Genomic DNA, 72,089 nt, shown 5'->3' on the forward strand with positions numbered 1-72,089 from the left:
TCCTCCAATTCATCTACACTGATTGAAGTGGATTTAACAAGCTACATCAATAAGGGATCATAGCTTTCACCCGGATTTACCTGGTCAGTCTGTCATGGAAAGATGTCCGGAATGTTTTGTACACTCTGTGTATAATTAATTTAAAGGTCCAAAATTGGATGTAGCAAGTGCAGATTTCCCGATTGATCGAATGACTGACTGGGGATTTGCTACTGAGGATTCCACCTCCGATCACATTCAAGGCTTGTGGTGAATTATGCCTTCCTTGCTTTGGCCAGTCTTATCAAAAGCTCAGGTGAGTCGACATAAACATTGAGACTTTGTATATCAGAATATGAGAACAGCATTTTTTAAACAAGGAAATGTCTGAGATATGACGGTATGAAAGAGCCCTAGTAAGCCAGTGACGCAGCCCCTGTCATAGGGTTAGAGGCAGAGAATCTCAGTGGAAAGAGGGGAACCGGCCAGGCAGAGACAGCAAGGGCGGTTCGTTGCTCCAGAGCCTTTCCGTTCATCTTCACACTCCTGGGCCAGACTACACTCAATCATATGACCCACTGAAGAGATGAGTCTTCAGTAAAGACTTAAAGGTTGAGACCGCGTTTGCCTCTCTCACATGGGTAGGCAGACCATTCCATAAAAATGAAGCTCTATAGGAGAAAGCCCTGCCTCCAGCTGTTTGCATAGAAATTCAAGGGACAATTAGGAGGCCTGCGTCTTGTGACCATAGCGTACGTGTAGGTAGCAAGCCCATGTAATGCTTTGTAGGTTAGCAGTAAAACCTTGAAATCAGCCCTTGCCTTGACAGGAAGCCAGTGTAGGGAGGCTAGCACTGGAGTAATATGATCACATTTTTTGGTTCTAGTCAGGATTCTAGCAGCCGTATTTAGCACTAACTGAAGTTTATTTAGTGCTTTATCCGGGTTGTCGGAAAGTAGAGCATTGCAGTAGTCTAACCTAGAAGTGACAAAAGCATGGATTAATTTTTCTGCATCATTTTTGGACAGAGTTTCTGATTTTTGCAATGTTACGTAGATGGAAAAAAGCTGTCCTTGAAACAGTCTTGATATGTTCTTCAAAAGAGAGATCAGGGTCCAGAGTAACGCCGAGGTCCTTCACAGTTTTATTTGAGACGACTGTACAACCATTAAGATTAATTGTCAGAACAGAAGATCTTTGTTTCTTTGGACCTAGAACAAGCATCTCTGTTTTGTCCGAGTTTAAAAGTAGAAAGTTTGCAGCCATCCACTTCCTTATGTCTGAAACACACGCTTCTAGCGAGGGCAATTTTGGGGCTTCACCAGGTTTCATTGAAATGTACAGCTGTGTGTCATCCGCATAGCAGTGAAAGTTAACATTATGTTTTCGAATGACATCCCCAAGAGGTAAAATATATAGTGAAAACAATACTGGTCCTAAAACAGAACCTTGAGGAACACCGAAATTCACAGTTGATTTGTCAGAGGACAAACCATTCACAGAGACAAACTGATATCTTTCCGACAGATAAGATCTAAACCAGGCCAGAACTTGTCCGTGTAGACCAATTTGGGTTTCCAATCTCTCCAAAAGAATGTGGTGATCGATGGTATCAAAAGCAGCACTAAGGTCTAGGAGCACAAGGACAGATGCAGAGCCTCGGTCTGATGCCCTTAAAACCTGTTGACGGGATAGGGTTCCCTTTTGGGAACGACCCCTCCCACGTTCAGCTGGAACGGTGGCGCACGGAATGCAAAAATATTCTTAGAAATATTTAATCTCCACACATTAACAAGTCCAATAGCTCAAATGAAAGATAAACACCTTGTTCATCTAGCCAGCAAGTCAGATTTCTAAAATGTTTTACGGCGAAAACATAGCACATATTTATGTCAAACCACCACCAAAGACACAGCTAATTTGAATAGCCAAGTTGAACAAAATATGCAATCAACAACCGCAGGATTAAAAGAAAAATAATTCACTAACCTTTATCAGATGACAGTAATAGGACATGTTACACAGTACATTTATGTTTTTTTCAATAATATGCAATTTATATCCATAAATTATCAAAAAATGCTACTCAAATGTCCAGAGAAATGATGATAGCTCCGCCAGATAAAGTCAGATAACAAGCAATACACGTCATAAACTTTGACTAAATATACATGTTCTACATATAGTTAGAAAGATACACTTCTTCTTAATGCAACCGCTGTGTTACATTTATTTTTAACGTTACAGAGTTCGTTCACTAGGCTATAATATGAGACGGCGCTCAGAAATTAGCATTATGTCTCCTCTATGTTTGAGTCCACAGAAACACAAAATTACCACATAAATATTCCCTTACCTTTGATGTTCTTCGATCAGAAGCCGTGGAAGGAGTCATACTTACCAAAAACTGCGTTTGGTTTTCAAGTCTGTGTCTTTGGGTTATCAAACGCGACAAATTCCGGCTGAAATGCAGCCAAAATTCTAGTGGATGCGCATCAAAACTTCAAAATTACATATTATATGTCGACTAAACTGGTCAAACTAAGTGCAGAATCAAGCTTTAGGATGTTCTAAACGTGCAAAACAATTATCAGCTCGAACAGATAAACTGACATCGTTCGGTGAAACCTGGAACAAAGAGAGCTCCAGACGCGACGTGCGCAAGAGAGTACATGTATTTTCGCGTGACCCGAAGGTTTTAGCCCGCCAAAGGGCGAGGGAGCGCGCGATTCTCACAATGAAACGCCCCATTGAAAGGAGACATCGCGCTGAAGAGATAGAAACTGTTCCCAGATCCGTAGCTGGTTGGGAAGGGTGGGGGCGATGACGTCAAAGTTGGCCCAACTTTTCTGATGACAAGAGAAACACAGAGAAACACACTCCAGGACAGAAACACAGGCAAACACAGACTCAGGAAGCGGGATTCGTGACACATTCACAAGTGCAGTCTCAGTGCTATAATGGGGTCTAAAACCAGACTGAAGCATTTCGTATACATTGTTTGTCTTCAGGAAGGCAGTGAGTTGCTACGCAACAGCCTTTTCTAAAATGTTTGAGAGGAATGGAAGATTCGATATAGGCCGATAGTTTTTTATATTTTCTGGGTCAAGGCTTGGCTTTTTTAAGAGAGGCTTTATTACTGCCACTTTTAGTGAGTTTGGTACACATTTGATGGATAGATAGAAAGGCTCCGAAAGCCTTTTTGGAGTGGGTCAGTGGACTTTTCCATGTGAATATTAAAGTCACCAAAGATTAGAATATTATCTGCTATGACTACAAGGTCCGATAGGAAGGGAACTCAATGAGGAACGCTGTATATGGCCCAGGAGCCCTGTAAACAGTAGCTATAAAAAGTGATTGAGTAGGCTGCAAAGATTTGATGACTAGAAGCTTAAAAGACGAAAACGTCTTTGTTTTTGTAAATTGAAATTTGCTATCGTAAATGTTAGCAACACCTCGCCTTTGAGGGATGCGCGGGGGATATGGTCACTAGTGTAGCCAGGAGGTGAGGCCTCATTTAACACAGTAAATTCATCAGGCTTAAGCCATGTTTCAGTCAGGCCAATCACATCAAGATTATGATCAGTGATTAGTTCATTGACTATAATTGCCTTTGAAGTAAGGGATCTAACATTAAGTAGCCCTATTTTGAGATGTGAGGTATCATGATCTCTTTCAATGATGACAGGAATGGAGGAGGTCTTTATCCTAGTGAGATTGCTAAGGCGAACACCACCATGTTTAGTTTTGCCCATCCTAGGTCGAGGCACAGACACGGTCTCAATGGGGATAGCTGAGCTGACTACACTGACTGTGCTAGTGGCAGACTCCACTATGCTGGCAGGATGGCTAACAGCCTGCTGCCTGGCCTGCACCCTATTTCATTGTGGCGCTAGAGGAGTTAGAGCCCTGTCTATGTTGGTAGATAAAGATGAGAGCACCCCTCCAGCTAGGATGGAGTCTGTCACTCCTCAGCAGGTCAGGCTTGGTCTTGTTTGTGGGTGAGTCCCAGAAAGAGGGCCAATTATCTACAAATTCTATCTTTTGGGAGGGGCAGAAAACAGTTTTCAACCAGCGATTGAGTTGTGAGACTCTCACTCCCCCTAACTGGGAGGGGGCCAGAGACAATTACTCAATGCCGACACATCTTTCTAGCTGATTTACATGCTGAAGCTATATTGCGCTTGGTGATCTCTGACTGTTTCATCCTAACATCGTTGGTGCCGACGTGGATAACAATATCTCTATACTCTCTACACTCGCCAGTTTTAGCTTTAGCCAGCACTATCTTCAGATTAGCTTTAACGTCGGTAGCCCTGCCCCCTGGTAAACAGTGTATTATTGCTGGATGATTTGTTTTAAGTCTAATACTGCGGGTAATGGAGTCGCCAATGACTAGAGTTTTCAATTTGTCACCATGACAACTCAGAGACCGTAGTGAACTTTAGTAGCCTCCTTGGTGCAATGGCCCATCATAGTTAGTGTGCACCAGGGTTCTCCAACCCTGTTCTTGGAGAGTTACCCTCCTGTAGGTTTTCGCTCCAACCCCTGTTGTAACTCACCTGATGCAGCTGATCAACCAGCTAATTATTAGAATCAGGTGCGCTAGATGTGGGTTGGAGTGTGGTAAACAGAAGCTCCTGTGGTAAACAGAAGCTTCTGGCCGTTTCTGAAGCCCATGTGGCATGTTTAATTAATTGTATTCCTATGACTTTGGAAATAGCGTTGGAACCGTTTGTGCTATAACTTAATATGGCCCCGTTCCTGAAAGCTAGGACTAGAAGGAACATGGACGTTCCTTCTATTACCCTCCGTGACGATCACAGGCCACACAGATGCTTCTGTTTGCCACACAAATGTGCATTGTTGTGCAGTAGACCTGATTTTGAACCCAGCCAGTAATATTGGTGCCTTGATCTCTGAGTAGGAGGTCAAAGGTGGGTGAAATGTAACCATGGTGGTTCGATGGTGGTTCGATGAATCATGCTCTTTTGATGAGTAACCTTGCTGTAGACTTGAAGACTTATCTTCACTTATCTTGAAGTGTTATCTTCCTGAACACATCCAAGTGGGCTTTAGCTAAGTGGGCTAACATAGTCTTATGACACGCAGGTGACCCAGTTCGAACCCAGACAGTCACAAGAGCAAGTATCAAAACAACCATTAGGTCTTGCATGCTGTCTGCACATCTCAACAATCTAGCCTTGTTGGACTCTGAAAGGAAACTCAATGACTCTTTGGACTATGACACTAGAAAGTTATGTATGAATACTGTTTATTTATGATTTAACCTAATGTTTTCATGCCTGCCTAAGCAGGCCAGACCTATATGTGATTGATTTAAAGTGAGCTACTATATTTATACCCACCGTGATATTAGGCTATGTACTTCCAATCCAGTACCGAGCTGGTGTCCGGCCGATGCGCTTACCCACAGTTTTCAGCTTAATAATTAATTTTGCTTTACAGCAAAGTTGCTGTAATATATTTTACAATATTAATTTCCTTGCTGTAGAACATATTACAGCATCCCTTCTGTACATTACAGGGATGGTGTATTGTTTAACAGTAAGAAAAATTGTAACGTGAAATACTCTATTACAGCATCTCTGCAGTCAAGCAAAATTACAGTATTGAGCTTGCAACTCTGGTGCCAGGATAATACTGTAAATTTACACTGAAATTCTCCCTGAAATCTAAATGTAAGAAAAACAATACATTTGTACGTAATACATTTATTCAAATTAGGAACAGAATTGACAATAGAAGTAATAAGAAGTTAACACATGTAACCAAATAAGAGCATAATTTCAACACTAATTTAAAAACTATCGTGTGCCTGCGTGTGTGTCTGGTGTAGGAGAGAAAGAGACAAAGAGAGAGAGGGAGATGGAGTTAAAATTGGGATTGGGAAGGGGTTTCAGTGGTGTTAATGATTTGTCAGCTCTTCAACCCTATAGGGCAAGCATAGAAAAAGAAAGAATAGAATAAGAGACAGAGAGCAGCAGGCCTGAACTCTGTGGGTAAAACTAAAGGTGACAAGGTACATATAATTTCATATGTGTGTGTCCTTACCTCACAACAGGTCTTCATTCAAACTTAGTGAGCTCTTGGAAGAATGGGACACCCCTCTGAATGGCATGCATACAGTGCATTCCGAAAGTATTCAGACCCCTTGACTTTTCCCACATTTTTTACACTACAGACTTACTCTAAAATGTATTAAAATGTAAAAAAAACAAAACAACAACATCCCCACAGAATGATGCCACCACCACCATGCTTCACCATGGGGATGGTGCCAGGTTTCCTCCAGATGTGACACTTGGCATTCAGGCTATTCAGGTCATTCAGACGCTTGGCATTCAGGACAATATTGGTTTCATTAGACGAGAGAATCTTGTTTCCATTAGGTGCCTTTTGGCAAACTCCAAGCGGGCTGTCTTGTGCCTTTAACTGGAAAGTGGCTTCCATCTGGCCACTCCACCATAAAGGCCTGATTGCTGGAGTGCTGCAGAGATGGTTGTCTTTCTGGAAGGTTCTCCCATCCTCACAGATGAACTCCGGAGCTCTGTCAGAGTGACCATTGGGTTCTTGGTCACCTCCTTGATGAAGGCCCTTCTCCACCAAATTGTTCAGTTTGCCAGATGGCCAGATGTAGGAAGAATGTTGGTGTTTCCAAACTTCTTCCATTTAATAAAGGAGGCCACTGTGTTCTTGGGGACCTTCAATGCTGCAGACATTTTTTGGTACCCTCCCCAGATCTGTGCCTCGGTACAATCCTGTCGCGGCCTTCAATTCCTTCAACCTCATGGCTTGGTTTTTGCTCTGACATGCACGGTCAACTGTGGGACCTTATATAGACAGGTGGGTGCCCTTCCAAATCACGTCCAACCAATTGAATTTACCACAGGTGGACTTCAATGAAGTTGTAGAAACATCTCAAGGATGACCAATAGAAACAGGATGCACCTGAGCTCAATTTCGGAATCTCATAGCAAAGGGTCTGAATAATTATGTCTCATGTCTCATGTCTCAAGGCTTAAAAATCACTTAACCTGTCTCCTCCCTTTAATCTACACTGATTGAAATGGATTTAACAAGTGACAAAAAATAAAGGATCATAGCTTTTACCTGGATTCAACTGGTCAGTCTATTTCATGGACAGACCTGGTATCCATAATGTTTTGTACACTCAGTGTATATCCAAAATATACTGAACAAAAATCTAAATGCAACATGAAACAATTTCAAATATTTTACTGTGTTACAGTTTGCAAAGGTTTGCAAAAATGGAGAATCAGCTATCCGCTCAACAGTGCATAGTTGAAAAGCTCAACGAACAGTGTAGGTTTTCAGCTTTTACAGAGAAGCACATCATTTTTGTATACGTGGCAATCAGCAGATAGTGTGTAAAATGCAATTCGTTGTCTGTGCAGATTTAACATAGCACAAGGTTGATAGCCCGAGGGCTCACCCATCTAATGGCATTCACAACAACAAATACTATAATGTGCTCCTTTCTGCAAGTTTCCATACATGTGACTTTCTGTAGATAGCAAATCCACGGGATGTCACATGCTGCTGTTGCTCCCAAATGGACCTTAGCTATACGCACAGTCTTATGACTAAGTCCCACAAAGACAAGTTTGTATCAGGTTAGAAAAAAACACTAGCATAAAGCAAGAGACAATTCTTTAAACAGTAAAAATTCCTGGGATCTTTTATTTCAGCTCATGAAACATGAGACTAACACTTTACATGTTGCGTTTATATTTCTATTCAGTGTAATTTATTAAATCAATTGAGGAACAAATTCAAATAATAGAGCTAGATACACCTACTTCAAACCCTAGCTAACTAATTAGACATTGTTATAGCCAACACAATACCACAGATATATTTTACCACTCACAACATTTTCCTTTATTTCTGTACCACCATGTTTGCATACTACTGGTAAAGTGAACAGGTTTAGAAAATACTGTAACAAGGTTGTTTAAATTAAATAGTTAGCGGCTATACAGACACTCCTGGCCTACAAAACTATGATTTATGCAGCTGAGAGCTGAGTGAACCAAATCACACTGTTGTGACAGCTAAGGAGGTGTTGTTGCCATTCATGCTCTCTCCATTGAGTAGACTATATCACAGTGACATCTAGATGGCTTCCAAATATGAGTTATTTATTGTGTAGGCTGCTATCCTACTTGAAATATAATCCTGGGGTAAAATAATTGACTACACTGCTAGCTACAGTACAGCTGGCGACACTGTGAGTTTGATAGGCTACAGCTGCCCAGTGCCTACTGCACCTTAGGTCGGCAGGCACCTCAATACAACACCGTGCACTGGTCATTCACATCGGCTTTAGTGGCTCGCGAGTACGGCCCACAACGTGATTTGTCTAAAAACACATTTGTGCCGGTAACTGCTGGAAACAAGCTATTTTCTCTCTAGTAATGGTGAAAACATAACGTCACGAATCTGCACTCAGTGTTTTGTCTATGGCACTACAGGCCGCAATACAGCATATCATCACAATAATTATTATCTGGATGATTTTTTTCTTGGTCGCACAGCAATACATTTACGAGCAATTTAGAGCAAACCGAAATGGCTTGTGTCAACTTGAGCTAGCTAGCTAGCAAACGTTAGCTAGCTAGCTAGGCTAGCTGCGAAAACATGCAGTAATTGAATGTTGCTAGCTTTTGGCCAATTTCTTTTTTTTAAAGCGAATAAATTAAATTGTTGCAAATCAAATTGACCAGGAGAAAAAATGGGAGCCAGGCTTTCAGCACTTTACCAACCACTTTAAAATATGAGCTGGAGGCAGGATGCCTTATTTAAACATACTTAATTGTTTGAACCCTGAATGTTTTAATTAATATTATGAGGCATGTCTTACCTGCTTGAAAATCTGACAATAACGCAGAGGCAATTCTTTTATCAAGTTTGGGGAGGCATACAATTTATCCTACCATTTATACCGATCTGTGTGGCAGTTATGATTTTCATGGAACAGTTTCATTTAAATAACATTTTCGTTTCTCAAAGTCATTGTCAGGTGGTTAATCATGAAAATCTTAATTTAAATGATAAAAGTATAAACGTTCAAATTCAATCATTGTGGCTAAATAGCCTAAATGAGCAGATGGAGCTAAGAGATGGCCAACGCAGCCTTTGGCATATAACTTCCATTGCCAACAGTAAAAATACATAAAGCAGACAAATAAAAACAGTAGAAAATATAGTGATACAAATTCCAGTTCTTTCAATCACATTCATCTCTCTATTCAGCCTGTTTGCCTCCCTTTCTATATGTCTTGACTAGTGAAGAGTTACATTGTATCAAATCAATCAACTGGATCCATCCCAAAGCTGTCTCTAGCGAACTTGCAACATTGCATCAACTAGCCTAGCCCGGGCCTCACAGTTTCCCACCCCAGTGAGCTCCGTTCACACAACTGTTTTTTTGTGCAAGGTAAAGTTATTTTATAACTTTTCCACTCGATATTGAATCATCAGATCAGGATATTTTGCTCTTTGACACCGAGGCTTGGTGATTATCGAGGGGGAGATTGTTGGAAAGATTTTTAAAATAGGCCTACTGTGAGGGACTATCATTTGCAATGGATGTAAAGAAAAAAAACTATGACTTTGTTGACTTACTGTGTGAAGTGAAGAAAAAAATGACTGAGAAGCTCAGCTTATTAGTGGTATACGTGGTGAGTTAAGACAATCAGAACTCAAACATCCCCAACTGGGAACAGAGCTACATTTGCACGCAGCAGGCCAGGTAAGCAGGCTACTTCTATGAGTGCATGCTCCCTCAAAATGAACAAGACAGAGAAACCAGACCCATGCTCATTGCTCACATGAAGCACTCCAAACAAGAGAATGAAACATTTAAAAAAACTCCTAAATAATGTTTATGAAATAAACCACAGCTTGTTTCACAAGTGTAGCAGGTTGTAAACTCTGCAAACAACGTTTCCATTCCGAGAATGTTAAATGACTGTAGGCCTAATTAGTAACACTATGCATTAACAGAAATTAATGTAACCAAATGATAGTATTTAACGGTACATCTACTACTGGTGACATGTTGTTTATTTATATATATATTTTATACTCCGGACTCCGACATTGCTCATCCTAATATTTATATATTACTAATTCCATTCTTTAACTTTTTAGATTTGTTTGTATTATTGTGTGCTGTTTAAGATGAGGGAGGATTATATATTGTTTTATGAGCCTGGCCTTATTTATACTAAACATTGGATGACTGTCATTCATATTACATTCACCCAGCTCAATGTAACATCAATAGGTTTAGGCTAGCTACTACTGCTACTACTACTGCTACTACTGCTTCTACTACGGCTACTACTAATGCTACTACTGCTAGTACTACTGCTACTACTAATGCTACTACTGCTAGTACTACTGCTACTACTAATGCTACTACTGCTAGTACTACTGCTACTACATGGTACTCAGTGGTGTGTATTCATGGATGCCAAGGGAAGCCAGGTTTCCCCATTGAAAAAAAAAATACACTAATTTATCTTTCGTCTCTGTGTTTCATAATTTCACTTCAAATCGCAAGAGGCTGAATGTATCTCACAGGAGAAAGCAACTGAGCGAGCGAAACAGCACCCCCCTGTCTATCTACGTGTAGGCAATCTATCTGATGCTGTCTAGTCCAAACGAGTATGACATTGTGGCCGCCCTTAGCATTGAAGGCAAGGGAAGCCAGCGAGCATCTGGTGTCCCTTGACAAAAAAGTATCAGAAATTTGCCAATCAGCATTGAGCTAACTGTGAAGGTCCTGGCTCATGCCACCCTCCTCTCTTTCATATTGATGAAACAAATCAGTTTGTCATACAGTACACCCCATGTAGATGTAGTGTTCACATAGTGTTCACGTCATGGTAATGTTTCACGTTACGTGTCAGTATGCTTGTCAGTTTATTATGAACGATCTGTCCATGAACGCCTTAAAAACATCTACATGTGTTATGCGTCATATGTTAGTTTAAGTGACTGTTTAGTCACTTTAGTCCCTCCGCGGGATGGTTGAGCAACGTAGGCTAATGATTAGCATGAGGTTGTAAGTAACAAGAACATTTCCCAGGACATAGACATATCTGATATGGGCAGAAAGCTTAAATTCTTGTTAATCTAACTGCACTGTCCAATTTACAGTCGCTATTATAGTGAAAGAATACCATGCTATTGTTTGAGGAGAGTGCACAGTTATGAACTTGAAAATGTATTAATAAACCAATTAGGCACATTTGGGCAATCTTGATATAACATTTTGAACAGAAATGCAATGGTAAACTTTCCTTTCAAATGGTATCAAGAACATGCATATCCTTGCTTCAGGTCCTGAGCTACAGGCAGTTAGATTTGGGTATGTCATTTTAGGCCATTGTTGTTTTTAAAGGGTCATATCATGAACGCCTTACAAACGTGTACATGACTTAGTAAAAAATAAGTTTAATTGCCAGAGCAATCTAATCAATTTAATTGATCGATTGAGCTAAAATAGTCATACAAAAATGATCAGGCTAGTTGATATCGCAGCCACGACCATTACTGTGTAGATATGCCTATTTCTCACATCAATACAGAAACAAGGGCTTCTTTGTTGGAGGTAGCCTCTATTCAGAAATAAGAGGTATCCTAGGTCTCTAGTGGCGCATTCAAAACAACTCAGAAGTCGGCAATCTCTGACTTCCGACTTCAGTGCATTCAAGACAACTGGGAAACTGGAAAAAGACTGTGCCCAGTATAATAGTTTTCTTGCTGTTTCTTAGCAGATAATGACAACATGACAATAACAGTAGCTGACGTAATTAAAAGTTGGAGGGTGGTGGGTAATGGAGGACATCAGTTGGATCCATGTCTTGGTGTTAGGCAGAACCCTTAGGTTCTGGAGAACAGGAGCAGAGTAAAGGGAAGAGAGTAGGAGACGTAAACAAGCAAACCAACTGGTCACAGGATTATCAGGTATGTAAAAATACTGTTAATGAATGATTTAATTTAAATGTTTGATTAGACATGTAATAATGTTAATGGCAGACTGAAAAGAAAGGATATACCTGTCTGTAATTTTTTATGACAGTGGGATTGATGAGGGAGGTAAGGGATGGTCCCTGGAAAAGATAGATCAATTAGTTGTGAGAGAAACTCCAGGGTGCTGTCATGACCACTGGAGTCATACAGTATCTACCTGGAAGCAGTGGTTATTTAACGTGACCCAGTGGTTACGCTTGAGATTGACTATTTGGAGAAGCCCCTGGGCCAGTGTTGGTACTGCTGACAGCATGGTGATACCGCCCACCACAAGGAGGCAAATGCAAATAGTTATAATCTGAGATTTTTATATTCACCTTAACAGATGGTGACCCCAGCTAGGAGCAAAAGAGCACCAAGGTTTGCCAGATGTCGCCTTCCTTTCGTCCTTCTTCCAAGGACAAGTCATTCGCCCGGATGTCGAAGAACTTGGTCCCCTTGATTCTCCTCCGGTGGCTCTCCTTCTGTTCCTCCTGCGTCCTGTCCTTGTTCAGTCTCACCTTGATTAATAATAGAAATAAATGCAATTATATTTCATATTATTACAAATACATCTCTTATATACAGTGCCTTGCGAAAGTATTCGGCCCCCTTGAACTTTGCGACCTTTTGCCACATTTCAGGCTTCAAACATAAAGATATAAAACTGTATTTTTTTGTGAAGAATCAACAACAAGTGGGACACAATCATGAAGTGGAACGACATTTATTGGATATTTCAAACTTTTTTAACAAATCAAAAACTGAAAAATTGGGCGTGCAAAATTATTCAGCCCCTTTACTTTCAGTGCAGCAAACTCTCTCCAGAAGTTCAGTGAGGATCTCTGAATGATCCAATGTTGACCTAAATGACTAATGATGATAAATACAATCCACCTGTGTGTAATCAAGTCTCCGTACGTCTCCCCGTCTGCCCTTTCTCCCTCTGTCTGGTACAGGTACTCCAGCCACACTCCCCCCTCTCTCCAGTGCTTTCACTCACCTCCAGCACACATGCACACACACACACACACTACAGACTTTGGACAGATCTGAATGTTTTGTAGGCTAATTAACTTTTACGTTCATTCTGTGAGCTTTACTCAGAATTAACTAGCATAGACCTACCATTTATTTATTTTTAGACTTTTATAGACTCCTGGACTTTTATAGCCTACTAGAGAGCTACTGTTTCAAGTAATTTTGTTGTGTTGAATGACTCTTGAACTTATAATGGCTGTTTAATTTTTTTTCTTGTGCTTTATATGCTATTTGCTCCATGACTCCTTCGCGCTTTGTTGACTATGAACTTGCTTGTTTACCCGACCATGGGACAGATGATGTTTGTTCCCACACTCTAGATTCTGACTCTGTTGCTTACACAGAATCTTGGCTCCCATCATATTATAATCTAACCACCTCTCGCCTGCTTTTGTATTCATGTTACCTGATGAAATTTCTGTACAATATGATCTTGTTGACTGATGCACATTCAAATGTAATAAAAGATCAACACTGCAGAGCTCTCCCTGTCCTCTGATTGTATTACTACTGATGATATCTGGAAATGTGCATGTACACCCTGGCCCATCTACTGTTGCTAACCCCAATTCTAACTTGTGCTCTGATTTCTGCTTCACAGATTTCTGGTCTTGTAAAAGCCGGGTTTTTCTGCACGTTAACACTAGAAGCTTATTACCTAAAATGTATCAATTGAAAAAGTGGGATCACAGCTTCAATCCAGATGTGTTGGTCATTACTGAGACGTGGTTTAAGAACGTGTTCTGAGTACTGATGTTAACCTTTCTGATCTTCCAAAGGTGATGGAGTGGAAATCTTTATCAAGGAACACATTCAGTGCTCATTTGTCTCCACCAAGTCTTTCCCCAAACAATTTGATTTGCTGGTTTTAAGCATTCTGCTTTCAGATAGCTCTTTGTTTACTGTTGCTGGGTGTTATCATCCTCCATCAGCACCAGCCTGTACCCTACTTGCCCTAAACACTCTCCTGGCCCCTTAGACTAAGTCTGAATGTGTCCTACTAAGTGACCTAAACTGGGACATGTTTAAACCACCTGACCAAGTCTTAAAACAATGGGACTCCTTCAATTTCTCTTAGATTATTAACAATCCCACAAGGTATGACTCCAAACACACAGAAAATGCTACTCTCCTTGATGTTATCCTCACAAACAATCCTGTTAGGTGTCAGTCTGTTTTTTTTTGTAATTACCTTAATTATCACTGTTTTATAGTCTGTGTTTGTAATGGTTGCTCAGTTAATTGACCTGTCCTGATTTGTCATAGACGTTTGCTAAAAAACTTCAATGAGCAAGCCTTCCTTCATGACCTGGCCTCTTTAAATTGGTATAGAGTCAGCTTGATCCCCTCTTTCAAAGATGCTTGGACCTTCTTTTTTACATTTTCAGTGGTGTTGTTAACAAGCACACCTTTACGATGAGCGAAGGGGGGAGGAAGGAAGAGGAAGCCGGGATGAATGCACAAAAAGGTTTATTGATCACAGAGAAATGGGGAGTGCAGTTCATTACCATAATCTAAATGTGATTTCTGTCATTCTGAGCACCTTGGGTTGTCAAAAGTGTGTGCAACTAGTTAACTGAAGTTAGGTGCAGGAGAGCAGAGAGGGGTGAACAGGCACACTGTAAAGTGTCTGTGTGTAGCTGGTGAGATGAGTCAGGCGCAGGACAGCATATATGAGGAATAAAAGCAATTTTACTCAAAATATATCACAATACAAGGAGAGGGACCGACTTCCGCGGAAGTCGTGACACACACTTTATTTGGACGAAGGAAAACAGTTGGACGCAACTGCGTAACGACACTCCCGCCAAAGGCAAAAGCGAATAGCGCACTCGTCACACAAATAATGTACAGCATACAATACCACGGTTCCAAACAAGACCCGGTGAAAAAACAGCATGACGCGTCACACATGACACTTAACAAACAGTTACACACACAGACATGGGGGGAACAGAGGATAATATACATGTAGAGTGATGAGGGGATGTAAAACAGGTGTGCGGAAAAACCAGACAAAACAAATGGAAAATGAAAGGTTTCGCACCCAATGCATATGGATCCGGAGAATTTCTCAAATGGTCTTCCTGGACGCGTTGTAAACGGACAGTCGGCCTGTTTTGTCAGCAGTGTTGCTGTAAGTGGTTGTGTAGTTGCGCACTTGTGCTGCCTACTTAAAAATAAAACTTTTAAAACTGAATGCAATAATTCCGTTCAAAATGATGGATTTCAAATGCAATTTCTGTTGTCACTCCATACACCCCCTTACCTTGAATGTATTTCCATAATTTGCCCCTCAGAAAAACAATTCTGGCACTGTATATGCAGTGGACGTGTATTCATGGATGCCAAAGGAAGCCAGGCTTCCCCAAATATTTGACAAATAAAAATGATTAAATAATACATTTTTCGTCTTACTTTGTTATCACAAGTTTCTGTAAATTCGCATGCGGCTGAATCTCACTGGAGAAATCAAACTAGCGAGGGAAACAGCGCCCCTCTGTCTCAGTATGTGCAGCCCATGCATCTGATGCTGTCTGGACCAAAAGAGTATAACATGTTGCCTTGCGCCATAGCATTTGTTTGATTGACGCCAGCAAGCATTTGGCCTCCCTTGATAAAAAAATAAATAAAATAATTAGCCAATCAGGGTTGCACTGAGCTCATCTGTGGGTTGTCCTGGTGCAGAAAAACGCCCTCCAAGGAAGGCCAGCTTGGAATTGTCTTCAAACCAATCCAATCACTTCCTATGCAAAACATAATTTTCAGAAAACGTGTCTGCTTCAGGTAAGCTTGTGTTGATGTCCTGCATTAGCTAGATTGCTAAATTGGCCATTTCCTAAGCCATGGATGGAGTTGAGGATTTAGACTTGTGGTTTTGCATAAAGGGCAATGATTATGATGGCGATTCTGATCTAACCATAAATTAATGTTGTGCCACTGGCCTGAGACGATTGAAGTTCAATATGTAGCCTAGATGTAACCTAGTAGGCTCACATTAAACCTCTACAGGATCGATGTCCCCCCTACGGGATGGTTGAGCTAACGTAGGCTGGTGTGATTAGCATGAGGCTGTAAGTAACAAGAACATTTCCCAGGACATAGACATATCTGATAATGGCAGAAAGCTTAAATTATTGTTAATCTAACTGCACTGTCCAATTTACAGCAGCTATTATAGTGAAATAAATACCATGCTTTTGTTTGAGGAGAGTGCACAGCTATGAACTTGAAAATGTATTAATAAACCAATTAGGCACATTTGGGCAGTCCTGATAAAATATTTTGAACAGAAATGCAATGGTTCATTGAATCAGCCTAAACCTTTGCACATACACTGCTGCCATCTAGTGGCCGAAATTCCGCCTAACCTGGAATAATACATTGTGATCTTTCTCTTGCATTTCAAAAATAAAAACGCATGTTTTTTTCTTTGTATTATCTTTTACCAGATCTAATGTGTTCTATTCTCCTACATTCATTTCACATTTCACCTAGCTTCAAAGTGTTTCCTTTCAAATGGTATCAAGAATATGCATATCCTTGCTTCAGGTCCTGAGTTACAGGCAGTTAGATTTGGGTATGTCATTTTAGGCGAAAATTTAAAAACATGGTCCTTTAGAGGTTGTTTAACTAGCTAGGTAACTTCACTGGTTCGTCGTTGCCCATGCAAGGAATTTAGGCTAGCAATTATTTTAGCTATAGGCTATGACAACAAAAACTAAAAGTGTACTGTGTGACAGAGCCATAGATCGTTTTACCAACATGAAATAGAGGAAGATGGCATAGGCATTCAACTAGTCAACAAGTAGGTTGAGTCAACATCGTTTGTTTTACTTGCACACTCACACACACGCACGCGCACACACATGCATGCGCACACACACACACACATGCACACACACACACACATGCGCACACACACACACACACACACACACACACACACACACACACACACACACACACACACACACACACACACACACACACACAGAGAAATCAGTTCTAGGGGTAGCCACATGAAATTTAGCAACATTGATTGGACTAAATGTTTTTTGGTATCTTTACGTTTGTTTTCAGTGTATTAAACTAAGCATATACAGTATATCCTTGTTGCTTTGATGTTTAAATGTTGAAGTTTAAATGGTGCTGCAATAGCGGAGGCAGTGCTCCTGTTGTCTTTGTGCTAACTTGCTGTAAATCCATGGTTCTAAATCAGTTGAAAACATTTCACTTGCTTGCCCATGCTGCAGGTGATATAACTGGTTGTTATATATAATATTTGCATTGTGAACTTCACCGGACAGATGTTGCTCTCCGGTTTTGTGTTGTTGATTTTATTCTGCCACTGAGTGAATTGCCTTTTTGTTGTCACGGCCTTATTGTATATCACGGTGGCGTATGAATTAATGGGTTACAGAGCAAACAACGCAATTATTATTTTTTTTAAGTGATTTTGTTTACACACCGCTACTGTGTGTGTGACTGTTTTCCCAGGTGATGTCATACCTGAGTTAGTTTCTGAGAAGATACCAGATGTCTTGAAGCAGATTGAGAGTCCCTTTGAATTAAATAAAATAAGTCATTGATAGTGCCTAAAAATGCAATTCATGTAGGCTAAGACTGATTAGCAGGTAAATACAAAACAAACATTCGTTTTTTGGGGGTTCAGATGTAGGCCTACTACACATGTCTGATTATTATGATTGCTTTATTGTATAGTTCAACTCAAGGTAATTGATCAGCTCAACCTCTGAATGACCTCTCTGATCCCACAGGAGATATTTCAACTGGCCAAACATGCACTCCACAGGGCAACAAAAAGCTGTTATCAACCTTATTCAGAGAAAATGATTACCTTATCCATTCAACAGTTGTATTACATTATCCAAGTGATTCATCACATTATCCAGTTTTATTACATTACCCTATCAAATAAAACTATCACAGTAAGTTATTACAGTATCCATTGTTATTACGTTGTTATAGCCTACCAGTTGAAGGGCTACTGCATAGATATGTTGGCCTTATCATATGTTTGTTATTTATAATTATGTTCTACTGTATTTAGTTATGTCGTCTACAATTTACAAAGCTGCAACTTTTGGCGTGCCTTACTGGAATTGAACCCGTAATAGTCCCACGTATACACGTACTGTTCAAAAACATATCCACCGTTTTGAGTATCACAAAGCCTATCATTTCATTGTCCATCACAGCAAGCGCTCCAGACTCTACCCGTGAGCAGAGGCTCTAGCAGAGATTTCTATGTGAAGCACGCTGTCATCGGGCTAGGCGGGTGGATGCCCCACATGTAGGAGCAGCAATCAACCCAATATCTGAGGACAAAACACCGTTTGTTATGAGTGAATGCGTCGGTGAAAAGCTACACAAACATTGTGGGATCTTATGACATACGCTGGTACTCAGATACAGGCCTGAATAATATCATTGGACGCATGCATAGAAATCGTGGATCATTTGGAAGAAATTGCACTGAAACGATGAGTTGCAGATGGGGGACAGAGCTGTGGGTAAGTAGAACCGCGGAAGCACGACCGAGTGATAGTGGCGCAAATATATTAGTATGTGAAACATGTTTTAACTATTGCTTTAATTTGATGGACAACCTTTGATCTGTTCCGATACAAACGACATGTGGATGGCATTGTCTTGCAACAAGGTAGCGAGCTTAAAGCTCCTGCTGCCATGATGCTTCTCTGCGCGTGCATGCAGCCTTTATTATCGGAGGCATAGTGGCCGATTCTATACTGGGTCGCCTGTTAGACGACACGGTCGGCTACCCCATCTGATTTTACACTCACTAATTAATATAGCCTACTTTTGTTTTTAACCTCAAGATCTATCCCGCCATACAGCCTACGTTAGAAGCAATAGGCTAGTTGTTTTCAATATCCTACCCCATTAGCCTATTACAATCACTAAGCCATTGCAAATGGGGTCCATACTGTGCACGTACAGCTACACAGCGACTCTAGTAACGTTTAATTTGAAACATTGCCCCCGAGAGCGGTGTTGTAGGCTACGCATTTGGGAATGGGTTTCCTCCGTTGTCTGCCTTAATTGACATTATAGCTGAAATAGCTATTAAAGCAAGAACAATGACGAACAGGGCCAGCAGGTTGAACGGATCCTCATACACTACGTTTTTTTCCGCACATAGAAGGGCCTATTGCAAATATCAGAGAGAGTGACGTCTAAAATAATGCATTAAATATGTGTAACGTCATGGAATTAGTTTTTATTTGGACATGGAAACAATGCCTATAGTTGAAGAGGGCTGTTTAAATTTTTTTTTTATGCCTACAGGTGTGCACAAATAGGCTATGCATTGCAGAGATGCAAACGTAACCCGCCACTACATATGTTATTTTGAGTTCACAACATGTACTATTACACCTCACCAACTGAATGCCAACCATCTTATTTTATTCCCAATGGACCTCCTGTAGTTTAGGTTGTAGGCCTACATACAATGTGCAGAAGTGTTAGCCCACTGTTGCAACAGACAGACTGTTTCAACAAAGACTGTTCTAGACTCTATCCCTCTCTAATTGAACCATAATAGCTCATTTCTATACATTTTTCATAAACATTGCCTCTTGGCTGCAAAATAAATTAGGAAGAAAATACACATCAGAGGTGGTGTAACCTGGTCTAGTTACTGGATGTGAGTTTGGGAATTGAATTGAGGATATGGCTTTGTTTTGATCATGTGTTCTTATTTTATTCTTCATCTCTTTTCTTATAGGACCAGTTTGACAACTTGGAAAAGCACACCCACTGGGGCATTGAGTTTGTGGAGAGGTATACAAAGTTTGTTAAAGAGAGATCTGAAATTGAAATCAGCTATGCAAAACAAATCAGGTAAGGCTGGGAAAACATTATCCTCTTCACTTCCCATTTTGATATTGTCATGTCTCTCATGGCTGAGGCGTTGCAGTAGGAGAAGCCTACAGTACGACTAAAACATATGTTTCGGTATGTTTTGTCGATTTCAGTAACTTTGATAAAAGACTACAGAGCCTGCATCACCAATGTCATCCAAGTCATGCCACACTCAAGTGCAACGCATGTCATAAGGTGATGCTCACAAGTGACAAAATGATCTCTGGTATCCACATTTTCATATACATTTCAGACATGCATACACCAGAGCAAGAGGGTCCAGAGGGTACATGTGTCAGCTGTCTCTCTAGTGTATCACTGCACCGTCTTGTTCAGGTGGTTGTCTTAATTAAAGAGAAAGCCTTCTCAATAACCCCCGGGTTAAACAAAGGTAAAAAAATATATATATTAAAAAAATGTCATGTATGAATTTCAGCCCACTTCAAAGCAAACTTCTAAATTCGGAGGTGAATGTAACCAGGCCTACCCAAAGGTGGTAGTTTATGTAGCAAGTAGCAACAAAGTGAAGTAGATTAATACAGATACATACAGGCCTTCAACTACGTGCAACCGGAAGTGTAAGCCGGGTAGGCAACGCATTACCATGGTTACTAGGTTATCCACAGCAATGACCCACATTCGTTTTCTTCCAATGGTCTTGGGAGCTTCCCACTGTATAATATGGGGGTATTGCCAGACAGTGATAGTCTCTGACAGAGCAGTCCCCCGGGGACAGTGGATGAGTTGGATCACTGTCTGCCGTGCACTCACCAAGGAATACACAGCAGCAAATCCCTGCATGCATAATCATCAACCTTGTTTCTGGAGATCATATCAAGAGGTTTTCTGCCTCAGCAATAGTGCAGCGATCAGCTCGACTGGATTATTCATTGAGTGTGTTTTGTTCTCCAGCCAATATCATTGATAATGGCGCCATTTTAAGTTGCATATGAAGTGTTTTGTTAAATTGTGTTTTTTTTCATCACCAACCATAATAGATTTAATTTCTCTACATATGTTAGTTGATAGTACAGTTGATGTAGTATATTGATTAAGGCAATCGTAGACTAAACAAACCAGACTATGGAACGCACAGATTGGACACTGAATGGAGGAATTAAGCCTTCCAAATGATGCAAAAGGCCCCAAAAGACAAGCAGGTGCTTAAAAAGACTAGAGCAAAAAGACAGCTAGGGACTTGTTAGTCATTTTATTTTCAAAGTGTTAACATGAATCTGGGCGTATGGGATTTGTGCCATGTGCTGTGGTGTCAGGATCCAGATTTGTCATGTGGCTGCAAGCAGACAAAAAGAGGCGGCTGGCACGGCTGGCAATCTGCCTAGCAACACATCAGAATAGATGGTGTGGATCAGAGCACAGGGGGTGGAGGCTACCAGTGGAGGCTACCAGTCAGAGGGGGAGATTGTTTTTACCGCTGTGTCATTATTCTAGCCTCAGTTTCTGCTCACGATAGTCCGCTCAGAGGCTGTATAATTACAAATGTAATATTTATCGTTTTTTCTTTCATAAGCGTCATTGTACAGATAGTATGATGATATTTCAAAGGGGAATCTTGCCGTTATGCTTTCATAGTAAGTGTAGGCTCTATCTCCAGTTGGCTGAATCATCCTGAGTTTTACATTACAGCTAAGGGATGACTTCCTGATACTGCCCCTCTAATGCTGCTCTTTCTTGTCAAATCACTCTGTTGTTTTTAGAGATGTGTACATATGAGGCCCAGATGCAGAGGTACACAGAAGATTATCCGCCAATCAGCTTGTACTTTTGATACCCTGTCACTGGGCGTCCCTTTCCCATGAGTACACAAACATACAATATTTGTGTTTACACATCTCCCTCTGTATTTCTCCACAGTCCCTGATTTACAGTGTACTGTATGTTTTCCATGCCTGTACTGAAATTTGTTCCCATTCCCTAACAGAAACCTCTCTAAAAAATATCAGCCCAAGAAAAACTCAAGAGAGGAAGACGAATACAAGTGAGTGAAATGCATCAAGAATTAATGTTCACAGTATCAGGTTGACCGTGCACATTAATGTGGCTATTATTTTTGTGATGATTGTACAGTCATGTAATTCATATACCATCTCCACTCATTACCGGCTGTTAGTGGGTAAAAATAGCTGTTTTAGATTAACAAGGCTGCACTTTCATGGCTTGCAGCGAAACACTCCATTCTGCCCAGAGAACACTGTGTAGCTAAAGCCAAGGGTTTTTCCACAAGGATTGTCTTTTCATCAAGATGTTATCCTTCATAATACCAGGGAACAGTGGGTTAACTGCCTAGTTCAGGGGCAGAACGACAGATTTTTACCTCGTCAGCTCGGGGATTCGATCCAGCAACCTTTCGGTTACTGGCCCAACGCTCTAACCACTAGGCTACCTGCAGTTGTGATTAGAGTAATTAAATGTGAAATAAGTGAGTGTTTTTAAACACGTTTGTGGTCACCTCTCGTCTTGTTACCAGGTATACGTCCTGTCGGGCCTTCCTGATGACCCTGAATGAGCTGAACGACTATGCCGGACAACACGAGGTCATCGCTGAGAATCTCACCACTCATATCATCTGTGAGCTGACACGCTATATCCAGGAGCTGAAAGCAGAGAGGAAATCGGTAAAAAAAAAATCCCCTTTCCTGCGCATCGCTCACTTAGTCATGAATTGTACTCTCCCGGATCATACTCATTGGCGGCTCAAAACTATTTTGAGGCTAGAATACGCAGAGATTATTGATATCACATGATCTGAGCCAAACCAGCCAATCCCTGGTCAACCAGTGGCGGCTCGATGCTTCCAAAAAAACGTTTGAACATTTTTTTTTTATCCCCACTCCCAAAAATCAAATCAGCAAATGCAATTGCTGGAACAGATGCAAATATGTCATTGGTGATTGTCATTGCTCTGTACCACACAGCCAGGGATCAAGCTGAGAATCTGTTATGATGTTGCTCACAATTGTATGCCGCCACATCCAATACATCCCAGGGATGGAACTGGTTCAAGTATCCGGGTCAATGGATGGGGAACATGTTGACCCTACTCCCCCCACCAATCCATAGTAGCCTCAACCAGGTCTCTGTCTGGAGCTGGTGGCTGGAACTAATATGATGGGGGGGTGGAATGTACAACAGCTCTTCCCCCCCCCCACACACATAGTTTTGTAAGGCATTGGTTGTGGCCTTTTGTCTGACAGCATGTCTTTGACGATGGCTCAGCTCAGTGCGAGAAGAGTTAATAAAAAAATAAAAAATCTGGACTGCCGTTCGTGTCGGATTGTTTTTATTTTCTAACGTGTAGTAAAGGTAGCTTTCATCGATAGCTCACTCCAATGTATGCTTTTTCATTCATTCAATTCCCAACCAGAACATGGGGTAAGTTAAATGAGGTCATGCAACCAGGCATTGAACATAAGCTTTGTACATCACATTAATATTTACTGCTCCTATATTTTGAATTGAACTTAAAACAAAAGCAGAAGTGCCTTTTGAGTCTTCATCTGTGAATTCCCTTGAAAGTCGTATTATACGCTGTGAGCAGCATTGAATCAGTCAAGAATATGCACATCATAGTTTAGTTTTGGCTCAGTAGTTTCACTTCAATGCAAAGGCTAAGTAGTGGATTTTATGCCTTTTGTTGTGGACATTGTGTGTTTTGTCTAGCTTTATTATTCATCATAAGGAGTATCGTAAGAGCTGCCGTAAGAGATTTACAAGTCTCTTGACTGTCTAGTTATAGATACTAAATTGCTCAGAGGTCAAACCAGAAATGATTCTACTACTGTTTTAAGTGTTTTAACTTATTTTATTATGTGTTTTTTTTTTACCCAGCATTTCCATGATGGCCGCAGAGCTCAGCAACACATTGAGAATTCTTGGAAACAACTGGAATCCGTAAGTGTCCTCCTGATGAGTAGGTTTGAGTAATTGAAGAGATGAATGATATGCGACTGAACCATTCCAACTTGACTTGTGAATTGCCTCTCCTCAGAGTAAACGGAGATTTGAGAGAGACTGCAAGGAGGCGGACCGAGCCCAGCAGTACTTTGACAAGATTGATGCTGACATCAATGTGACCAAAGCAGACGTCGAAAAAGTAAGTTATTGACTGACAATGGGTAGCAGTGTGTGTGGGTGCGTGTGTGTGTGCGTGGGTGACTGCGAATGCCTCGCCTGTCTCTGTGTGTCTGTGCGTGTGCGTGTGTGTGTAAAAGTGCAGCTACTCTTAGTCACCACTCACCCACTCATTAAGCTGTAAGCATGGTTTGCGTGGCAACAGCTTCACTGACAAGAGAGTGCTGTGGCCCTGTTGGAAGTTGGGTTGGAGCCAAATATGAATCACTGCTGGTAGACAGTGGTACAGTGCTTCATGGACAGTGGTACAGTGCTTCATTTTCTCATTGTTCCCTCTAAATGTAATGCCTCAGATGGTAACCAAGCTGTGTTCCTGTGCTAGTGTACTGCTGATTCCAAAAACTGTACTATTATTTCAGTAATGATTGCAGAAAACAGTGATAGTACTTTGACATGTTTATCAGGTATCCGATCTGTCCAATGTACTGTAGAAACAAAGGTAACTCAATGTACAGTAGTGTCAACATGCAACATCCCTGTGCTCAGGAAGTTGGATATCAACATTGCCCTAGCTTTCTGCCAGTCGTGAAAGAACTTCCCTAGAATGTTGTTACTTTGATAAGGTTGGTATTTTAGTCCTTAAGAGTTTGATGATTTCTTACCCTGACAGTAGTCTAGAGACTGTAATCCACTGTTTAGAGTTTATTAAACAACCACTACTAATCCAGCTAATTTAACACACCACTAACCAAAAATATATGGGACAGATGGGGGGGGGGTCAAATGTGCAATGTTACAAATATTTGGCCAAATCACATTTAAGTAACTTCAAACAAGGTCATTGAGTTGATTTCAGTTCATTAGGCCATGATATTTTGACATTGCATGGTTGCCTGTATCTGTATAAAGATGCAAAAAGTTTGCAAACCTCCTCAGGCGCAATTGACTTCACGCTGTGAAATGCACCACCTACTGTACACAAGTCAAGAATCTCATGAAGCTAATATGAACTAAAATAAACAAAATCAAATAACCAAACTCTGGTTGTTTTGGACCCCCCCCCCGATGAAAAAACGTGTCAGTAAATAGAAAGTGACATATCATTTGAAAGCTACAGCCTTTGTCTGTTTGTAAATAAAACTCAAATCTTACTGCTGACAATGTCATAAGAACCCCCCACCACCCCCCCATAAAGGGCATAAACAATGCGGTATGGTCATATTCATAGAGTATGCAATGTAGGTCAAGTCACCAAAAATGCAAACATGTAATATGCCTGGAAAGAATACACCCTGATGGTCATTGTACAGTAATGAATTTCCTTCTCGATCCACATTACCTTGTATGCATCCTCCACTTGGGCCGTGGATCTACTCGTTTACAATAGGAAAAGTGAATGGGAAAAGAAGTTGGAAATGTCCTCAACTGTCTGTGTCTTGTTTAAAAAATCTCAGTAACTTGAAAGCCATGATTAAGAGGGTAATTTTAAGAATTTAAGAATTTTTAAATTCGTTCAGCGATTCTACCTCAAACCAGACCAAGCGACGTCTTGTGATCTCCTAATGCTATCTAGTAGATGAACTGGCAATCAGAAAGGTGATTTACACCAGTGGATAGGTAGAGACTTCAACTTTCTCCTCATACAGTGCATTAGAAAAGTATTCAGATCCCTTGACGTTTTCCACATTTTGTTACGGTAGAGTCTTATTCTAAAATTGATTAAATTGTTTTTTCCCCTCATCAATCTCCACACAATACCCCATGATGACAAAGAAAAACAAGTTTTTATTTAAAAAAATGCAAATTTATAAAAACAAAACAAACAAAAAAATATCACATTTACATAAGTATTCAGACCCTGTACTCAGTACTTTGTTTAAGCACCTTTGGCAGCGATTACAGCCTTGAGTGTTCTTGTGTATGACGCTACAAGCCTGGCACACCTGTATTTGGGTAGTTTCTCCCATTATTCTCTGCAGATCCTCTCAAGCTCTGTCAGGTTGGATGGGGAGCTTCGCTGCACAGCTATTTTCAGGTCTCTACAGAGATGTTCGATGGGGTTCAAGTCTGAGCTCTGGCTGGGCCACTCCACAGAGGAGATGGGAGAAGCTCTATCAGAGTGACCATCGGGTTCTTGGTCACCTCCCTGTCCAAGGAACTTTTCCCCCGATTGCTCAGTTTGGCCGAGCGGCCAGCTCTAGGAAGGGTCTTGGTGGTTACAGACTTCTTCCATTTAAGAATGATGGATGCCACTGTGTTCTTAGGGACATGCTGTCACCCTTCCCCAGATCTGTGCCTCGAGACAATCCTGTCTCGGAATTCTAAGGACAATGCCTTCGACCTCATGGCTTGTTTTTTTGCTCTGACATGCACTGTCAACTATGGGACCTTGTATAGACAGGTGTGTGCCTTTCCAAATCATGTCCAATCAATTGAATATACCACAGGTGGACTCCAATCAAGTTATAGAAACATCTCAAGGATAATCAATGGAAACAGGATGCACCTGAGCTCAATTTCGAGTCTCATAGCAAAGGGTCTGAATACTTATGTAAATGTCGTATTTCAGTTTTACATTTTTAATAAATTTGCACACATTTCTAAACCTGTTTTTGCTTTGTCATTATGGGGTATTATTTGTAGATTAATGAGTTAAAAATGGTATTTAATCAATTTTAGAATAAGGCTGTAAAGTAACAAAATCTGTAAAAATCTGTCAATTCTTTCCGAATGCACTGTAACCACTATGTTCCTTGCAGTTCAAGCCTGTTTGCAGTCTAGTCATTTATTCAGTACATAAATAATACTTTAAAAAAATACTTTCACATAATTAGAACGTCTAAAACCTGTCTGTAGTGCTCTGAAACTAACTCAGTGTTTTTGTTTTCTAACATGTCTTAAAGCGGTGCTCTCTCAAGGTAGGTTTACGAGGTCTGTGAGGATCTGTCTCTGTGTTCAATGTATACCCATAGACATAACATTGTCTGTTTCACTCGGAGCATCATTTCAAATTAAGATCTCCAAAGATCTTCTAAGGCTTGTTATGGTTTGGAATGGGTATTTACAGTAAGAAACTGCTGGGGTCTTTTAGTGTGTACAGGATTTCCAAATGATAATTGAGCGAAGACACATCTAAACATATTCATATACAGTACCAGTCAAAAGTTTGGACACAATGGTTTTTCTTTATTTTTATTTTTTATTTAATCCCCAGTTTACAGTTGGCTCATTCTTCCCCCTCCTCTCCCCTGTAACTATTCCCCAGGTCGTTGCTGCAAATGAGAACGTGTTCTCAGTCAACTTACCTTGTAAAATAACGGATAAATAAATCATTGTCTACATTGTATAATAATAGTGAAGACATAAACTATATAATAACATATATGGAATCATGTAGTAACCAAAACATTGGGAAAATAATCGAAATATATATTTTATATTTGAGATTTTGCAAAGTAGCCACCCTTAGCCTTGATGACAGCTTTGCGCAATCTTGGCATTTTCTCAAGCAACTTCATGAGGTAGTCACCTGGAATGTATTTTTATTAACAGGTGCACCTTGTTAAAAGTTAATTTGAGGAATTTCTTTCCTTCGTAATGAGTTTGAGCCAATCAGTTGGGTTGTGACAAGGTAGCGGTGGTATACAGAAGATAGCCCTATTTGGTAAAAGACCAAGTCCATATTATGGCAAGACCAGCTCAAATAAGCAAAGAGAAATGACAGTCCATCATTACTTTAAGACATGAAGGTCAGTCAATCTGGAAAATTTCAAGAACTTTTAAAGCTTCTTCAAGTGCAGTCGCAAAAACCATAAAGTGCTATGATGAAACTGGCTCTCATGAGGACCGCCACAGGAATGGAAGACCCAGAGTTCAAGTAACAGCCACATCTCAACATCAACTCTTCAGAGGAGACTACGTGAATCAGGCCTTCATGGTCGATTCACTAGTAAGAAGAAGAAAATTGCTTGGGCCAAGCAACACGAGCAATGGACATTAGACAGGTGGAAATCTGTCCTTTGGTCCAAATGAGAGATTTTTGGTTCCAACCGCCGTGTCTTTGTGAGACGCAGAGTAGGTTAATGGATGATCTCCGGATGTGTGGTTCCGACTGTGAAGCATGGAGGAGGAGGTGTGATGGTGTGCGGATGCTTTGCTGGTGACACTGTCTGTGATTTATTTAGAATTCAAGGCACATTTAACCAGCATGGCTACAACAGCATTCTGCAGCGATATGCCATCCCATCTGGTTTGCGCTTAGTGGGACTATCATTTGTTTTTCAACAGGACAATGACACAACACACCTCCATGCTGTTTAAGAGATATTTAAACAAGAGGGAGAGTGATGGAGTGCTGCATTAGATGACTTGGCCTCCACAATCAACCGACGTCAACCCAATTGAGATGGTTTGGGATGAGTCGGACCGCAGAGTGATGGAAAACAGCCATATGTGGGAACTGCTTCAAGACTGTTGGAAAAGCATTCCAGGTGAAGCTGGTTGAGAGAATGCCAAGAGTGTGCCAAGCTGTCATCAAGGCAAAGGGGGCTACTTTGAAGAATCTAAAATCTATATTTATTTGTTTAACACTTTCTGGTTACTACTTAATGCCATATGTGTTATTTCATAGTTTTGATGTCTTCACTCTTATTTTACAATGTAGAAAATAGTCAAAATAAAGAAAAACCCTTGAATGATTAGGTGTGTCCCAACTTTTGACTCGTATTGTATACAGTGTCATGAAAAAGTATCTGCCCACTTTCAGATTTTTGTCGAATTTTGCATCTTTTTTTACACTGAATGTTATTAGATTTTCAACCAAATCCTAATATTAGATAAAGGGAACATGAGTGAATACATACCACAACATTTGGATACTTATTTAATTTATTTAATAAACAATGCCCCTGTGTGATAAAGTAATTGCACCCTTACACTCAATAACTGGTTTTAACACCTTTTAGCTACAATGACTGCAACCAAACACTTTTTTGTAGTTGTTAAAGAGTCTCACGTGGCTGCGGATTAATCTTCTTCCATGCAGTTCTGCTTTAACTCAGCGACATTTGTGGGATTTCGAGCCTGAACCGCTCGTTTCAGGCCCTGTCACAACATCTTAGTAAGGTTTAGGTCTGGACTTTGAGTAGGCCTTTCCAAAACATTAAATGTGTTGCTTTTCAACCATTCTGATGTAGACTTGCTTGTGTGTTTTGGATCAGTGAGGAAAACCAAACACTGCACTCCACGGAAAGAATATCATACCGACAGCCAAGCATGGTGGTGGTAGTATGATGCTTTGGGGATGCTTTCCTGCCTCAGGACCAGGATGACTTGCCATCATTGAAGGAGCCATGAATTCTGCTCCGTATCAGAGAATTCTAAAGGAGAACATCAGGCCATCCGTCTGTGAGCTTGAAGCGCAGCTGGGTCATGCAGCAAGATAATGATCCAAAACACACAAGCAAGTCCTCGTCAGAATGGCTTGAAAGAAATACATTCTAATTTTCAGAATGGCATTGTAGCAGGACCTCAAACAAGCAGTTCATGCTTGAAAACCTCCAAAATTCCTCCAAAGTGACGTAAGAAATGGATCATGAAATACAGGAAGCATTTGGTTGCAGTCATTGCAGCTAAAGGTGGTTATTGAGTGTAAGGGGGCAAAAATAGAGAAAATCAGAAAGGAGGCAAATACTTTTTCATGGCGCTGCACACAAATAACAAATATAGACACAAATAAAATGCATAATCGCTGAGATTGTAATCTCTCGTGGACAGATATACGTAAATATAACTGATACCCTAGAATCTGTCTGGAAGGAGTGGGATGGGTGAGATAACGAGCAGCAGTAGTTCCAGTGTTTGTGTTTTTCATCACAGGTTATTTGCACACATCGCGATTTCAACGGTGTTATCATCTTTGGAATTTTGGAAGAGGAGGGCACATTCGGGCCCGTAACTTGCAAAGAGAGCAAATGGAGCTCTTCATTATGGTTCCCTTCCTCGTTCTAGCATCTCTTCATCTCTTCTCTTAACATGTGTGGAACCAGAATTTATTCGAGCAGCTGACCAATTACATGAGATTTTAGTTCAGGGTTAACCAAGATTATTAAGAATGCAACGAATACTGTTAGGCATACAAAATGTTACCCTTCAGTTTTGTTTGTTTACTTTGAGTCTTGTGTTATGAAGACAGTCTTCAACTGTCTGCTGAAGCAGCACCTAGATCTTGTCCTGTCAGTGTACAGTGTGTCTCAGTGCTCATACTGTATGTTTGTGGGTTATGTGCATGCAAAATGAGCCCTTTTGTGTTTTTCTTTTGTTCTTGTTGTTGTTTGTTATGGTCGATGTTTCCATCATTTTGTCATTGTAAACATTCAATATGGATTGAGGTGTCGCACTACTTGACACTAACCAATACTTTTGACTTCCCCCACCCCCCAAAAAATGTCTTTGTTGTAGTTTTGTGAGGAATCATCCGGATGTTGCTTTGTGCTTTGTTAGAGCTCTGTTGATCTTTGCAGGGTACAGTCCCACTTGTTGGCGTGTGAATCGTTAATCCATCTCTGAACCTCCTCTCTGTATACAGGCCAGACAGCAGGCCCAGTTGAAACACCAAGTGGCAGAGGACAGCAAGAATGAATACCTCACCTACCTGCAGAAGTTTAACAAGGAGCAGAATGAACATTATTATAGCCTTATACCTCACATCTTTCAGGTATTTAACCTCACAGTACTAATTGATTGGTTTTATATACAGTGCCTTCAAAAAGTATTCACACCCCTTGACTTTTTCCACATTTTGTTGTGTTACAGCCTGAATGTAAACTTCACTGATCTACACACAATACCCCATAATGTCAAAGTAGAATTTCTGAAATTCATAAAGAAATTAAAAGCTGAAATGTCTTGAGTCAATAAGTATTCAACCGCTTTGTTATGGCAAGCCTAAATAAGTTCAGGAGTAAAACATTTGCTTAACAAATCACATCATAAGTTGCATGGACTCATTCCGTTTAAAAAAATAGTGGTTAACATTATTTTTGAATGACTACCCCATCTCTGTACCCCACATGTACATTTATCTGTAAGGTCCCTGAATCGAGTAGTCAAATTCAAGCACAGATTCAACCACAAAGACCAGGAGGTTTTTTAATGTATCACAGAAAAAGTATAGCGATTGGTAGATCCTAACTCAGTTGTCAAAGAGCCATGAAACCTCTCATGGATTTCATCACGAGGACAATTGTGATTTTAAAACAGTTACAGAGTTTAATGGCTGTGATATGAGAACTGAGGATAAATAAACAACAGTGTAGTTACTCCGCAATATTAACTTACATGATAGAGTGGAAAGAAGGAAACCTGTACAGAATAAAAGTATTCCTAAACGTGCATCCTGTTTGCAACAATGCACTTATGTAATACTGTGAAAAATGTGCTGAATACAAAGTATTATGTTTGGGCAAATCCGACACAACCCAACATTGCCTACCACTCTTCATATTTTCAATCATGGTGGGGCTGCATCAAGTTATTGGTATACTTGTCATCAGAAAGGACTATAGAGTTTTTAGGATAGAAATAAACTGAATACATCTATAAGCACAGGCAAAATCCTTGTGGAAAACCTGGTCCAGACACTGGGAGACAAATTCACTTTTCAGCAGGACAATAATGTAATACACAAGGCCAAATCTATACTGAAGTTGCATACCAAAACAACATTAAATCTTCGTGAGTGGCCTAGTTACAGTTTCAACATAAATTGACTTGAACATTTATGGCAAGACTTGAAGATGGCTGTCTAGCAATGATTGACAACCAACTTCACAAGCTTGAAGACATTTTAAAAGAATATTGGCAAATATACACTGAACAAAAATATAAACGCAACATGTAAATCAGGGATGCACGATACATCAGTAAGCATATCGGAATCGGACGATATTAGCTAAAAATGGCAACAATGGTATCGGCCCGATGTCTAGTTTAACACCGATGTGAAAAACCGAAGTCAAAGCTGAGGTGCATATCTATATAAATGTAGGTAAATGAAATATAGCCCTACACAGAACAAAAGCCGAATAATACTAAGCATGCCAACAACCTAACAAGTTCAAGTCGAGCAGTCATTTGAAAGAGTAAGAACATATCAGCGAGATAACTGAAAGGCGAAATCCATTAACGCCAAGATAATGGAATTCAATCAACCATTCTCTGTCGTGGATGATGTTGGCTTTTGCTAACTGATTTCCTTTTATGAACTGTAACTCAGTCAAATCTTTGAAATGGTTGCATGTTGCATTTATATTTTTGTTCAGTTTAGAACAATCCAGGTGTGCAAAGCTCTTAGAGACGTACCCAGAATGACTCACAGCTGTAATCGCAGTCAAATGTGATTCTATCATGTAACGACTCAGGCGTGTGAATATCTAAATGACATATTTCTGTATTTCATTTTAAATCAATTTGGAAAAAACTTTGTCGTTATGGGGTATTGTGTGTAGATTAGTGAGAAAAATATATTTAATCAATTTTGAATTCAGGCGTTAACACAACAAAATGTGTGATAAGTCCATGGGTATGGATGCTTTCTGAAGGCACTGTAGTTATACAGTAGCACTTGCAGGCACTCAAAGTGCTTCAGGGAGAAAACATTATTTACCAGTACTCACATCCACCCTATTTACAATATAACTGATGTGTATGTGATTAGCAACTCATAATTCTATTTGAAGGTACAGTAATCAAACAATGTTTTCTTTGTTGCAGAAAATACAGGAGATGGAGGAGAAAAGGATCGAGAAAGTGGGCGAGTCTATGAAGACTTACGCAGAGGTCAATCGGAAAGTGTTACCTATTGTTAGCAAATGTTTAGATGGCATGACCAATGCAGCAGCATCCATCGAGCCAACAATGGTGAGTAGCCTAGTGCCTGTGCATAACATGGTTCTTGTTATGTACAGTCATTTTACATAGTGACAAACTGTGTGGAACGTGCACAGACAAATCTGTTGTACATTTTTGTGACATTATTTCTATACCAAAGTGTGGAGAGGATGCGATTGCCGTCATCCATTGTTCTATTCGCAGAAGCAGTAAAGGGTTAGCAGCCCATAGGAGGACATAAATTATTCACACCGTCAAAACGCTTACTTTGGCAGTTTTATTAATGGTCTCCACTTTCACATGAATGAGAATTGTTGCTATGCAAAGTCGCATACAGGTGTCGTTGGGTGTTTTCACCGATAGTGAAAGTGGAGTCACCGATATTGACAGCGGAGTCACCGATAATGATAGTTTTATCCTATACCGCAAAGGAATCAAGATGTTGGGCATTCATTGACATATGCCTTACTGGTGTTAAAAATAAATGCTTTAGTCTGGACTGTATAAAGTGTCTCAGACTAAGAGTGTTGATGTACAATCAGGTCCCCATGTCTATTGATTATAACTAAGGTAAAGCTGATCCTAGATCAGCACTCCTACTCTGAGACGCTTTCTGTGGTGGGTTTCAAGAGCCATGCCTTTGCTATAATTGTGTCTTCCTGCGCTTCAAAGGGGAGTTTAGGTCGATTCCACTTCAGCGGGAGCAGAAAAGATTTGTATGTATCACAAACCATTTTTTTGTAAATCATGATGAGTGGGAGTTTTAGGCCTTTTTTAGACCTAAACACAACTTGATACATGCTCTAACATATGGCGAGGGCATGTATGTCTAGATTCTGATAATACACATTTTAACATTAATTTATTAAACATAAAAATATTAATAGGAATATCTCAAAACTACCATTTTTGATTTTTCTTATTTTTAGACATATTGTTTGCAACAATATACTCTTCAAAACAGATCATAGCCCTCCTTTGGGATTGGACAAATCACCAGCAGAAGGAGTTCCTGTTGAATAAAATAACCTAGACATACTCCTTTAAGAGCACACTAAAAGGAGTATAATGACACCAAAGTGTTGCCTGTATCATGTACACTTCACAGTCTTACAGAAGGCATGTTTAGGTCTAAAAAGGGCCTAAAATGGCCAATTCCATCATAATGTTGGTTTGTGATGCAAATGTCAAAAGTATTTCAAGTCCCATGAAGTTTCTATGTGAGAATTGCCAGAACAATCTGAGATACCAATAATATTTCCTGCTCCCGCTGGGGTGGAATCGCCCTTTTGCTTGTCGCAGTTTTGACATTGGCTTTCGAGAGGAATACTTCCACTTTAAAGTGATAATTATTTCCTTCTATTTGGTTCAGTTTGGTGCCTTCAAGCTGAAATACATTTGGTGAATATTCATAATATTCCATCTATTATACATGAATGAAATCACTTCCCCCAACAGGATACCAAGCAGGTGGTGGAATCCTTCAAGTCTGGCTTCGAGCCACCTGGCGACGTAGAAGTTGAGGACTATAGTCTGTCTATGAGGCGGACCGTGTCAGAGTCCAGCTATCTGAACTCGCGGGGGGAGGGCAAGCCCAGCCGCAGCAACAGCAGGGGCAAACTATGGCCTTTCAAGAGAAACAAGGTAAGAACAACACCTTCAGTCCACAATACTGCCCTCTACCTACTGTACTGTAATAGCCAGGGCCAAGTTCGGCAGGGCACCGCGTTGTGGAAGGTTCAGACAGAAATACATGTTATAGATAGAGCACACGTCTCTCTGACATGAAAAATAAGGAATCCTGTCGGCTCTCTTCATGACATTTCTACCTGAAATGTTCCACAATGTGGACTGAACGGGGCACAGGCATCTGCCTAAACTGGAGAGTGTACATCTTTGTAATATGAAATAAATGCTTGTTTGGAAGCACAATTTATCTAAACGTTCAACTCGTGCTCGAGCAGTGTTCTCTCGTCGTCGCACAATGACATGCTCATACTCTGTACATGCTCTTTTAATCGCTGCTGTCTTAAGTGTTAGTGTTAAGTGTAAGTGTTAACCAGATTCTTTCTGTTGTCCTTCGTTTCATTATTATTATTATTTTAAATCATTTTTGTGTGTTCATTTTCCTAATTTTATTTATTGTTTTGTTCCATACCGCTCCATGACCCTTACCCATAGCTCATGTCTTTGTTAGCTTCCCCACGCCAACCACCTCCTCCCCCCCCTACCTCCCCATCACCCGGTGCCGTACCCAACGGCCCCCAGTCTCCCCAGCAGCCCAAGGAGCCCCTCTCCCACCGCCTCAATGAGTTCATGACCTCCAAACATAAAATGCAATGTTTAAGGAGTCTGACACGCGGGGTAAGTTGATTTTGTACGGGCAGATTGACTCTTAAGACATTGATGTGGTGACTATGGGCTACTGATAGTGGCTCCTGCTATTGCTCATTCCCTTTGAATGGGATCCGTCCGAGCCTACTACCTGCAGACAATCATTAGAAAATTGTGTGTATTCTGGCACTGTGTTCTTTTCCAATCTATGAATGGTGTGTATTCATTTTGTTCATTGTTTAACATTTGTTCATACTGTAGGTGGATAAAATATAATGCTGCCAATGGTGAATGAACTGTTCAGACTGACATGGCATCTATCTTAATATCCACAACCCTTCATTGCTGCTTGTGCTTGTGCTTGTGCAGTTTCATACTTCTGTCTCAAAGTTTCAAACATATGTTGACATTGTGTCTTTTTCGTCCCATTGTCTCCCCTCACTTGGAAAGCTTTCTCTCAAGCTGGTAAGCATGACTGGTTTCCTAACTCTTCAGATGGTCGATGACTATATTGTTTTGTAGTGCACACATTACAGGTACAATCTAGATCACTATAGAGGAAAATTGCTCAGATACGCTCAGATCTCATTGTTGATGATAACAAAATGAAGTCAATATAAAGACATTGAAAAAAACATATATAAAACAATATAAAGTCACTTCTCCATGGTGTTAGGCTTCTTTAATAGGGTTATGTATGTCTGGGTGTTGATTTGTTTGTTTGGTGGTTTGTTTGTATTCCCATAGGGTTCTGGCCCTGAAGATTGTAGTCACCTGCCTCCTGAACAGAGGAGGAAGAAGCTCCAGGCCAAAATCAATGACATCAACAAGGAGCTACAAAAAGAGGTGGATCAGAGGTAGAGCAAATGTGTGAAAGTCCAATTGTGTCTCTATATGAGAAGTTTGAAACTAACCCTGGTCTTAAAAACTGATCAACTTCAGTATGAATGCCTGTTCATTCTGAATGTGACAAAGCTGTTCCATTTTGTGTTGTAGGGATGCTCTGACTAAAATGAAGGACGTGTACGTGAAGAACCCACACATGGGGGACCCCAACAGCGTGGACCCACGATTAGAGGAGATCGGACAAGATATTGACAAGTTAGAACTGGATTCAAGGAAATATGAAGTAAGTTGAACTGTTACACAAGGTTTATGTCAATGCTGGTTAGATATTTCGTGTTTGTCTAGGGGTAGTGCTGCCAACTGCAGGCTCCGGACTAAAATCTGGGTTTGAATCCCTTGTCTGACACTTTCACCGCTGTCATTCCCGATCTCTATCAAAAATATTCCACTAGTTTATGTGCAAATCAAGTATTGTTGAGTCGAAACCTTTTGATGTCTGTCCACAGGCCTGGCTGCTGGAGGTGGAGACAAGGTTAGCAGAAAAGAGTGACCCACACAGACGACAAAGTGGATTGTACGACTCCAACGCTACTACACCTGTCAACAACAACTGTGCACCTGTCAACCGAGAGAGGTAGAACAAATGTGCTCATTACTATAGCTCAGAATCAGTGGACCAGCAAACTGAAAAACCACAACCAAACCTCACACTAGCTAGCTAACAATGTGTGTCACAACAGAGAACTATAAGATTTGACTGAAACTTCTTTGGGGGCTTGTTGCACATGATTTATTATCCTCTAAATAAAACTAACGAGGACTGTCTATTGACTCAATGTATGCTTTTTAACACAGCTCTAAAAGGATTGGTTTATGGATTTGACACACGTCTCACCAGGGCCATATAGGCAACCTTTTACGATATGATATTTGGGTTTGCACATACAATATCCATGTTGTTGGTCTTTAACTGTTTGTCGTCTTTATGCGGTTAGCCCGGACGGCAGCTATACAGAGGATCATAGCACAGAGCATCACCTCAAATCTCGGAGCACCGACTTTGATGATGACTTTGATGACGAGGACCCACTCCCCACTATCGGAACTTGTAAATCGCTCTACCCTTTCGAAGGTACGCCAATGCCCCCTCTGAAAATACGTGTTGTTGTTAGATTGGGGTTTGTTGTACTGTTCAGAACATACAGTGCCGTGCGAAAGTATTCGGCCCCTTGAACTTTGCGACCTTTTGCCACATTTCAGGCTTCAAACATAAAGATATAAAACTGTATTTTTTTGTGAAGAATCAACAACAAGTGGGACACAATCATGAAGTGGAACGACATTTATTGGATATTTCAAACTTTTTTAACAAATCAAAAACTGAAAAATTGGGCGTGCTTAATACTACTTTGTAGTGCCACCTTTTGCTGCGATTACAGCTGTAAGTCGCTTGGGGTATGTCTCTATCAGTTTTGCACATCGAGAGACTGAAATTTTTTCCCATTCCTCCTTGCAAAACAACTCGAGCTCAGTGAGGTTGGATGGAGAGCATTTGTGAACAGCAGTTTTCAGTTCTTTCCACAGATTCTCGATTGGATTCAGGTCTGGACTTTGACTTGGCCATTCTAACACCTGGAAATGTTTATTTTTGAACCATTCCATTGTAGATTTTGCTTTATGTTTTGGATCATTGTCTTGTTGGAAGACAAATCTCCGTCCCAGTCTCAGGTCTTTTGCAGACTCCATCAGGTTTTCTTCCAGAATGGTCCTGTATTTGGCTCCATCCATCTTCCCATCAATTTTAACCATCTTCCCTGCCCTGCTGAAGAAAAGCAGGCCCAAACCATGATGCTGCAACCACCATGTTTGACAGTGGGGATGGTGTGTTCAGGGTGATGAGCTGTGTTGCTTTTACGCCAAACATAACGTTTTGCATTGTTGCCAAAAAGTTCAATTTTGGTTTCATCTGACCAGAGCACCTTCTTCCACATGTTTGGTGTGTCTCCCAGGTGGCTTGTGGCAAACTTTAAACGACACTTTTTATGGATATCTTTAAGAAATGGCTTTCTTCTTGCCACTCTTCCATAAAGGCCAGATTTGTGCAATATACGACTGATTGTTGTCCTATGGACAGAGTCTCCCACCTCAGCTGTAGATCTCTGCAGTTCATCCAGAGTGATCCTGGGCCTCTTGGCTGCATCACTGATCAGTCTTCTCCTTGTATGAGCTGAAAGTTTAGAGGGACGGCCAGGTCTTGGTAGATTTGCAGTGGTCTGATACTCCTTCCATTTCAATATTATCGCTTGCACAGTGCTCCTTGGGATGTTTAAAGCTTGGGAAATCTTTTTGTATTCAAATCCGGCTTTAAACTTCTTCACAACAGTATCTCGGACCTGCCTGGTGTGTTCCTTGTTCTTCATGATGCTCTCTGCGCTTTTAACGGACCTCTGAGACTATCACAGTGCAGGTGCATTTATACGGATACTTGATTACACACAGGTGGATTGTATTTATCATCATTAGTCATTTAGGTCAACATTGGATCATTCAGATATCCTCACTGAACTTCTGGAGAAAGTTTGCTGCACTGAAAGTAAAGGGGCTGAATAATTTTGCACGCCCAATTTTTCAGTTTTTGATTTGTTAAAAACGTTTGAAATATCCAATAAATGTCGTTACACTTCATGATTGTGTCCCACTTGTTGTTGATTCTTCACAAAAAAATACAGTTTCATATCTTTATGTTTGAAGCCTGAAATGAGGCAAAAGGTTGCAAAGTTCAAGGGGGCCGAATACTTTCGCAAGTCACTGTATGTCTCACCTGGTTCAAATAACAGGGAAGGGGCTTCTTCCGTCATGTACAGTTCATGTACAGTTGGGTTAAAACATTTCCCTGCAGGTAAAAAATAAAGTGCTGTAAAGAGGATGACTCATTGAGGCGTATTCTGAAATTTCACCTATGTATGCCATTTACATACAGTTGAAGTCGGAAGTTTACATACACTTAGGTCGGAGTCATTAAAACTGGTTTTTCAACCACTACACAAATGTCTTGTTAACAAACTATAATTTTGGCAAGTCGGTTAGGACATCTACTTTGTGCATGACACAAGTAAATTTTCCAACAATTGTTTACAGACAGATTATTTCACTTATAATGCACTGTATCACAAGTCCAGTGGGTCAGAAGTTCACATACACTAAGTTGACTGTGCCTTTCCAACAAGTTGAAAAATTACAAAAAATTATGTCATGGCTTTAGAAGCTTCTGATAGGCTAATTGACATCATTTGAGTCAATTGTAGGTGTACCTGTGGATGTATTTCAAGGCCTACCTTCAAACTCAGTGCCTCTTTTCTTGACATCATGGGAAAATCTAAATAAATCAGCCTTGGGAGCAATTTCCAAATGCCTGAAGGTACCACGTTCATCTTCACCATAGGACCACACAGCCGTCATACCACTCAGGAAGAAGATGGGTTCTGTCTCCTAGAGATGAACGTACTTTGGTGCAAAAAGTGCAACTCAATCCCAGAACAACAGCAAAGGGCCTTGTGAAGATGCTGGAGGAGACAGGTACAAAAGTATCTATATCCACAGTAAAATGAGTCCTATATTGACATAACCTGAAAATCCACTTAGCAAAGAAGAAGCCACTGATCCAAAACCGCCATAAAAAAAGTCAGACTACGGTTTGCAACTGCACATGGGGACAAAGATTGTACTTTTTGTAGAAATGTCCTCTGGTCTGATGAAACAAAAATAGAACTGTTTGGCCATAATGACCATCGTTATGTTTGGAGGAAAAAGGGGAACGCTTGCAAGCCGAAGAACACCATCCCAACCTTGAAGCACGGGGGTAGCAGCATCATGTTGTGGGGGTGCTTTGCTGCAGGAGGGACTGGTGTACTTCACAAAATAGATGGCATCATGAGGGAGAGAAATGATGTGGATATATTGAAGCAACATCTCAAGACATCAGTCAGGAAGTTAAAGCTTGGTCGCAAATGAGTCTTCCAAATGGACAATGACCCCAAGCATACTTCCAAAGTTATGGCAAAATGGCTTAAGGACAACAAAATCAAGGTATTGGAGTGGCCATCACAAAGCCCTGACCTGAATCCTATATACATTTTGAGGGCAGAACTGAAAAAGCGTGTGCGAGCAAGGAGGCCTACCAACCTGACTCAGTTACACCAGCTCTGTCAGGAGGAATGGGCCAATATTCACCCAACTTATTGTGGGAAGCTTGTGGAAGGCTAGCCGCAACATTTGACCCAAGTTACACAATTTAAAGGCAATGCTACCAAATACTAATTGAGTGTATGTAAACTTCTGACCCACTGGGAATGTGATGAAAGAAATAAAAGCTGACATAAATCATTCTCTCTACTATTATTCTGATATTTCACATTCTTAAAATAAAGTGGTGATCCTAACTGACCTAAAACAGGGAATTTTTACTAGGATTAAATGTCATCGATTATGAAAAACTAAGTTTACATTTATTTGGCTACGGTGTATGTAAACTTCAGACTTCAACTGTAGGTTATTGCTAGATGATTACAAACAAACTTGGTGCAGCATAGGCTTTTTGTGAACGTAATATTTTAACACACTCTTCTGTAAAATAACAATGACTTGGCGTTTTACTTTCTTGTCTCTCCTTCTCAGGTCAGAATGAAGGCACCATTTCCATGGCCGAGGGGGAGCTGCTGTATGTCATCGAGGAGGATAAGGGTGACGGGTGGACGCGGGTGCGCAGGAACGAGGATGAAGAGGGATACGTTCCCACATCTTACATCAAGGTCTTTTTCGACACAAATGCCAAAGGTGCTATGACATACATATAATTGTCATTTTATGAGATGGGCAATGGGTGGACAAACATATACAAAAATCTCTTTGACATTTCAACCACCCTGAAGTTTCCGAAATATCCAAGAATCATTTTGGAGACGGAACTCGCAGAACAACGGACTGTATTTACATTTGTACTTGTGCTTTTTACCTTCTACCATCTGGCACCCGTTCAAACTCATTTTGGAGAAGTCTTTGTTTGTGTGTATGAACAGGTGTGGATGTGATAAGTTGTCAGAACCAACTCGACACCGCTGTCGATATCAGCTACACCTTGCTTCTAGCACTAATAGTAATAACCAAATGTCAATTTCTTGATTTATTTGACCAACAAATTTAGATATGTACAGTAAGGTTTCTCATATTAGAAAGCATTGCATCTAAACATATCAATTCCTCTTTGGAATAGCTATTATTGCATGCCTAAAGACAGACTCATGGTATGCAGGTTATGCTCTTCCAGCCTCCACTGCGTTGCATGCACAGTACATAGTATATCTGCGCTTGAGCAGCGACCATCATTGCTGTAAGCTTGCGAAGCAGAGAGGCAAACTAAATCAGCTGTTGCATGTGGACATGTTTCAAAGTATCAAAGGGAGGACATGCCTTTTTACAGAGTAAAGCAAAAAAAAACAATGTGATAGTTAGAAAAGGACACTGCTTGCACGTTGTCTTGATTAGCAATAGTACGACATACGAGTGTATTCCCTTCTACAAGCTGTTGGACCTCCTCCAAAATCTGACAAAGGGGCTTCATTAAAGCGCCTAAACTACTGAATGTCGCGCTAAGTTTACAGTGGTGTTGTCGACAGATAGACACTCATTTCATTCTGAGACGCATGGTGATGCACCCGCCATTCCATCATTGGCATGATATTGATTTATTGTTTTATAATGATCAATCTATCCCTGCTTTATTTGATACTGAGTTGTTCTGCATGCTTGAACCAATTGATAAGACAAATTAAGTCAAATCAGAGGAGCATAGTATTGTAACCAGGTAGTATTTCTGTTTTGAAAATGATTAACACATGTAACCTTGAGTTTTCTGTCTTTAATTTGCCATTGACGTTCAGAATCACGCTCTCGAGCAGCATAGACTCGACTGTATGCACACGTAATCTGCCAGGATGATTGTCAGAATGTGAAGGAATGTCATGGATTTACTTTCGCTTCTCTTAATGCATCACCACTAACATGTCTTGTGTGATTTTTGTTTGTTTGTTTGCTTTTTTGTTTGCTTTTTTCTTATTGCAGATTCCTAAAAGTCTTTGGCTCGCACAGGGATGGCAGGGCACAGGTCCTTGCGAAAAAGCGCCCTCCTCTTAAAACTGTAGTCAGAGAGACGACAGACTAAAGGGACAAAGTTGCAAGGCAGTCCAATTTGCGACCCAGTACAGAAATCCATTGCGGGTTTCTATTGAATGGATCAAAAACTACACACATTGCGGGGCAACCACCATTTCTAGTCATTTTCCTCTTGATTGTTTCTGCAAGCTTGCTTCTTGTTTTTCTAACTGGAGATAAGTATCATGTTGTGGGCTGCTTGCTGTTCTACTGTACCTTGGCCCCCAGGGGCGGTACTTGTTTCAGGGGAGAGGAGTCTGAGACAGCCTTGTTACACATTGGTGGCTATTCTAATCCTGCATTTCAATCTATCGTCACAACAAACTCTACACCGTAGGAAAATACTTATGGAAAATACCGCTACACTTTGGCTGAAATTCCATTGGTTAATTCCCATGGTGAAGGAAAAAAAAGCCATTGTGTCTGCGTCACGAAAAAGCATGTTCACAATAATGTCAATCAGACAAAACGGAAGAAAACAAAGCTCATTATAAGGATACATTTTTCTTGGCACTGGAGCGATGTTGCTGCTTCTCCAGTTGGATTCATCACAGTAAACGCCTCACAATTACTGTACACACCCATGTATGTATTTTGGGGTATATAGATTATATACTGATCACACATAAATTACACTGATTGTTGGCTTGAAACACATCTGCACAAATTTGTTGAGCACCAATTTGACTTTTGACTTTTAGTTGAAGTGCATTATGTAATCGCCTGACTGGAGAACTCAGTGCAGGTTTACAGGTTGGCATACAATCTGAATGAAGATCTCACTCCTTTGCTCTCTCCTATTGTCTTGCAATACGCACATGAGTGACAGCTCCTCTCTCTGGCTACACACCCACACAGGCAGTAGCCATGGTGATTGTCGCACAACTCTCTTTCTCCGTCTCTCAACCTTCTCTCTGTTCTTTTTCTCTCTTTTTCTGGCTACTTGTGGTGGAGGTAGCTACTCTTCGGTTGGCGCTGTGTTTCTCTACGCATGCATGCTTGCCCTGTCTTCTTGCCTGTGCCAGTCCTGCAGGGGGTCTCTATTACGTTAACTCATCATTTGTGGTGTGTTATCTTCTTTCCTTCTTACCCTGTGTTTGTGCCTGTGGTTTTGTGATTTTATATTTTGGGGGGTATTATTCTTTTGTCAATGCATGACCACTTTGCTTTCCCCTCGAATTCTTGATATGTCCATGCCGTTTCTCTTCCGGAGAGACACTGACAGTTTCATATCTCTCTTCTGTTTTTTTAAAAAACGTTTTAAAGCTTCTTTTAACCGAGGTTAATCTGGGAGCGGCTTCTCTTTACATTAGCTGGTTACCAACTCAAACTGACAAATTGAGGTATTCGTACGTCCATTGATAAAGAGATGCAGTACATATTAGCGAACTGAAGTCTCAGTGTATTCTGTAAGTATTTTGTGCTTTGAATTCACTGTGTACTGTTCCTTTGAAAACGTACCTGTATACTGTATATAACTGGTGTGAAAGCAAAGTTTGTTTCTTGACCGTTGACAGTAATGATGTAATTATACTCTGGTGTGTGTGATATGTGATAACTATATGCTAAAGCTTGGAATCGTGTCTTCATTTTTCATTTATTTTATAGTAAAATAATGCCTGTTTATTTCTTTTGAGAAGAACAATACCTCTTTGTTATTGTTGGGCTTTGTTTCTCCTGGAAATGTTATCTGAAGTCTAATATACCATGTTGGAGTTTGGAAATAAATTGAAATATGAAGTGGGGGAAAAAGGGACGTGTTACTGTGGAAAAGCATACAACGGCTGCGGTAGTGATGTTTTGCTGACATACAGTAAGTGCACTGTGAGGTTCTGCAGACTAAATGATGAATGTTACAGATACATACATTACCATCACATCTTTCTGTCATTACAACTCGTTCTAACACTTCAGCCCACTAGATGGCATATTTGTCACAGCAAATTCTTCTGAGTTGCTGGTGCTTTCCTTGCGAGAGAGTGTGTGTGCTCAATTGCATGCTTACGTTCTTGCTTAATTATTTCGCCACCAAAAAAAAACGAATTTGCTCAACATGCACATCACATACTGTACAGTTAGTACAGTATCTTGTGAGTGATACGCGGATAGTTCTCATGTGTCAATTCTCTCGTTGGATACTCTTCACACTATTATGGCTGAACCATACTGTGCTGGCTTGGATATTTAGTTTTCACATTTGTATTTGTTTTATTATGGGTCCCCATTAACTGCTGCCAAGGCAGCAGCTACTCTTCCTTGGGTCCAGCCAAATTAAGGCAGTTATACAGTATACAATTAAAAACATGACATTACATTTCACAAGAGATGAAGTGTGTGCCCTCAGGCCACTACTCTACTATCACATATCTACAACACAAAATCCATGTGTGTGTGTGTATGTTATCACATTGGTCAGTAATTAGTTCAGCAGGTGACAACTGCTAGGCCACGATAAAGTTAAGAACTTCTTACATCACTTCCTTCATTTGTTCTCGATTAGATTTGAATGTTTGGGAATGCAATGGGCTTCAGGAATGGGAGCAGAGTAATTCAAAACAAGTTTAGTAACTCATGCTTTAGCCAGCAGCCCTGGCGTTCTGTTTGCGTGTGAGAATTGGGTTGTTTCTGCACCCCACCCCTTATACATCCTGTGCTACCCCTCCATCTTGTCCATTATTAACTTTTTTTGTATTTTTTGGTCCTAAATGACATGGATCATTAATACACTAGACAGCAGACCCTTCTAGAATGCCTGCTTGTTCTACTGATGTACGATCATAAAGACGCCAAGCAGGAATGAGCCATTATAACACAAGCTGTGCTATTTGAGCTGTATTTCCCAAGCAGATTCAGCCCTAGGGCAAGAATCCCCCTCCGGAACACTGCTGTGTGTGTGTGTGTGTGTGTGTGTTGACAGTAATTTAGGCATCATAATGTTTGATGAGCTGGAGAATGTACAGCCAACCCCCATAAACGGTCATTCCTAGTTCTCTGAAGAGTAACAGGAGCCTTGCCCTTGGGAGCCAGGAATTCCTGTTTGGCTCCCAGTGCTGGAAATCATGTCACTGCTCTGGATTGAGACCCCACCCCTCTTTATTTGAAAGGGATCATTTACACCTCGTCATACACATCTTTAACACTGTCTAGAATGAAAAACATCGGAAAATAAAAGCCATACAAGACAATGTGTTAAAACATTCAGTAGTTCTTGATCCTTGAAATATGTGGGAACCATTTATGTTGGACTTTGGTCATTGATGGTTATACAGTTATAGCCTTAACACTGCAGACTTATTTAGACTCCAATGGATTTATGCATTGGAGACGTGTCTCTGTGGAGTTAGTAAAAATGACCAAGACCACTCCCACAGACAAGTTGTCATGTTACTAAGGTCACAGACTGAAAAGACCTTGCAAAAACAATGTATCGAACACATTTGCACAGACTATAAAACCTCTTAGCTCATTATTCAGTCAAATATCCTATTTACTTTTTGAATATCATATGAATCATTTTGTTTTCATCAAGAAATTATATGAACAGCCTAGTTTGAACCATATAGGACCAATGAGACATTTTTTAATGTGATGACGTTGAATCAAAGTGTTAAACTGATTGGATTTGCACAAAGTCATCAACATCAAGGAATTTTGTCTTATTATCCAACGTTTAACCCTAAATCTAATGACATGCTAGCTTTTTATGCTGATTTCACATCGAATTCACGTTTGTTGACAACATAAACACACTGAACAAAAATATAAACACATCATGTAAAGTGTTGGTCCCATGTTTCATGACCTCAAATAAAAGATCACCTAAATGTTCTATACTGTACGTACAAATACCTTATTTCTCTCAAATTATGTGATTTTTAACCCATCCACCTGACGGGTGTGGCATCTCAAGAAGCTGATTTAACAGCATGATCATTACACAGGTACACCTTGTGCTGGGGACAATAAAAGGCCTGTCTAAAATGTGAATTTTTGTCACTCAACACAATGCCACAGATGTCTCAAGTTTTGAGTGAGCATGCAATTGGTATGCTGACTTCAGGAATATCTATCAGAGCTGTTGGCAGAGAATTGAATGTTAATTTCTCTACCATAAGCTGCCTCCAACCTTGTTTTAGAGAATTTGGCAGTGCGTCCAACTGGCCTCACATCCGCAGACCACCTGTATGGCGTTGTGTAGAAGAACAGTTTGCCGATGTCAACGTTGTGAACAGAGTGCCCCATGGTGGCGGTGGGGTTATGGAATGGGTATAAGCTATAGACAACGAACACAATTTCATTTTATCAACGGCAATTTGAATGCACAGAGATACCGTGACGAGATCCTGAAGCCCATTGTCGTGCCATTCATCTGTCCCCCATCCCCTCATGTTTCAGCATGATAATGCACAGCCCCATGTCGCAAGCATCTCTACACAACACCTGGAAGCTGAACATGTCCCAGTTCTTCCATAGTCTGCATACTCACCAGACATGTCACCCATTGAGCATGTGTGGGATGTTCTGGATTGACGTGTATTATAAAGCATGTTCTGGTTCCCGCCAATATCCAGCATCTTCGCACAGCCATTGAAGAGGAGTGGGACAACATTCCACAGGCCACAACCAACACAAGCCAGATAAACTCTATGTGAAATAGATGTGTCGCACTGCAGGAAGGCAAATGATGGTCACATCAGATATGGACTGGTTTTCCGATCCACGCCCCTACCTTTTTTGGGGGAGGTGTCTGAGACCAACATATGCACATCTGTATTCCCATTCATGTGAAATCCATAGATCAGGGCCTAATTTATTTATTTTAATTTACAGATTTCCTTTTTGAACTGTAACTCCATAAAATCGTTGAAATTGTTGCATGTTGCGTTTATATTTTTGTTCAGTATAAATGTAAATCAAAACTATATGTTGAAATGATGTCTGTGCCCAGTGGGATGTTTCCACTTTTAATTAGGTGTTTGCCCCAGTTTTTTCAGCAAAGGATAAACTTTTCACCAGGTGGAACACTTAGTAATTCTCGTCCAAGGTGTACAGGTGTACGATATTGATTTGACCAGTATTGTAGCAGCAAGATAATCCTGCTGAAACAGGACTTGAATGTTTAGTCCATTCACACTTTTCTCACAACTGCAATGTTGCTTTATTCAGTGGTTAGGCTATTACCTAGCCATAATTAGGCTATGTGAAAAATGCAATATAGTGAATTTATGTAAATCCTGCAGTGCAGGAAAATTCTTAACATCAACAGAGTGGTAAAATGATGATCCTACACCTGTATCAACAGACCAATGCCACTGGGCAAAAACTGGTTTAATCAGCGTTGTTGGAATAGACGTTGAATTGATGTCTGTGCCCAGTGGAATGCTTACAATGTGAAACTCATCTAACTGTCAATAGGTTCCAATAAGTCCTCTCCTCAAAATACAAAATTGTACAACTAGCATACTTGAATTTAAATCTGTAATATTGGTGGAAAGTAGCAGGGCAGCATTTCCTGTTTGAGAGGAAGCGGGAAGTGACTGGAGGATGGTGATACTGCACTCTGGGCCCTCAGAACAATACAAAGTCTCCCTCACACAGGAAACGGATCTGCGTCAAAGTGGACCTAACAGAGTTTTATAAAGGCCAACGGCAAAGACCCTAACGAGGCAGGATAAATCACTGTTTTCAATCCACACACTCTGACTTATACCCCAGTCTTGAATTAAAAATATCCCTTCAAAACAATGACTGTAGGCAGCTAACTATATACTCCCTTCCATATGTATTTGGATAGTGAAGTCATTAAAAAATATATTTGGCTCTATACTCCAGGATTTTGGATTTGAGATCAAATGTTTGATATGATGTGACAGTACAGAATGTCACCTTTTCTTTGAGGGTATTTTTTATACATATCTATTTTACCATTTAGAAATGGAAGCACTTTATGTATCTAGTTAAAAAGGCTTCTGACCTTTGTAATTTCCCTTTAGAAATGTTGAACTTGATTTTCCCTTACGAAAAATGTATCAGGCCCTACAAAAACGTCCATTGATGCAGCTTTATACCTGGACGCTAGACAGCACGTAGTTCTTTGAAGATGTCATTCATGGAGCATTTTCTGCAGGATGGAGTGTGTTAGCACTTCACAACTATTTTATCAGTTGGAAACACACACAGGAATTCCCGCTTGGGAATGACCATCAAGTTCCTGGCCACTACAGGAAGGTGTGCATAAAAAGCACTTCCAAAGCGGGCAGCCTCTACCAGTCCTCTCCATTCAGCGAGGGAACACAAGGGAAGTACACATTTGTATATATTGATGAAACCAAAATTGGGAGATGGCCTAGATGATAGGCCTGAAGTCAGTCAATTGAGTAGAGGTGGCAGCTGCAACCACGGAGTCTCAAGACGCTTGGCATTGTGTTCTCTATTCTATGGTAAGTTGTGAGGACAATTTATTAGTTAGAAAATAACTTCTTTTTTTTCCAGGAGAAACTTCAGTATGCAGTTGTTTGATAATATGCTAATCATGATGACGTCGTATGATACGCAAAAGTAACCAAGGATAAAACGTTCATAATCAAACTATTAGTTATCGGTAGTTTAATTTATCAGATGCTATTTATTATTTGTCAATTGAGTAGTTGAAACACCTAAATGTTTCCCCATGAAGCCTAAAATCGCAAACTTTTTTTTTTTGCATCACGGTGTGTTGATTTAGCCTCGCAAACCACCTGATCCTTTGAGGTTATATTAATAGTTCACTTTAAACTCGCAGGATTAAGCGGCTGGCAAGGCTAGTGTTGACGCACCCAGGATCAGAAGTCGACTTCAAATTGTGTAATTGACAGCACTAGTTTCAATTATTCAATTCAAAACAGGCCAAATTATGTCCATTGTAATATTCTAACGATAGCCTATGAAACCTGAATTCGTTTCTACATTTGAGTAAAGAAATGTTCAAATAGGCATGTCTTGTGCTGATCAATGCTCTAACAAATGCCTTGGTTTATTATCTTACGCATTGCAAGCTGCCCTCTAGGCCTATTTTATTGTTCTGCTATTCAAAATGAGCCCTTGATATCATGTAGCCTACCTTTTGACATCAAGTTGTGTAGGCTAATATCCCATTTTTTCACATAGATGGAAGCTACCCTTACCTCTAACCTCAACAGCCAATGAACCTGGAGGCCTGCAGTATTTCAAAGTGGGATGGGATTGTTGACTCCTCTAAACCAGGCCAAGCCTTGGATTTCGTCCCACAGAAAAACAAGATCAAGAGTATCTGCCTGCTTTACGGTCCATTATTACTTTTGGTACGCGCTAGGCCAGTCTCAAACTCGTACCGTGAGTAATAATGCACTGTGGCTGTCACTGCCAACGAGGGACAGACCACACCACCATATCTTACTTTCACTGTTCTCCATATTCCTATGCATCTCGTTGTTGTAAAGCAAGAAATGTGAAATATTCATGAAAACAGTGTTTGAAACTCTAAGGCCTTGTGTGGGGAAAGACAGCATTTTAATATAATCCTTTGTCTACTTTCATAAAGACTATTAATTTTACTTAAATATTATTGTTGAGTTGTTTACATGAAATATGTTGAATTTTCTGTACCGTGTGATTGTAAGCTATATGCAAATGAATAATAATAAAAATACTTTAATTTAGCTTAGCCAATAGCATTGTAGGCCTTGTGCATCTACCAAGGCTTCAGTTGAAATACCCCAACATTGAGCTCTGTTTGTGATCTGAGCACCACAATACTTGCTTTGCCTTTACACTGATTGGGGGGGGGTATACTTAGAATTCACCAATCTTAAAGTAACTGGCCTGTGAAAATGTCACTTTAAAAAGTACATTCTGGTAACTCATATCCAAATAATGTTGTTTCATCCTATGCTCGTATTTTTGGCCAAAGCATAAATTGGAGTACTAGCACTTTAAAAAAAATACCTCAATCTTGTATCTCAAATGGACTGTTTTATAAATGCTTGTTACTTCCTCATAGAGGATGATGGCCAATCAGCATTCCAGAGGAGGATGAGATGGCCAGTCAATGGTCTATTTGAATGACCAGTGTACACCCACACCATTCTGTTGTTGGGGTATGCCAACACCGTTCCAATGCAGAAAAGCTGCTTTTTAACCTACTTAATAAAAACAATTTTGAAGGAAAAATATTTTACTCGTATCGTAAGTAATTATAGGTCATTTTCCATAGAAATCTGAAAACATTTGTCAGTTGCTTTAAGATGACTGCATTAAGTCACTCTGGAGGATCAGAGCATCTGCTAAATGACTCAAATGTTATACAGAGCTGCAGAATAAATTCCCTGAGCCTTGTGACTGTTTTTGATTGCGTATGTCTATCGTTTTTCATAAACTTTTTCATTTTGTGAAAATAGCCTAATTGAATAATGTTCAGAAATATTATAGCCACTTCTCCTACTCAGATGTCTACCTATAATAACCATGACAAGTTGACCCCCCCCCCCAATACACACACCTTTTTATCACTTACATATGTGTTGGTAGCAACTAGCCGTCGTGTGCATCGGGATGGGAATCCTTCATCTCATAATCATGGATCCTGCAAATAATGAGGAAACTCATCCACTAAATGACAATGAAGCTATGAAAACCAGTGTTAAAAAAAAAAAACGTTTTACCCCTTTTTCATGATATCCAATTGGTAGTTCGTGTTGGCCCATCGCTGCAACTTCCCTACAGACACGGGAGAGGCGAAGGTCGAGAGCCATGCATCCTTCGAAACACGACCCTGACAAATTGCACTGCTTGTAGACATACTGCTCGCTTAACTCGGAAACCAGCCGCACCAATGTGTCGGAGGAAACACTGTCCAGCTGGCGACCAAAGTCAGTTTGCAGACGCCCGGCCAGCCACAAGGCGTCGCTAGAGCGCGATGAGACAAGGAAATCCTGGACAGCCAAACCCTCTCCTAACCCGGCCGACGCTGGGCCGATTGTGCACTGCCTCATGGGTCTCCTGGTCACAGCCGACCGTGACACAGCGTGGGATCAAACCCAGGTCTGTAGTGATCATTATGCCTAATTCTATAACACTTATTGATAGTCACTTGTCATGGAATAATTAATACAGAAATATAATGATATAAGGTGTCAGATTACATTTAAACGAAGTATTTTTTTGCATATCTAGAGCTGTCTGTATCCTGACCAGTGGTTCTGAATATGCTTCTCAGCATCTCTACTAACATATCTGTAAACGATTGAAAGGAATGTCTTATTTCTGTACATTTAGTAATTACTTGCTTTTCTAAAGTCTATCAACCTTGCCATCAGGCATGCCAGCTAAGTGAGTTAGACAAGCTACTCTAACTTGATTGATAGCCTGAAATGGCTTGGTAGTAGCTAGTTATGGAGTTGGGAGATTGGCAACCTATCTAGTTGGCTACCTAAAGCCAACTTCATATTATTGCTAGGTGGCTAGTATTACAGAGAAACCAAAAATTTTTTTTTTTATTTATTCATCAAGGAGGAATCTTGGAGAAAAAAAAGGTTTACAAACATACCTCCTAAGAGTCTGTCTGCACTAGAGCAGGGGTTCCAGCATTGGCCAACCCCCCCTCTGTAATTTTTGTCATTGGTACACTTCAACTGTGAGAGACGGAAGTAATTCATTTGCATTTTATTGCATGACATAAGTATTTGATCACCTACTAACCAGTAAGAATTCCGTCTCTCACAGACCTGTTAGTTTTTCTTTAAGAAGTCTTCCACTCATTACCTGTATTAACTGCAGCTGTTTGAACTCTTTACCTGTTTAAAATACACCTGTCCACACACTCAATCAAACAGACTCCAACCTCTACACAATGACCAAGACCAGAGAGCTGTGTAAGGACATCAGTGCTAAAATTGTAGACCTGCACAAGGCTGGGATGGGCTACAGGACAATAGGCAAGCAGCTCGGTGAGAAAGCAACAGCTGTTGGCGCAATTATTAGAAAATGGAAGAAATTCAAGATGACGGTCAATCACCCTCGGTCTGGGGCTCCATGCAAGATCTCACCTTGTGGGGCATCAATGATCATGAGGAAGGTGAGGGATCAGCCCAGAACTACATGGCAGGACTTGGTCAATGACCTGAAGAGAGCTGGGACCACAGTCTCAAAGAAAACCATTAGTAACACACTTCGCCATCATGGATTAAAATCCTGCAGCGCACGCAAGGTCCCCCTGCTCAAGCCAGCGCATGTCCAGGCCCATCGGAAGTTTGCCAATGACCATCTGGATGATCCAGAGGAGGAATGGGAGAATGTCATGTGGTCTAATGAGACAAAAATAGAGCTTTTTGGTCTAAACTCCACTCGCCGTGTTTGGAGGAAGGAGAAGGATGAGTACAACCCCAAGAACACCATCCCAACCGTGAAGCATGGAGGTGGAAACATCATTCTTTGGGGATGCTTTTCTGCAAAGGGAACAGGATGACTGCACCGTATTGAGGGGAGGATGGATGGGCCATGTATCGCAAGATCTTGGCCAACAACCTCCTTCCCTCAGTAAGAGCATTGAAGATGGGTCGTGGCTGGGTCTTCCAGCATGACAACGACTCAACACACAGCCAGGGCAACTAAGGAGTGGCTCTGTAAGAAGCATCTCAAGGTCCTGGAGTGGCCTAGCCAGACCTGAACCCAATAGAAAATCTTTGGAGGGAGCTGAAAGTTCCTATTGCCCAGCGACAGCCCCAAAACCTGAAGGATCTGGAGAAGGTCTGTATGGAGGAGTGGGCCAAAATCCCTGCTGCAGTGTGTGCAAACCTGGTCAAGAACTACATGAAACATTTGATCGCTGTAATTGCAAACAAAGGTTTCTGTACAAAATATTAAGTTCTGCTTTTCTGATGTATCAAATACTTGTGTATAAAATGCAAATTAATTACTTAAAAATCAAACAATGTGATTTTCGGGATTTTTGTTTTAGATTCCGTCTCTCACAGTTGAAGTGTACCTATGATAAAATTACAGACCTCTACATGCTTTGTAAGTAGAAAAACCTGCAAAATCAGCAGTGTATCAAATACTTGTTCTCCCCACTGTATGTGCTAAAAAACCTAAATAACAAATAGTTAGCTGACATTGGCTACTTGATCCGGACATTTCTGACAAGTTACAAATAGCTCTCTAAGGCAGTGGTTCCCAACCAGGGGTACTAGGACCTCTGGTGGTCCCTGGCCTATCCACTGGGAGTACTTGAGAAGACTAATGAGATCATAGGCTTACTGGTCAAATGTACATGAGGAGGTACTTCAGGGGTACTCTGTACAGAGCTAAATTCATTTGGTGGTACAGTAACCGAAGAAAGTTAGGAACCATTGCTCTAAGTTATGCAATGACTAACATGACAAGATGAACTGATGATGCACTACCCACAGTTTGGGAACCACTGCACTAGAGTATCTAGCGTCCTGCCTCTGTGCTGCACTTTGGAAGGAACAAGGAAGGAACACTTACTTGGGAGAATATGGGGTATGCTTTTCCTTCTCCAGTCAATATGCCCCCTCTGCAAAATACTGTTAACAGATATTTTTGTATAAATAATTATGATCATAAATCATTTCGTAATCATCTGAAAAATGTAAATTATTATAATTCTGAGGGGGCACATGCCCTTGTGCCCTCTGTGGGTATAACGTCTCTGGGTGAGTCTTCCTCAGGTTGTTATGGGGGATCATTTAAATTGAACCCGCAATGTGGTTATGCATGGTGGCTTTTTTCCCATGGTCTCTACTCACAGGGTAGCGGTAGCCTCTATGCTTTCAGTTTTCAGGGAAGGTGTATGTGTGTGTGCAACATTGCCATGGTAGGTTTGATTGAATTGCAGCAATTTGTAATTTCACAGCAACAATTCAGTAGCCTGAAACTAGACATTCATAATAAGTAACCTAATATTTCAATACGATAGCCTTAGTGTTTCCAACGAATGTACCTTTCTTTTAACCATATTGCAAATAAATGTTATACACCCCAAAAATAGGTTTGCATTTTGTTTTTGATTATCAAAGCACTGACCCAATAGTTGTCTATTTCAGTACAAAGACAAACCACCCATTCTAATAGACATCAAACCAAATATGGAGGCAAGAGAGCCAACCGTTCATGAAATAAAGGTGCCATAAACAGCATGACAATCTAAAAAACGCACAATGTGGAAAACAACATGATTATATAGACGGATCTGTCTGAACCTGATTCTGTTCAATTTTCCCTATCCCATTAGGCAACTTTTAATGGCAGTTATCAGAAGTTTTCAGAACCCAATCTGAAAAGTGGGATGTTCAGAGATAACAGTTTCAACACGTCCATTGAGAAGAGCAAAATCACAAGACCTGAAACCATCCCCATGTTCCAAGACAGGATCAACTTTCATTATGCAAACGACAGTGGGAATGGTCAGAATAATTGAAGCCATTAGGCTAATTGTTCTTCATTGTTACATTTGTATGCCATCCATTATCTTTGCCTGTTACACAGTAAGTCCAATTCCTTTCATTAGTATTAAAACATCATACATCATATTTATTAGACCTTACCATGGATGATTGGTTCAATAAAAGCCTTGCCTCAAGATCAATCTTGACCACAAGGTGGTGATCTAACAACAAATTGCAGCGCATGTTGCTGGCTCATGCATTGAGGATACGGGAGAGACATTATATATACAAAAGTATGTGAACACACCTTCAAATTAGTGGAATCGGCTATTTTAGCCACACCCGTTGCTGACAGGTGTATAAAATCAAGCGCACAGCCTTGCAATCTCCATAGACAAACATTGTAATTATAATTACCTTACTGAAGAGCTCAGTGACATTCAACGGGATGCCACCTTTCCAACAAGTCAGTTTGTTAAATGTCTGCCCTGCTAAAGCTGCCCCTGTCAACTGTAAGTGCTGTTATTGTGAAGTGGAAACGTCTAGGAGCAACAACATCTCAGCCGCGAAGTGGTAAACCACACAAGCTCACCGAATGGGACCACCTAGTGCTAAAGTGTGTAGCAAGTAAAAAATGGTCTGTCCTCGGTTGCAACACTCACCACTGAGTCTAAACTGCCACTGGAAGCAACATCAGCACAAGAACTGTTAGTCGGAAGCTTAATGAAATGGGTTCCTACGGCCAAGCAGCCGCACACAAGCCTAAGATTACCATGCGCAATGCCAAGCGTTGGCTGGAGTGTTGTAAAGCTTGCCTTCATTGGACTCTGGAGCAGTGGAAATGCCCGGATGCATAGTGCCAACTGTAAAGTTTGGTGGAGGAGGAATAATGGTCTGGGGCTGTTTTTCATGGTTTGGGCTATGCACCTTAGTTCCAGTGAAGGGAAATATTAACGCTACAGCAAACAATGACATTCTAGACGATTCTGTGTTTCCAACTTTGTGGCAACAGTTTGGGGAAGGCCCTTTCCTGTTTCAGTATGACAATGCCCCCTTGCACAAAGTGAGGTCCATACAGAAATGGTTTGTCGAGATCGGTGTGGAAGAATTTGACTGGCCTGTACAGAGCCCTGACCTCAACCCCATTGAACCCCTTTGGGATGAATTGGAACGCCTACTGCGAGCCAGGCCTAATCGGCCAAATCAGTGTCCGACCTCACAAATGCTCTTGTGGCTGAATGGAAGCAAGTCCCCGCAGCAGTTTTCCAACATCTAGTGGAAAGCCTTCCCAGAAGAGTGGAGGCTGTTATAGCAGCAAAGGGTTGGCCAACTCCATATTAATGCCCATGATTTTGGAATGAGATGTTTGCCATGCAGCTGTCCACATACTTTTGGCCATATAGTTCATGCTTTATTATACTTAAATTTTGAAAAGGATAAACATTTATCCAACTCCCAGTCCCTTTTAAACAGATAGTTTATATGAGTTTTAGATATTCCATTTACTTTTAAATTGATCCTGCAAATGATATTTAACCGCCTTGGATTGCTCCAGAAAAATGGGTCATGGTAAATGCAACTATTAAAATATTGTCTAATGGTGGTTGCTAGGAAACTAGTGAACCCAAGACAAGTATTAGAAGAAAGAAATCTGTGGTGATTCGTCGATATTTAGATATTTTCTTTGATGGACATGAATGAACTAATATAGATGGTGTAAGTGTTAAAATAAGAGAATAGTAGTGAAATGCCCTCCTCACAGGGTTATGTTGAGTGATGTGAACAGCAGAATACAGTAGGTATATCTGTGCGTTAGCTCCTTTGAGTAATGCTTGTACACCCTATACTTTGAATCAATGCAGACAGCCTCTATGTGTGAAGCCATAGCCCTCTATTTTTTTGCATTACTTAAAAGTGGGTTTCTCAACCCTTTTCCTTCTGAGGACCACTGAAAAAATCTGGGGACCCCCTACATCACATATTTAAGAGGAAAAAGTGTGCTCAATATTTAATGTCTACACAATATATCAATATACTTACTTTACAATACATCATATCACCAGTGTTGGGGAGGGGTGTAGTTACACTAGTAATTTAACTACGTTTTGCAGTAGCTTGGTGGTAGTTAAACTAAATTCAAATATTGGTAGTGTTTTAAGCAGTTAAATACTTTGGTTATCGCTGTAGCTAACGACTTAAAATACAATATTGGTGAGGTAGACAATCATTTATTTTTTGGAATTCGACCTTCCTAATTTCACATTCTCTTAACATCTGACTCCAGAGAGATCTGTTGTTGCAATTTGTAATATATGACATTTCCGATTTAGATATGATAATTTATCATTAAGTAGTTTGGATGTAGTGAACTACTTTTTCAAAGTAACTTTAGTGAAGTAAACTATAGTTTTTTTTAAATGTAGCTTAAGTGTAGCTGAACTACTTCTAGTGTGAAGTAATTGGTAGCTTGGTAAACTATATTTTCAGAGTAGCTTCCCCAACACTGTATATCACATTGCGTAACCAGAGTGCATGTTTTTACGTCTGCAATAGTCATTATCCCTTGCAGTGTAAGATCAAGTTTCCAATTGTCATTCCTCCTTAAACCTCACACTTCCCCAATACACAGAAACAGTCAGAGGTATAACTACTGCATGTGTATCCATCAAATGCTTATTTCTGGGCATATTTGACCATCTCAAATCAAACACTCACCCTGTCTGCTATGGATTATAATTAGGTGTCCAAAAAGCCCTAGCACAATCACAGACGCATTTCCCTCTGTTTTAGAGTATAGAGCTCTCACATTCTCCAGGGAGACTAGACCCATTTTCGACTCAGTAATGACTCTCAGGAATCTGACAGGCTGGGGTTGGCAATGGGGCTGATATCCTGCAATACCCTGGCACTGAATGGAATCCACATTACATCTGGCAGGCTCTGTTAGTGCTATCAGATGTGAATTACACGGCCGTGCGCGGTCTGTTCTTTCTCCGTCTCCTCCTTTGATCTGTCTTTGTAACTTTTGTAGGAACAAAAGGTGATGCTAGGAATTGTGGTTAACAGATGCTTCGGATTGCTTAGAAACTGATTGTCAGGCAAGCATTTGGATTTGATTGTATTTGAAGTCAGTTACTCTATGTAAGGTGCATTTGGAAAGTATTCAGTCCCCTTGACTTTATCCACATATTTCTTTACCTTACAGCCCTTTTCTAAAATGGAATAAGTAAAAACAATTCCTCATCAATCTACACACAATACCCTATAATGACAAAATGAAAAAATATTTTTAGAAATATTTGCAAATGTATTAAAAATAAAAACAGAAATACCTTATTTACATAAATAGTCAGACCGTTTGCTATTAGACTTGAAATTGACCTCAGATGCATCCTGTTTCCATTGATCATCCTTGGGATGTTTCTACAACTTGATTGGAGTCCACCTGTGGTAAATGCAATTGATTGGACATGATTAGGAAAGGCACACAACTGTCTATATAATGTCCCACAGTTGACAGTGAATGTAAGATCAAAAACCAAGCCATGATGTCAAAGGACTTGTCTTCAGAGCTCCGAGACAGGATTGTGTCGAGGCACAGATCTGGGGAAGGGTACCAAAACATTTCTGCAGCATTGAAGGTCCCCAAGAACACAGTGGCCTCCATCATTTTTAAATTAAAGAAGTTTGGAACCACCAAGACTCTTCCTAGAGCTGGCCGCCCAGCCAAACAGCAATCGAAGGAGAATGGCCTTGGTCAGGGAGGTGACTAAGAATCCTATGGTCACTCTGACAGAGCTCCAGAGTTCAGCTATGTCTGAAGCACTCCAACAAATCAGGCCTTTATGGTAGAGTGGCCAGACGGAAGCCACTCCTCAGTGAAAGGCACGTGACAGCCGAGTTTACCAAAAGGCACCTAAAGGACTCTCAGACCATGAGAAACAAGATTCTCTGGTCTGATGAAACCAAGATTGAACTCTTCGGCCTGAATGCCAAGCGTCATGTCTGGAGGAAACCAGGTACCATCCCTGCGGCGAAGCATGGTGGTGGCAGCATCATGCTGTGGAGATGCTTTTCAGTAGCATAGACTGTGAGACAGTCAGGATCAAGGGAAAGATGAACAGAGCAGAGTACAGAGACATCCTTGATGAAAACCTACTCCACAGCGCTCAGGACTGGAGCAAAGGTTCACCTTCCAACAGGAAGCACACAGCCAAGACAACGCAGGAGTGGCTTCGGGACATGTCTCTGAATGTCCTTGAATGGCCCAGCCAGAAACCCATTCTAACATCTCTGGAGAGACCTGAAAATAGCTGTGCAGCGATGCTCTCCATCCAACCTGACAGATCTTGAGAGGATCCGCAGAGAAAAATGGGAGAAACTCCCCAAATACAGGTGTGCCAAGCCTGTAGCGTCATACCCAAGGAGACGCAATGCTGTAGTCACTGCCAAAGGTTCTTCAACAAAGTACTGAGTAAAGGGTCTGAATACTTATGTAAATGTGATATTTCAGTTTTTGTGAAAATGTATTGCTTTGGTATTGTGTGTAGATTGATTAGGGGGGGAAATTACATTAATTTTAGAATAAGGTTTTAATGTAACAAAATGAGAAATTCAAAGGGTCTGAATACTTTCCAAATGCACTGTGCATGTACACCTCTTCCTGGGTGAAGAAGTGTTTCCAAAATCTTCTACTACCTGATCATATCGAGCTATGTATTATCGAAACACTTTGAAATAGACTGTTCTTGGTATGTGTGATCCCTATGTGAACACAGTGGGTAAGTGTTCAACACCGGATCATGTTTGTTGATGCCTTATCTGAGGACCTATCTGTATTGGTGAGGCATTGAGAGGCATGCATGAGAGCTCTGATAGGTTCCCTAGATTGTCAGACCTGTCTTCTCTAATACTGCTTTAATTTGTCTCTTTGTATTGGGGCTTGTAAGTGCGTGACAGGTTTTTAGAGCTTGTCTGGATTTCATTGGCCTTAAAAAGCGTGTTTTGGTGCTCACAGAGCATAGACTAGAGCTTTTAAGGTCAACATTGAAACACAATAGTATTATATATTTTACATTATAAACTGGGTGGTTCGTGCCCAGAATGCTGACAGGCTGAAAGCCGTGGTTCATGGGTATGACAAAACATTTATTTTTACTGTTCTAATTACTTTGGTAACCAATTTATAATAGCAATAAGGCATCTCGAGGGTTTGTGGTATATGGCCAATATAGTACGGCTAAGGGCTGTATCCAGGCACTCCGTTAAGAACAACCCTTAGCCGTGGTACATTGGCCATATACCACATCCCCTTGTGCCTTATTTCTTAATTATAAAGGGGAAAACATGCGTGTTCCCATTTTTCACCCCCCATAATCACCATGAATAACTTAACGGCTAGGCCGATATTCCCATCGAGTGCATTAGGTTTACCATGTTTTTGCTGACTGTTGTGAAGTAATTGTACTCCATTACATAGTATGGCTCCAAAACGAATTATCACTCAGAAAGAGTGATTATTTACATGTAATCTAATGAGTTGTGAGGCTCTTGTGGAGAGTTGGTGAAGTGGGTCAATTGATGTCTGGGCAGCTAAAATAGCCCGAGTTAAATTCATCTTGGTTACATTCTGCTGCCAAGACAGTCACAACAAGGCAAAGCAATGTAAGACAATCCTTGGTTAACACATCTGCTGTAACTTCCATTGTAGAAGCTGCAGGTTATGATGACAACATCTAACAAGCTAACAGGAATCTCTTGTCGTGCCCTAAAACCGGGTGCACATGTATCCAGCACCATGGACAGTGCCATATCAGTGCTAACTTGAAGTCAAAACTAGAAAAAGTAGATATGGAAGTGGAGGCGGAAACAGATGTCACCTCTCCAGCATATACTGCTCTTAGATTCTTTGGTATCCCGCTACAACGTCAATGGACGGTGGTTGCTGACTATAACCCAATACGGGTTCCAGGAGTTTGATTATACTACAGATAAGATGTACCATTTGGACTACAGATTATGCCATTTTATAAACACATCAGTGAAAGTAATGGTGCAAGGTTCATTTCCCAGAGAAGCAGCAGGTGAGTTAAATACTGTAGCACTAAAGAAGTGAGGCGGAATGTGCCCTGGAAGAATGCATCCAGGCATCTACTCACCACAGGTTTGATCCTCATTTGACATCTCGTTAACCTTTTGTGGCTGACCTGTGAAATCTGTCTGTGTGCCCACCACTCACTGAGCCATACGCTCAGCATGGCTTTTTGCTAGAGACTCCTCTGACATCCTTCAACCGTTCCCACCAAAATGGACCAAGTAAAGCGCCGCACTTTCACAAGCCAGTAAAACATTCTACAGCCGAAGTATATTTGATGTTTTCAGTGTGTTTATTTGTTTTGTTCTATGGTAGACAAACTTATTTTGTCAGTCAATCTTGTGTAGGCCTACTTTGTGTTTGTGTGTGCGTGTGTGTGTGCATGGGCATGTGTGTGTTTTCCAATAAAGAAGCAGATGGAGCTGTCAGCTTCTCCTCCATGCACAGTTAATCTCCTGAAAATCTAATCCTGACATTCCACCATAGCTGCTCACTACACCAGTGCTTACCATAGTTTTCATAGATTTAGTTAGGGTTTGGATCTCATCTAGCAGATTCTGTGAAAATGAGGATAGAGTATGGCTAACCATTTGGCTTTTCAATTGAGCACTGAAAAGTCCTTAGAGTTAAGCTCAGTTGAGCACTGTCCTGACCTGCAAAAGGAGCCATTGCTATAATTAAGTTATTGCTATTAATTGCTCGAGACTAGATCACTCTATGAGAGAACTTTAGTGCTCCTTTAAAGAAAGAAAAACTATACAAGCAATAGGTTAATATTTCAGTGCACTACTATTATAATATTATATATATAACTATAATAGGCTCATATTAATTCTTGCTATTTTTAGATAAAGGTCTAATTTATTGACCTCTGACCCTTTGATATGGATTTAGCACATAGAAGATGCAGAATCCAAAATCTGCGCTGGGATGAAACCAAAGAATTGGAGTGACTGAAAAAGCCATTACGATATGACATTTATCATTTAGATACAGAAATGCGAAGAGCAGAACTGCGAGCTGCATTGTGCAAATATGTGGATGGAATGCCTCTTTGATATGGCTGGGAAATGTGAGTCAGTCAAGGCATTCTGTGAGTATGAATTGTACTGAACTTCATCAGTCAGAAAATGAGATCTGTCTTGAAGCTAATGACCTGCAAATGGAATTGGAGTCAGATCAATTCATTTGTATTAATATTTTAATTATTTAAAGAGCAAGGGTTTCTTCAAAGCAGGTTTTTCTGTCCTTTGATCAGATTTTTTGGCAGAACCTATAGAATGGATGACATGTAACCTGTAAAAATAAACCAACTTTGTGGAGACACTAGTTATATATTGACAACATGATTGTAGTGGTACTGGTTCTGGTTCAGTATTTATACAATGTTGGACAGCATAACATGAATGCAACGGAGTAGACTAACAAGGGAAATGCATGCCTTGTTCTCATGCCAAACCCTAAGGCTACATAGCTTTGAATAAAACCCATCAAAGCCGTAGTACAGAATGTCTCTATCAGCAAATTGCCCCCACTGAGGACCGTATTGCTCATCTCTGTGCAGCGCTTGTCTACTACGTTGTTTGAGGGGAACTCGGTAAGTCTCTTGACGCCCGAGTATAGAGGCTGGGGATACACATAGCGCACATGCCAGGGTAGTCTCTATGTGCCTGAAGTGTTCTTAGCACTGATTTTCTTGGCCTCAGCTAGAGAAAAATGAGAGCGCACTCCGTGGTATTTGTCTCCTTTCTCTTGAAAGCCTTAAAACACTAATGACTGTGTTTCCTACCTCAAGGCATTGTTTGCCATCTCTCTGTTAATGTACAGGGCTGTGAAAAAGTATTTGCCACCTTTCTCATTTTCTCTACTTTTGCATATTTGTTATACGGAATTTTATCAGATCTTCAACCAAAACCTAATATTAGATAAAGGATATCTGAGTGAACAAATAACACAACAATTACATACTTATTTCATTTATTTCTTAAACAAGGTTATGCGATGCCCCTGTGTGAAAAAGTAATTGCCCACTTACACTCAGAAGCTGGTTGTGCCACCTTTAGTTGCAATGACTCCAACCAAATGCTCCAGTAGAGTCTCTCACGTCACTGTGGATGAGTTTTGGCCCACTCTTCCATGCAGAACCATCTTATAAACTCAGCGACATTTGTGGGTTTTCAAGCATGAACGGCTCATTTCAAGTCCTACTAGAACATCTCAGTTGGGATTAGGTCTGGACTTTGAAAAGGCCATTTCAAAACTTCAAATGTGTTGCTTTTTAGCCATTTTCATGTAGACTTGACTGTGTGTTTTGGATCATTGTCTTGCTGCTTGACCCAGCTGCGCTACAGCTTCAGCTCACAGACGGATGGCCTGACATTCTCCTGTATAATTCTCTGATACAGAGCAGAATTCATGGTTCCTTCTATTAAGGCAAGTCGTCCATGTCCTGTGGCAGCAAAGCATCCCCAAACCATCACACTACTATCCCCATGCTTGACCGTTGGTATGAGATTTTTACTGTGGAATGCAGTTTTTGGTTTTCGCCAGGTGTAATGGGACCCAGGTCACCCAAAGAGTTATACTTTTGACTCATCTGTCCATAGAACATTCTTCTAAGAGTCTTGACGATCATCCAGGTGCTTCCAGGTGCTTTTTTGGCAAACTTGAGTCAACCTTTTGGACGAGATGGTTCCCATTATGTCTGGCGAAAACCAAACACTGCAATCCACAGTAAGAATCTCATATCAACAGTCAAGCATGGTGGTGGTAGTGTAGTGTGATGGTGAAGTATAATTTTTTTTGGTTATTTCTAAACTCAGGTTCTCTTCATCTAATATTAGGTTTTGGTTGCATATCTGAAAACATTCAGTATCAAACATATATAAAAGTAGAGAAAATCAGAAAGGGAGCATATAACGATAGCTAACACACCTCACGCTGTTCCGTACATTTGACCTTATTTTAAGGCCCAAAAGACGTAATACTTCCAGATCAACTGTAATATGAATACCATTGTAAAGCACAATTTCTCCTCTTTCCAGCAAAATCAATGACGAGACTTTCATATTGCCCGTCTCTGCATGATTGAAGAAGGCAATGGAGCGTTGCCTGGTCTTTAAAAAAATGGAGGGTGGGGAAGCAAAAGCTACTGCGTATTAGTGAAAGGGGGAGATACAGTGGCCTGTGAAAGTATTCACCCCTTGGTATGTTTTCTATTTTGTTGCCTTTACAACCTGCAATTAAAATAGATTTTTTGGGAGGTTTGTAATCATTTGATTGACACAACATACCTACCACTTTGAAGATGCAAAATATTTTTTATTGTGAAACAAACAAGAAATAAGACAAAAAAATGGAAGTGCATAGCGTGCATAACTATTCACCCCCCCCAAAGTCAATACTTTGTAGAGCCACCTTTTGCAGCAATTACAGCTGCAAGTGTCTTGGGGCATGTCTCTATAAGCTTGGTAACATCTAGCCACTGGGATTTTGTCCCATTCTTCAAAGAAAAACTGCTCCAGCTCCTTCAAGTTGGATGGGTTCCTCTGGTGTACAGCAATATTTAAGTCATACCACAGATTCTCAATTGGATTGAGGTCTGGGCTTTGACTAGGCCATTCCAAGACATTTAAGTATTTCCCCTTAAACCACTCAAGTGTTGCTTTAGCGGTATGCTTAGGGTCATTGTCCTGCTGGAAGTTGAACCTCCGCCCCAGTCTCAAATCTCTTGAAGACTGAAACAAGTTTCCCTCAAGAATTTCCCTGTATTTAGCGCCACCCGTCATTCCTTCAATTCTGACCAGTTTCCCAGTCCCTGCCGATGAAAACGTCCACACAGCATGATCTGCCACTACCGTGCTTCACTGTGGAGATGGTGTTCTCGGGGTGATGAGATGGGTTGGGTTTGTGCCAGACATAGTGTTTTCCCTGATGGTCAAAAAGCTCAATTTTAGTCTCATCTAACCAGAGTACCTTATTCCATATGTTCCCACATGCCTTTTGGCGAACACCAAACATGTTTGCTTATTTTTTTCTTTAAGCAATGGCTTTTTTCTGGCCACTCTTCCGTAAAGACCAGCTTTGTGGAGTGTACGGCTTAAAGTGGTCCTTTGGACAGATACTCCAATCTCCTCTAAAATGTCAATAAAACACTATGAAGAGTTTATATAATTTGTCATGACATACCTATTTCAAGGTTAGTGTTGAATTGAAATAGGGTTTTTAGGGTGGTGCTACATTTATCGTCACAATTAAACTGTGTTTTTGAGAACCATGATGGCTGGCAGTGATTATGCAATTTTTTAAAAGACCTGGCAAAGCTCCATTACCTTCCCAAATCATGTAGAGACGGGCAGAATGAAGGTCTCGTAATTGATTTTGCTGGAAAGTGGAGAAATTGTGCTTTACAATGGTATTCATATTACAGTTGACCTGGAAGTATTACGTTTTTGTGGCATTAAAATAAGGTCAAATGTACGGAACAGCGCAGTGTACTAAAGTGCATTAGCTATTGTTATTTGCCCCTTTTTCACTGCACTGTATTCTGAGTGAACATTGTGGCAAAAGACAGATAAGATTGTACGATTATATTGTATTACCTAACCCTTTTCATTGTTTGAAGCTTGGAAACTTTGTTGCTATTTTTCTGGCACATTAGCTCAATGGAAATACTGGTGGAATGGCCTACCTTATAAATAGGTGTAAAAACACACTTGAATGGAATAGTGTGAAAATAATCTTTTTATAACAATGTGTGATATTACTTAGGCGGCAGGACATACGGTAAAACACTTTATTTGGATGGTCTACAGACTATCAGTAACATTTGAACTATCTACTAACCATAACCCTAGCCCTAACCTTAACCCTTATCCTAACCCTAAACTTAACCCTAACCCTAGCCCTAACTCTAACTTTAACCCTAACCCTTATTCTAAACCTAATTCTATCTATAGCCTTAGCAAGCAGTTGCTCATCAACAGATAATGTGTTCATAGTATGACCATCTGTACATTTTTTTTCTTCCTTTTGTACATTTTTCCTTTTTCATCCTATTACTCACCAGGGATACAGAGTGCCAACCAGCACATACCACAGGACTTGAGTCTCTGACATATGGCATTTGAAGTCTAGGGACCATCTGGGCCTTTGCCTTTGTATGGCACACTGCCCTGCTCCTCGCCTAAGCGAGGCAAATACTGGGCCTCAACCAGAATGTCATCCAAAAGTCACACCAAATGAGATAGTATGAGCAGACTTTGGACAAAACAGAAATACTGCTTGTATTGCCTGTTTGTAATACTCAGTATTCATCATATTTGTATATTTTGGAGGGGATCACATTTTGCATCTAGTCCAACTGGGTCCATTTGGTCAGTCCAAGCTGTAATTGTGTATTATGAGATGAGTTGAGCTCAATTGTAGAGTCCTAAATTCCACCCTCTTCGGTCTAACCCATTCTCGCATTATCTAAGCATTCTAATTTCACCCAAGTACATACCACATTACCATTTTGATGTTGTTTGTTATGCATTAACCCCCCCCCCACACACACACACACACACATTCGAGAAAGATAAGCTTATCAAACACCTCACTTTCACTGAAAACTCTTTATTCTCCCTCATTTGTCTCACAATGTACATATTTACAAGGTGCAGCACAATTATTGTCCTTGAGCTACTGTAATGTCATTACTGAGCTGGCTATTTACCTGATTAGAATATCCCTATATGCATTTTAATAAAGTATTTCACCAAACTCCTGATAAAGATGCAGGACAGATGTTTATCCAACGTTTCAGTGTTTAATTCATGTTTATTTAATCAGTTCATTTCCATTCATGCTATGATATATTTTGTTCTCTGTCGCTCTTGGGGGGGTTCCAAATAGCCTAGTCAATGGAGAGGCAATGGGGAGGTCTAATGAGTTACTGCTGCCTTGTTTCCTGCCGCTGTGCAGACGTGGCCTGGCCAAAATGTTGCGTAGTCAGAAAAACTGCACAACTCCCCGTTGATGTGGTCTATAATGTTGAAGATCGAACAGGACGTACACCTAAGGTATAAAACGTCAGCTGTCACTTCTGTTGAGCTTCCTAATGCCACTGTAAAGGCCACTGTCATAAAGATTTCACATTTATCATGCTTTTGTTGTTGACCTGCATTACCAAAAGCCGGTGGTATTGATAAATGGCAGTGAATGAGGCAATCATGGCATAGTTTTGCCCTTAGTGTGGACTTGAGGAATGGGAGAAAAGATTGCATGCTGTATATTGTAGGAAACAAACATAAAATATGTATTGGGTTGTCTTATTTTCGAAAATGAATGATTTGTATGTGACTGCTAATTAAAGATGTAAGCCAACATTTAGTGCAGCAAAATACCAACATTTGCAATTCGTAAGGATGTGTTACTTCAGTGTCTGAAGTCCCATGTCACTTATTGCATAATGTTTACACATACAAAGAGCAAAGCGTTTAAAAGAGAAACATTCTTTTAGATGCCAACTCCATGTTTAGAATCACGAGAGATGTGGTGGCAGACAGAGGTATATGTTCTCTATTGTCGCGCATGACATTTGTTACATGTTGGTGCAGGAGCTTTCACGGCTAATACGAAGATTAAGCGCAGGAAGCCTGCAGCTCATACAGTACTTCCCCTTCTATGAGAATCCTTAGCATTCTGCCTGCGTCGGCTGAGTGCTTTGACTCACAAGACATCATCAATCAGCTCTTTACTGTACTAATATCACCATTGGAACTTTCTTGAGATTTTCACTCACCCCTTATAGATATCATATACGAGCACAGACATTTTCACAAGTACAGTAAAAGCCCGAACAAAAGATTGCCTAGGCGTTTCATTCCTCGCCCTGTGTCGGAAATAAAACATCAATGTGACACCCCCCAAAAATCTGCATAAAATACAATCCCCCCTGTTTTGCATCACACACACCCTCAAAGCAGTTGTAATAACATGTTACGGATTTTCAGGGAAGCCATGACATTGACTGTGAATTCCGGGGTGAATTTGCATGGTGCTCCTTTGTTCGTGGCTAGAGGACTTTACTTCTTGTTTTGTTCTTGCCTCTTTGGAGCTGGTTTAGCCTCTCCGCACGTCTAGAAGGCTTTGTGCTACCCCCCCCTCAAAGCCAGCACAGGGGGTTTGTGGATGAGGTAAAAATAGACAGAGCAGATGCTCTTTTTTTCTGGAAGCCATTATGAGTAGTATCTGAGGTGTGGCTCTGGAGACTGGCACAGAGATATGCTTTAACACTTTACCACATTGACGAAGAGCAAGGTGATAGCTGAAGGATGACTGAAGTGTTGGAGAAAGTACACACGAGGCAGAATATAGTTGAGAAATAAAAGCAGGAGAACATTTCAACTGAACTGATGTGCATAACTTAAAATTGAATGTTTCAGATTACACATAAGGTATATATCCATTTATAAGTAATACGTAAATTGTTAGGAATTTAACATTTAGGAAATTATGCTTTGAAATTCTGGGTAGATATTCACTCTGTTTTACAGATTTATGGTTTGTGCTGACCTCCTTCTCTGGGCAAGTCTTTTAAATACACCATATTGTAGAATAGAATATGATATGTCATCTCCAAACAACAGTAACACTTTACTTGAAGGGGATATACTGTACATCAGGCATTGATAACATCTTTGTATCGTATGTCATCTCTATTCATACATACTGTACGTAGTGTTATTGGAGAACGTTCTTGCAATGGAGGACATTTAAAAACGTGGTGTATTTTAAGTTAAAAGGGCTTCTGAAGTTTGTAATTTCCCCTTTGAAATTTTAGACTTGATTTTCCCTTACGAGAAATGTATCAGTCCCTACAAAAATGTCCTTTAATTGTAATCCACATAATAATGAACATTTCCTGTTGCTGCAGGATTATTTTCCTGCTGTAGCAAACCGGCTCGAATTAAGATCCTACTTAACACCTGTAACACCTTTACTGATTATATGAACGCCTAATGTACATGTTCATTTACACTGTGGGCAATCTGACAATCTGATATGTCGATAGCAGAATCTATTTCAAAGTGAATTCTAGAATTTCACAGATGCAAGACTTAATCCCGTTGACAAATCTGTTACATTGGATTGAGATTGATTTGAAGCCTAGAGAAGGATGAATGGTTTTCATTTGTATAATCACAAGTGACTAGACTACAGAATACAATGTTGAACGGTTCTGTCTCTGAAGGGAAATACCTTTGTAGGCCTGCTGTGGTTATTGTGAATGCACCATCTGTGCTGATGTAATTACTCAGAACTAAATGACTAGAACACTGTCAATGGGACACTCACAAGGTGTAAGGATATCCCTTTAAAATCCATGTGTAACAGGGAAATGTTCGGTAGAGGAAACATTGATTGATGATTTGTTTCCATCTTAAATATTGGTTCATTGCATTAAACTGTGCACACAACACATTTACAGGCACAAAAGGGATGTGAGAGATACCTGAGAAAGCAATCAGTCAAAACTCGACTGAGAATCGGATTGATTCTCTCTGTGGGGAAGCGTCAAATTCAAGTGCATCCCACACCACACTCTGCACTATGTTACTAAAACATAACTACTACCACAAAATAGGATATGTAGTGGACACAAGCCAGAATATGAGGATGTGGAATAGTATAGTACTGTACAGTACAGCAAATGTAGAATAGCCCGTTGGAGTTCAATCAGCATGCAGTAGCTAAAGAATGAGTACAATGATTATATTCAGAAGGATTATAGCATCACAGTATTCCTACTAGAGAAAGAGATGATTGCACTGAATTCATGGAGCATCAGGAATAATTACTGTACTAACCAAAGTGGGCTACCTCCGTCAATATAAACATCTTACCTCCAGATTCTTCATTCCCATATGGTGTGCAACAACTTGGAGCTAGAGACTGGTATGTGATGTCTTCTTTTACAGGCCTTGTTGCTTCTGCATTGTTCATCATCATTATTGTCGGAGCGAAACCAATCATTTTCTCAGCGTTGGGAGAAGTGTGGAGAGCTAATTAAGTGTGTTGTGTTTTGTGGCTGAAGCTCAGTCAGCGATGTACGGCGCTGTATCCAGACCAGCTGTTCCGTGCTGCCAGAGGGAAGAGGTTATTGCAGTGTACCTCTGTTGCCATGGAGAGGGAATGGTGGATCCAGATGAGCAACAATAGCGAAATTACTTTAATGTGCTTTCTTTCCTCTCCTTTCATGTTCTGGGTTGTAAGTGCGTTTTTGTGTCCTATGCTCCATTGACCAAACAGTTGCATACGTCATTTGGATAATGCAATGAGATGTGAAGCACTTGTTTCAAAATCTGTGAGACCAAAAAAAATCTGCATTTTACGGATGCATTGCAGAAATGGGTTTGATTGAGGAAAGTCATCTTATTCAGAAGTTTATTTTCTAGGACAGACTCAATTGTAGAACAAAGCTCATGTTTATTAATATGAATGTTGTTGCAGATACATATGCAAGCTCAACAGAATAAAATGTTACAATTTATCACTCTAAGAAACAGACAGAAGATTTGTGATGTCAAATAAAAAAAATTGCCAATGGATACTTCACTGGCTCATAGGTACATTGTTTGCACATTCTCGTGATCGTTACAGTGTCGTTTTTTTTTTTTTGCCTGACAGAAATATACAAGCTCGTCAAATACAATACAATCTACAAAGACAGGCTATCACAGTAAATATCAATACCAACAATAATAACATACTGTATATCAACCCCAATGACAATAAGAAAGTAAAAAGCCTGCCTCCTAGCAATGCTAGACTAGTCTCCTGTACAACAGCGTCATAATATTGCAAAATACATCCAGAGAAGGGAACCATTTTGGTTGGTAAAAATGCCCATGCAAAAAGAAGATAGAAAAGAGAAAATACACACCACAAAGAAACATTAATGAAACAGGGTGCTTCCAACAGTCTTTGCCTTAACTGTCTGTAGTCTGTGTTCCCAGATATACGGTATTGTCATTGACTAGATTATTTACACTGTGGTCCATTGGGCCTCATTTATCAATCATACTCAGATCCTACAATGTACCTACAGGTGATCCCATGCAAATGAGTGGTTGTGTTGTGTTGGTTCCTGAGAGGACGTATTGCGCAGGAAAGACAGAATACTTTGAGGTGTGTTATGAGGTGTCATTACACCTGTTCCAAATAGATATTTTGCTACCAACGCATGGGGATACCATTATGGGTTAATGTTAATATAAATAAGAAACATGGCTCGCCTCCCGGGTGGCGCAGTGGTTAAGGGCTCTGTATAGCAGCGCCAGCAGAGACCCTGGATTCGCGCCCAGGCTCTGTCGTAACCGGCTGCGACCGGGAGGTCCATGGGGCAACGCACAATTGGCCTAGCGTCGTCCGGGTTAGGGAGGGCCTGGCCGGTAGGGATATTCTTGTCTCATCGCGCACCAGCGACTCCTGCGGCGGGCCGGGTGCAGTGCACACTATCCAAGGTTGCCAGGTGCACGGTGTTTCCCTAGACACATTGGTGCGGCTGGCTTCCGGGGTTTGGATGCAGGCTGTGTTAAGAAGCAGTGCGGCTTGGTTGGGTTGTGTATCGGAGGACGCATGACTTTCAACCTTCGTCTCTCCCGAGCCATTATGGGAGTTGTAGCGATGAGACAAGATAGTCGCTACTAAAAAAATTGGATACCACGAAAAATTGGGGAGAAAAAGGGGTAAAAATTCAACAACAAAAAAGAAACATGGCTCTGCGTTACGACTATCACTACAATAGTCTCTCTCCACCTTTAAAGATGCAGGTATCGAGTTTAATGGTAAATGGCTGCTCCATTTGACAACCTTTACTATCTGATCCAGTAATTATAATTACTGAATTAATTCACTCTAATACATAAATGTATTGTTATATAGAGCTTTTCCAGATGTTTAGGGGAAACGTGACCTCAGCCACCACCAATGAGTAGCACCCACCTGGGGAAAGTGGTCATGATTGTGTGTTGTGTCCCACAGTTTGGTTTAATATAGTTTGATAAACAAGGCCCAGGATTTCATATCCCTTCAGCTTCTAGAGTAATTCAATTCTACACTACGATACATTAGGCTGCACTATTCCTCTGTGATGAAAGAAGTCAAGAGTGGGTAATTCCATAAAAACACAATCAATATAAGACATTTGAAGTCATCTA

At 40.5% G+C, this 72,089-nt stretch overlaps 1 protein-coding gene and 1 long non-coding RNA gene across 5 annotated transcripts; both read left to right on the forward strand.

Annotated features, from left to right (window-relative positions):
* The first annotated feature begins 18,299 nt into the window (after positions 1 to 18,299).
* Positions 18,300 to 43,400, forward strand: LOC112263364 (formin-binding protein 1). Of its 4 annotated transcripts, XM_024439514.2 has the most exons (18): positions 18,300 to 18,626; positions 19,865 to 19,980; positions 21,944 to 22,000; positions 22,490 to 22,637; positions 23,851 to 23,913; positions 24,011 to 24,115; positions 26,997 to 27,011; positions 30,680 to 30,808; positions 32,866 to 33,012; positions 34,441 to 34,626; positions 35,164 to 35,346; positions 35,767 to 35,781; positions 36,064 to 36,173; positions 36,313 to 36,445; positions 36,669 to 36,796; positions 37,158 to 37,294; positions 40,837 to 40,995; positions 42,280 to 43,400. In XM_024439514.2, exons 1-18 carry the CDS (start codon positions 18,552 to 18,554, stop codon positions 42,285 to 42,287), a joined length of 1,914 nt encoding a protein of 637 aa, XP_024295282.1. In that variant the 5' UTR covers positions 18,300 to 18,551; the 3' UTR covers positions 42,288 to 43,400. The 4 variants fall into 4 exon arrangements, with proteins under 4 accessions (XP_024295282.1, XP_024295281.1, XP_024295283.1 ...); XM_024439513.2 differs by having other exon boundaries at positions 40,837 to 43,400; XM_024439515.2 differs by lacking the exon at positions 26,997 to 27,011 and having other exon boundaries at positions 40,837 to 43,400.
* A 5,057-nt stretch (positions 43,401 to 48,457) lies between these two features.
* Positions 48,458 to 50,050, forward strand: LOC112263365. Its single transcript, XR_002955479.2, has 2 exons — positions 48,458 to 48,809; positions 49,516 to 50,050. It is a non-coding gene; the product is annotated as an uncharacterized LOC112263365 (long non-coding RNA).
* Positions 50,051 to 72,089: the final 22,039 nt, after the last annotated feature.

Source organism: Oncorhynchus tshawytscha, linkage group LG12 (genome assembly GCF_018296145.1).
Source record: "Oncorhynchus tshawytscha isolate Ot180627B linkage group LG12, Otsh_v2.0, whole genome shotgun sequence".
Lineage (NCBI taxonomy): Eukaryota > Metazoa > Chordata > Actinopteri > Salmoniformes > Salmonidae > Oncorhynchus > Oncorhynchus tshawytscha.

What these genes read in the sequence shown, in the direction of transcription:
- LOC112263364 (XM_024439513.2), top strand. Translation starts at nt 18,552, where the DNA reads ATGCATAGAAATCGTGGATCATTTGGAAGAAATTGCACTGAAACGATG. An exon ending in CAAAAAGAGGTGGATCAGAG is followed by an intron (nt 36,174 to 36,312) that starts GTAGAGCAAATG and finishes TTTGTGTTGTAG; the next exon opens with GGATGCTCTGACTAAAATGA. An exon ending in GCACCTGTCAACCGAGAGAG is followed by an intron (nt 36,797 to 37,157) that starts GTAGAACAAATG and finishes TTATGCGGTTAG; the next exon opens with CCCGGACGGCAGCTATACAG.